Source organism: Vulpes lagopus, chromosome 7 (assembly GCF_018345385.1).
Source record: "Vulpes lagopus strain Blue_001 chromosome 7, ASM1834538v1, whole genome shotgun sequence".
NCBI lineage: Eukaryota > Metazoa > Chordata > Mammalia > Carnivora > Canidae > Vulpes > Vulpes lagopus.
This window is the reverse complement of record NC_054830.1, coordinates 91,424,660-91,496,396: the sequence shown is the minus strand read 5'-3', so window position 1 is coordinate 91,496,396 and position 71,737 is coordinate 91,424,660. Positions and strand designations below refer to the sequence as shown.

Genomic DNA, 71,737 nt, shown 5'->3' with positions numbered 1-71,737 from the left:
ATTCAAATAGAACCACAAAAGGCACAGAATAGCCAGACAATATTGAGAAAGAACAAAGCTAAAGGCATCACAGTCAAGTGGGACTACATCACTAAAAACCTTCTTTACAGCAATGAAAACAATTAGCAGAGTGAAAAGGCAACTTACAGCATGGGAGAAAATATGTTCAAGCCATATATCTGGTAAGGGTTTAATATCCAAAATATGTAAGGAACTCCAACTCAATAGGAAAACAAACAGACAAACAAAACCTAAAACTTGATTTAAAAATGAGCTAAGGTGGGGTGCCTGGTGGCTCAGTGATTGAGTATCTGCCCTTAGCTCAGGTTGTGATCCTGGGGTCCTGGGATCAAGTCCCACATCAGGCTCCCTGCAGAAGCCTGCTTCTCCCTCTGCCTATATCTGTGTCTCTCTTTGTGTCTCTCATGAGTAAATAAAAGCTTAAAAAGAGAAAAGGAGCCAAGGAGTTGAATAGACATTTCTCTAAAGAACACATATAAATGGTTATCAGGTATATGAAAAAATGCCCCAACATCACTAGTCACTAGGGAATGCAAATCAAAACCACAATGAGATATCACTTCACATTTGTCAGGATGTCTATTATAAACAAAACAGAAACAAAACACCCACAAGTGTGGGTAAAGGATATAGGGAATTTGGAACCCTTGTGCACTGCTGGTGGGAATGTAAAATGGTGTAACCACTATAGTAAACAGAATGGAGATTAAAATTAAAAATAAAACTACTATATGATCCAGCAATCCAACTTCTGGATATTTATCCAAAAGAACTGAAAAAGGATCTTTAAAAAATATTAGCATTCCCTGGGGCAACTCGGTGGCTCAGTGGTTGAGCATATGCCTTGGGTCAACCCAAGGCAGGTTGCGGTCCTGGGCTCCTGGGATGGAGTCCTGCATCAGCCTCCCCATAGGGAGCCTGCTTCTCCCTCTGCCTGTATCTCTGCCTCTCTTTGTGTCTCCCATAAATAAATAAAATATTTTTTTAAATATTAGCATATTAGCATTCCCACATTCATTGTAGCACCATGCACAATAGCCAAGATGTGGAAACAACATAAATGCTCATCAACAGATGAATAAAGAAATGGTGGTATACACATACAATGGAAAAGAAGACTTTAAAAAGAAAGCAACTCTGTCATATGCAACAACATGGATGAAACTTGAAGACACTATGCCAAATGGAGTAAACTAGTCACAGAAAGACAAACATTGCATGATTTCACTTACATGCGATACCTAAAATAGTCAGATTCATAAATCAAAATGTGTAACTGTGGTTGCTAGGGACTAGAGAAAGGGGAAATTTTAATTATTAATCAACAGCCATGAAGTTTTAGTTAAGCAAGGTGAGTAAGTTCTAGAGATTTGTTCTACATTATACCTATAGTCAACAATACTGTGCTGTATACTTAAAAAATTGTTAAGAGGGTAGGGGTGCCTGAGTGGCTCAGTCAGTTAAGCATCCGACTCTTGATTTTGACTCAGGTCATGAGCTCAAGGTCATGGGAACAAGCCCTGCACTGGGCTCTGCACTCAGTGGGGAGTCTGCTTGAGATTCTTTTTCATTCTCTCTCTCTCCCCTGCCCTTCCTGCATGTGCAAGCGTGCTCTCTCTCTCTCTCTCTCTCTCTCCACAAAATAAATAAATAAAAGATTTTTATTTAAAAAAAATATTTTGAGAGAGAAAGCATGCACAAGTGAGGGGAGGGGCAGAGGGACAAACAGATTCCCCGCTGAGTAGGGAGCCTAATGACATGGGGCTTCATTCCAGGACCCTGAGATCATGACCTGAGCCAAAGTCAGACTGCTTACCTGACTGAGCCACCAAGGCACCCCAATAAATAAATCTTTAAAAAACATTAAGAGGATAAATCTCACTTAACTGTTCTTACTAAAATTAAAGCTTTTAAAAAGGATTTATGAGAGAGAGAGGGTGTACACATGGAAGTGAACTGGGGCTGGGGAGGGGCATGGGGGGAGGATGGGAGTAGGGGGGCAGGAGAGACAGAATCCCAAGCAGACTCCCAGCTGAGAAAGGATCCTGAAGTGGAACTCAATCCTAGGACCCTGAGATCATGACATGAGCCAAAATCAAGAGTTGGACGCTCAACCAACTAAGCCACCCAGGCGCCCCCTAAAATTAAAGGTTTTAAAAAGAATTTCAAGATAGGTCTCACTGGGTTAGAACTAATGTGTTAATAATAACATGGTTGTGTTCCCTTTTGAGGCTCTGGGGGAGAATTTGTTTCTTGCCTTTTCTTTTTTTTTTCTTTCTTTCTTTCTTTCTTTTTTTTTTTTTTTTTTTGTTTCTTGCCTTTTCCACTCTCTTAGAGGTCACCCACATTCCTTGATTTATTGTGTCCTCCTCCCATCATGAAAGCCAGCAACGTTAAGCTGTGTTTTTTTCACACTGCCATCTCTCTAGTTCTCTTTGTTCTGCCTCCCTCTTTTAAGAGTTGTGATATGTTGGGCCCATCTGGATAACCCAAAATAATCTCTCCATATGTGGCAGACTGAATAATGTCCCCTCAAATATCTGGGCTTGAATTCCTGGAACCTATGATTGTTACTTTACATGGAAAAAGGGACCTTGCATATGTAATTAAGGATCCTGAAATGAGGAAGTTATCCTGGGTTATCTGGGTGAGCTCTAAATATACTCACAAGCATCCTTATAAGAGAGAGACCGAGGAGATTTGACAACAGGAAGGTGAAGGAGATACAATGACAAAAGCAGAGATTAGAGAGATGTGCTTCAAAGGCAAAGAAAGTCAAGCAATACAAGTAGCCACTATCAGTAAAAAAAGCAAGGTATGAAAGAACCAGCCCTACATTTTCAATCTAGCCCAGTGAAATTTATTTCATTTAGCCTTCTGTCCTACAGAACAGTAAAAGGATAAATTTGTGTTGTTTTAAGCTACTACATTTTTGCTAATTTGTCATAGCAGCAATAGGAAACTAATACATCATCTTAAAGTCTGATTACCAACCTTAATTCCATCTCCAACATTAATTTCATTTTGCCTTGTAACCTAACATATTCACAGGTTCTAAAAATTAGAACACGTACATCTTGTGGGGAGGAACATTATCCTGCCTACCACAACTTAACATACACTGAAAATAAATTGTAGGTTGATAAAACATGTAAATGTCAAATAATAACAGAATGTATAGGAGAATGTGTACATATAATCCTGGGTGTGTAAAAGACCTCAAACATGACAACAAAGTTGGAAGATATCTTCTTTATTTTATTTTTTTTAATTTTTATTTATTTATGATAGTCACACAGAGAGAGAACGAGAGAGAGGCAGAGACACAGGCAGAGGGAGGCAGGCTCCATGCAGCGGGAGCCCGACGTGGGATTCGATCCTGGATCTCCAGGATCGCGCCCTGGGCCAAAGGCAGGCGCCAAACCGCTGCGCCACCCAGGGATCCCGGAAGATATCTTCTTTAAAGGTTGGTTGGTACATTTGTGTTTCCTGGAAAAATTTAAATTCTGTAGGTTGAATAGTATCATATACAAAGTAGTGTTATAAGCAACAAGCTGGCAGACAATATTTGTAATGTGTATAACCAAGAACTAATAGCCTCAAAGGAAAAGAAAAAACAAGTGTTTGAATACATGAAACAGATGTATGCATAACTATGTTCTTTAGGGCATTTCATACTAATAAAAATTGAAAACAACTTAAACGTCCATAGGGAAATGATTGAATAAATGGTATGTTTATCCATACAACAGGCTACCTGCAGCAGTTTAAAGAACAGGGGAGAATCTTTATGACCTACAAAGCAAAAATCTTCAAGACAAGGGGCATCTGGGTGGCTCAGTGGTTGAGTGTCTGCCTTTGGCTCCGGTTGTGATGCCAGAGTCCTGGGATCTAGTCCCGCATCAGGCTCCCTGAGGAAGCATGCTTCTCCCTCTACCTATGTCTCTGCTTCTCTGTGTGTTTCTCATGAATAGATAAATAAAATCTTTAAAAAAAAATCCAAGACATACTGATATTTTAGCCAGTTAATAGAATAGTGCAAGCTTTATGATGCAATATAAGGGCGGGAAACAACACACACCAAACAAAACCACAAGTCATAAAGGATCTCCCCTACCTTTATGATATCAGCAGTTACCTCTGGAGAGAAGGGTAGCAGTAAAGGGAAACATTAGTTTTGTTCAATATAATCTGAATGCAAACCCACTCATGTATAAACTGCATAATATAGTTTAAAGCACAGTTTTTGTCTTGCTCATCATTGTATCCAAGTACCTAGCTCAGTACTGCACGGGTAATGTTTGTTTAATAAAAGAAGTCCAAGGGGATGGGACTTACTGCTAATGCTAAGTCTTGTGCTGGTGAGAAGATACCACAATCTGCCTAAATTCTTCCTGCTTCAAATACAGCTTGGTCTTTCTCTGGGAACTATTTTGGCTAAACTGAAGGCCTGAGCCAGAGGAGTGTGTGTGTGTGCGTGTCTAATAATTTATACCCTTTATATCGAACCCAGATAACAACTTTGCAAAATAGTCACCCTTGTACCCATTTTACAAATGAGGAAAAAGAAGGCTTAGAGAAGACCTAACTAACTGAATTACTTACCCTGATGTCTTGTTTTTTTCTCTTCCTGTTAATGCAGCTTTGACAGTTGCAGAATTCTTACGAAATAGAATGTGGTCACTTCTAGAAAAACTTCCTGCTACCAGTGCTTGCCTTATCTCATTAGTTATTTATTTGTATTAGGTAGTTCAAACACTTTTAAAACTGGTGGCAAATAAATGAATCTTCAAAATAAATCTTCCTCCACACACACCCCAGCTATCCACATCCTTCCCCTGAGGCAACGGTCAACAACATTTTGTGTGTCTTTCCAGATACATTCTATGTATGTATAAGCACATATACAAATATCTCTAAAATTTAATATGAACTATTTTATATACATTATCTTATACCATTCTTTTTTTACTCAATAATGTATCTTGAAAATAACTACATTTTTGTTAGATCTGCTGCATTCTGTTTAATAGCTGTATATGATTAATTTTAGGGAAGCCTCATAATTTCACTGATCCTTCCCCATTCATGGCCACTGAAATTGTCTTGTATCTTTTGTTATTACAAAGCTACAGTTACTATTCTTACACATGGGCCATTTTGCAAATGTGTAAATGTGTCTGGTGGATAAATTCTAGAGGTGAAATTACTTAAAGAGATGTTCCTTTAAATTTTTCAATACTAATTTTTCTCTGTGGATGTTATATAAATTTACCACCCCCCAGCAATATATCCACATCCTGACACTATGAAAACACTTTGTACAAGAGGAAAAGAAAGAAAAGGGGGAAAAATTTATCTTATTTGCATATAGGCATGAAACAGGGTTTTTTTTAGCTTTACCCAGGGGTTGGTAATGCAGTTGCATCAACCACCCACATTTCCTGAAACAGTACTACCTTCTAACTGAAACTGTAAAATCTATTCCCTTCTCTTCTGAAGACTTTATACATGATTGATCTATTTCACATAGGATGGGCATGGAAATGATTAATTCTGCTCTTCCATATAGCAGACAACTCTGCTTTGAGGCAGACTGGCCCCTCACCACCCTGGGTCACTTTCTGATTGCACTTTCCAGAAGTATCTACCTTTGGTTCTATGGTGAACCCAGTAGACAACTGCCCCTGCCCCTTTCTGAGAACTAATTACTGGAGGTACTTCCCCTAGCAAAAAAGAAATACTCTCCCCATTTCTCTTTTCCCTTTCGTCAATCTCAAGGATCCTTAAGAAAATATGTTATTTGATTATTGTCTAGTTTTATGCAAGGTAGTTTTCTCAGTTTCCCATCTATATAGCTTCCTTGATGTGTAAGGCCAAATTTTATTTTGCCTTGCTGTTCCTACCTAAACATGAGAGTATGGCAACTAATAAAAACTTTTTACATGTTGGGACCCCTGGGTGACTTAGTGGTTGATCATCTGCCTTTGGCTCAGGGCCTGATCCTGGGGTCCTGGGATGGAGTCCCACATCAGGCTCACCCACAGGGAAGCCTGCTTCTCCCTCTGCCTATGTTTCTGCCTCTCTCTCTCTCTCTGTCTCTAATAAATAAATAAATAAAATCTTAGAAACAACTTTTTACATGTTAAAATAGCTTTAAAATCATATAGCAATTTATCAGACTTGGTTACTTAGAAGTTGGTGGGTAGGAAGTAAATCGTAGAAAGTAAATCCTAAATCTTCCTACCTGATTTACTTCCTGGGTTGTGGCTAACTTCATATTTCTTTTTTTTAAAACTTCATATTTCATCTATAACAGTTTTCACACCAAAAGTTAATGAGAGCAACAAAAATCAGTCCATTGAGTGATTTATAATGTGAGGAACACAATTTCTGTCTTCTCTTCACCTCCCATAAAGAAAAAATACTATCAATAGCTTCTTCTAGGTAGAACATGCTGATTTGTTCTCTTATTCATTAAAAATTAATTTTGGCACTTTACCCCATCAAGAAGGCTGGCTTGGTTGGGGAACAGGTACGATTTTAGTCTGTCAATAATTTTTCCCCGTTAGAACCTCTCTCTCTCCTCCTCTCCTTCAGATCTCACATTTTGCTAGTAAACAAGAGCCCAAGTAGGACCCGAGGCAGCTCTATCACCCACCTAGACGGAGACAGAAGTTAGGCAACGATTATTCTCAGTATGCTCAGAAAGACTTTAAAGGTCAACTTAATCTCTGAGAGTAGTCCATGGGCAGAAAACGCTTAGGAGCGGTTTTCTCAGTTCCTTGGCTGCAATCTCTCCAGAGACATAGTTCTCCAAGACCAAATTAGGTACCGAAAGGGCTGCGGCAGCACCAGAGGATCCTGTGCGCTGTCGGATGGACAACTGAGAATTCAGAAAACTAAATCGTCGGAAGCCCATTCACTCAAAGACAAGCTCCAGCGGGGGTGGGGTGGCGGCGGTGGCCCATAATAACGTATTCATTCAAAAAGCGTGTTCCTGCGCTTATCTGAGCGGGGAGCGGGCCCTTCGCGCGGGGCCGGACCGCCTGGGGTGCGCGCTGCGTCCGAGACGGCTTCCCGGCGCCCAGTGCCCGCCCCAGCCGCCGGCTTCAAAGGCCGCAGCCCAGCACAGCCTTTCCCAGCTACCTTCACCCCCACCGCCCGCGCCCCGCACCCACTCCCCGGGCCGGTTACCACGGGAAAGCCCCGGCTCGGCGCCGGGTTGCGGTCCGGCGGCCTCGCCTCGCCTCGCCTCGCGCTTTCTCCCTCCTCTCCCTTTCTCGCACCCTCCTCTCTCTCTCGCCGGCGAGCTCGCGTTCCCCCCGGCGCGCACCTGCGCGACCCAGGCCCGGCCCCGCGCGGGCTCCCGGGCCCCTCCGCGGGGGCGCGGCCGTGCGGGCGGGAGGACCGGAGGGCGGGCGGGAGGACGGGCGTGCGCGCGCTCGGCCCGCAGGAGACGCGCACGTGGAGCCGCCGCGGGTTCCCGGCGGCGCAGGGCCGCGTGGAGGCCCCGGGGCCTGGGAGGAGGCGCCCGAGCCACAGCGGAGCCTGCTGGGCGACGGTAGGAGAGTGACTGTGCGTGTGTGTGTGTGTGTACGCGCGCGTGTGCGCAGGAGACTGGAGTAAAAAGGAGTGGGCTCCTGCAGTCCAGAGGAGCCTGGGGAGGAGGGGAGAAGGTGGAAAACATTTGAAGGAACGTAGCGCAGTGTCAGAGCTAGAGATATTCAGAGAAATAGTGGGGGACAGATACCCAGATGGCAGGAGGGCCAGGAGTGGGGCACTGGATCCCAGTCAGGCGGGATGTAGGGGGGAAGGAACTTGGAGCATCAGACAGCTGGCCTTTCTACTCTGATAGAAAACAAAAAATAGAAGTGACATCAGTGCAAGTAACAGGGTTGGAAGCTCCAAGAGCCCATCCCTAAACAGACACACCAAAAAGATGAGCGTCAGAATTCACTTTGTGGGAACTCTAGAAAGTAAGTAGTCACTGATTTACAGCGACCAAGTGAACTTCCTGATCAAGAAAAAGATGACTTAAACACAGCACTAGCAACCTTAAAGGGATACAAGGGATTATAAGAGAAAACTATGAACAATGTACGCTAGCAAACCTAAATAAAATAGACAAATCCCATAGAAATACACTGACTACCAAAACTTACTCAAAAACCTCCTGACAAAAGTCCAGGAGCAGATGGCTTCAATAGTGAATTGTATCAAATGTTTAAAGAACAATTAACACCAGTCCTTCTCTAATTCTCCTAAGAAATAGAATATTGAACACTTCCTGACTCATTCAATTGGGCCAACATTACCCTGATACCAATATCAGGCAAAGACATTACAAGAAAAGAAAATTACAGACCAATACCCCTTTTGAATAAAGATGAAAAAAACCAAAATCTTTGCAAACCAAACCTAGCAGAATGTTAAAATAATTACACCATGATCAAGTGAAATTTATCCCAGGAATGCAAGGGGTTTGACATATAAAAGTCAATCAGTGTAATATATCATATTAATAGAATAAAGAAAAAAACATACCATCATGTTGATGCGGAAAAAGAATTTGAGAAAATCCAACACTCTTTCATGATAAGAAAAAAAAAATCAACAAAGTAGGAATGAACAGAACTTCTTCAATCTGGTTAAGGGTTTCTTTTTTCCATAGCAAATATGATAATCAGTGGTGAAAGACTAGGAAGTTTCTTACTAATATCAGGCACAAGAAAAGAATGCCTGTTTTTGTTTCTTCTGTTCAAAGGTGTACAAATTACATAGTCCTGAATCGTAACCTAAGAAATTAGGCAAGAAAAAAATAGATGAGGCATCCAAATTGGAAAGGAATAAGTAAAACTAACCTTCTTTACAGATAATCACATGATCATATTTATAGAAAATCCTGAAGAATCCACTAAAAATAAAATAAGCAATTTTAGTGAAGCTGCAGGATAAAAGACCAACAGACCAGAATCGGTTGTGTTTCTATACACTAGCAAGAAAAAGTCCAAATAAAAGAAAAAAAGAAAAGAGCTGGATTTTTAGTAGCATCAAAAAGGAATAAAATAGGAATAAGTATGTGCAATATTTGTACACTAAAAATCACAAAACTTTGCTGGAATTAAAGGCTAAATGAATGGAAAGACATCCTGTGTTCATGAATTGGAAAGCTTAATATTAAAAGGTGGCAGGCAGTAGGACCCAAAATGATGTACATATGCAATGCAGTTCCCATGAAAGTCCCAGGGCCTTTTTTTTTTTTTTTTTTTTTGGTAGAAATGTAAAAACTGATCCATAAGTGTGTATGCAATTGCAAGGAACCCCAGATACAAGCTTAAAACAGATTAAAATGATTTTGAAAAAGAAGAACAAAGGCTACTCACAATTCCCATTTTGAAAACATACTACAAAGTCACAGTAATCAAAATAGTATAGAACTGGCACAAAGATAAACATATCTCCATGGAAGAGAATTGAGAGTTTAGAAACAAACCAATACCTCTATAGTCAATTGGTTTTTGACAAGATTCCTAGATCATTCAACTGGCAAAGAATAGCCTCTTTAACAAATGGTGCTAGGACAATTGGATATCCACATGAAAAAGAATGAAGTTAGAGCTCTACCTTCTACTATAGGGAAAAACAAACTCCATAAAAATTAGTTTTTTGTGCACGAAAGGACACTATCAAGAAAGTGAAATGATAACATACAGAATGAGAGAAAATGTTTATAAACCATTTATTTGATAAAGGTCTAGTATCTATAATATACAAAGAAGTCTTACAACTTAACAACAAAAAGGAAAACAACTCAGATGAGATCGGGCGTGTTCAGGGTGGTGTGGCTATAGACAAGAACTACTCAATTTAAAAATGGGCAAAGGACTTGAATAGACATTTCTCCTAAGAAAATATGCAAATAACCAATAAACACATGAAAAGATATTCAACATCTGTAGTCATTAAGGAAATGCAAATCAAACCCCACTGGGATGGCTTCTGAAAAAAAAAAAGCACCCAGAAAATAACAAGTGTTATCAAGGATAAGGAGATACTGGAACCCTTGTATATTGTTGTGAGAATATTTGATGGTGCAGCTACTGTGCAAAACAGTTTGACAGTTCTTGAAAAAGTTAAACATAGAACTATTATATGACCCAGCAATTTCACTCCTAGGTATATACCCCAAAGAATTGAAAACAAGCCATCAAACAAATACTCATAATGTAATATAGCACTCATCACAATAGCTAAAATGTGGGAACAACCCAAATATTCATTATGATATAGAGTAAATAATGGAATACTATTCAGCCATTAAAAGGAATGAAGTAGTGGTAGATGCTACAACATGGATGAACTGCAAATACGCCAAATGAAAGAAGCCAGACGCAAAAGGTGACATATTGTATGCTTCCAATTATATGAAATGTACAGACTAGGTAAATCCATAGAGACAAAAGATTAGTGGTGGCCAGGGCGTGGGGACAGGGAGGATTTAATGAGTATGGTTAGTAGGTATAGGGTCTCATTTGGAGGTGATCAAAATGTTTTGGAACTAGATAAATGTGATGCACAACATTGTAAGTTTACTAAATGCCACCGAACTGTACAGTTTAAAATTGTTAATTTTCTGTGAATTGCACTTCAAAAAACAAGTCATGAAGGTATGGTTCCCTGCTGCAGAGGAGACAGCATGGCCTCTGGGCCTCCGCGGAAGTTAGTGCCACGTATGTTCCTCCTGCTGCTGTGGCAGAGAAGCTGGAGTTGCTTTTGATTTGAGTGGTGGTGAGTAGCTACTTCACAGCCCTGTGTAGCCAATGTGGGGGAGTTCTAGAGAGCTGGGTGGGGCATGGTGGGGGCAGCTCGGGTCAGACACCCTCCCCCAAGCAGGCTGCAGAGGCTGGCTTTGTGGTTGTGGACCACTCTGTCATATATTTCTGTGGAGCTTAGGGCAAAATACCCCAAATCTTGAGAGGCTCATCTCCTACAGCCAAATAAGTAGTAGAAGGCCAAGTGTGAGTCTGGTAATTTGAAGTCTCCCTGGAGTTTCTCTTCCCCATTTCATCCATCTTAAAAGATCCAGCTCTTGACAGTTTATCATCTGAAATCCAGATGTCTTAATATCCATGCTATGTACTCTTACTGCAGCATCCATTTACCTTTTAGAAAAAAAATACTATCTTCCAGTCAATGAAATTGATGTTTAAATTTTTAGTCATGTGTTTGTATGTTCATTAGTTGATGCCTGTCCCCTCCTTTCTCATGACAAGGTGCCCTAATAGGTGCTCAATAAATATTGTCTGAACAAATGAGTAACCACACCTTTTTTTTTTTTAAGGTGAACCTTGGCACTACCACTTGATGGCAGTTGGACAAGGAAAGGCTATGTAACCCATTTAAGTTCCGTATCCTTAGTTCACTAAATGTCTGTAATAACAACAGCGCCTTGCAGGGTGTTGAGGCTGGAAAGAGGAAGGGGGAAGTGCCCACATAGATGTGTTTTCAGGGCCTACGGACTTGCTTCAGAGAATTCTGACCCAAAAATAAAAAGGCAGAAACTGTTTTTTTTTTTTTACCTTTTATATACCAATATATAAATGGAAATACAAATGGAAATTTAAGGGAAAGGGAAGGCTGATTTTTTTAAACACTGTCTACAGTGTTAAAAAGTGGTATTTGATAAAGGCAAGCATGCAGGGAAGAGTTGGGTTGGGTGGGGTAATTCATTTTTGTTGATTGAAGATCAAAACCACTTGATCTGTCTTTAGAGCTCAATGATTCTTGAAGTCCGGGCTGTCTGCACAAAGAAAAACACATTAGAACCTCGAAGTCCAGGCTCCGCGATCCATCCCGCCTTCCTCCCGTTAGTCTTCCACCTGGTATTCAAACACATATGCGTGAGGCTTCGCTGGCCTCTCAATATCCACCACCCGTCAGCACAGGGTCTGTCCCTCCAGGCTGGACCCTGCCCGCGGCCCTACTCCCCAGCGTCGCGAACAGCGCACCACGTCCACCGCGCGGCGGGCTGCTCGGGCTCGCCGAGCTCGGGCCCGCCAGGCTGGGGCACGGAGGGCGCGCCACGCCGCCCACGGGCTTGCGGCCGGAAAACCCCAGTATATAACGCGTGCTGAGGGTTTGACCCACGCGGCGCCGGGCGCCGGCCACGAAAATACCGTCTAGCTCTTCGCGTATCCGCAGGCATCTCTTGCACCTGATGCGCGAGCGACTCGGCGACACCGTAGGCAGGGGGCCCCTGAGGCTCACGAGCGCCTGGGCAGGATGGGAACCTTCGGTTCCAGTCCTTTTGTCTTTCTCTCCAGGCTCCCTCTCCCCAACCCACTAATGTCTTCCTAAAGTTTCTCAAACCAAATCCACGTTTCGACCAAACACCCTTTCTTTGACTACTGGCTGGAACTTTAACTGGCCTCTGTGCCCTCCTCTCTGATCTGGCTGTGTGCGCGCTCCAGCCTGCCTTTCGGTCCTCCTAAGCCACTAGGGTCTTTGCGCTCGAGAGTGTCTCCGCCCCCAGTGGTTAATTTCATCAGTCGGGCTCTCTGACCCCTCTGAGCCTCTCTTCCCATTCAGACTTGACTCTTAGCCATCACATTGGTTTTTACAAACTAACTCTGTGAAAATACATTGTGTATTGCTTAAAGTGTGTTTCCCAGAATGTAAGCTCCATGAGGGCAGGACTCCTGTTTTGTCTCATTCACTTTAAGTCCCATTTAAATGGAGCTGAAAGGCGTAGTACGATGAAGAGGAGGAAGGGAAGGTAGGAAGAAAGGCGTGGGTAGACTTGTGTGCTTGGGTCAAATCTTAATTTTGCTCATAAAGGGTTACCCTATCTATTTGCGGGTGGCCCAGTTCAGTCCTCTAACCCTTCCGCCTCTTCAGCTCCTCCCAGTTCTTGCTCGGCGCAACCCGCCCTACCTTTGGTCCCTGCCCCGCGCTGTGTCTGGAGGCGAACTTCAGTTGGGGCTGAGAGAGCGCGCGCTCGCTGGGTAGGCTAAAGGAGATCTTGGCGAGCTTCTCACCTCCAAGACACAAAACTCGCTACCTCAATGGTCTAGGGCCCAGAGCGAGCCTCTTTGCTCTGTTCGCTCACGCCCAACTAAGGTGCAGAGGGTCTAATGCCCCGATTCTGAGCCAACATGGGATAGATCTCAGTATCTTCTCAGCCATGGTTTACCTTAAATATTTGTGTTAATTTCTTATATAGCTAATGGTTCTCCCTTCAGAAAAAGATCAGTGAGGTGGGTACACTTCAGGAAGGCAGGAGTGGAGGTGTAGAAAGGGGTCCCAAGAGAAGAAGGCCTTGTGGTTGTGGAAGGAGAAGGAGAGGAGAATCACACGGCCATCTCCCCCGTCTCAGCGATCTCTCTCGCAGAGAAGAAAAAGCTTAAGAGAGGGTCTCTGCTTCTCAGAGAGTGTAGCAAATCCCCGTGTGCAGACTGCCAGGGTGGGAGAGGTCTCTCTCCCTTGGCAGCTCTGGAAAACAACTCGGGATAGAGCAGAAGGTGGAATTTAGTAAAATTTTGCAGTGGTGGGGGGAGGACAGATTTCTGCCAGGTGATGCCTTGCGTAAAGGCTTTTTATGGGGTTGGTCCTGCTACTAGATACGCTAATACGGAAACTGAGGAGAGCTGAATGGATGCTGCTGCCAGCTAGTCTGGAGGAAGAGGGGGGTCACTAGACCTCTAGCCTCCTGAGTCGTCAATATTCCACAGTCTAGGCCCTGAGCTGTGGGAAGGGTGAGTGTTTGGGGGAAATAAGGGCACGATTTATGAGATGGGCTTTAACGTGCGGAAATCCCTCTAAGCTATTTCCTATCCGCAGCGCAAGCAGGGCAGCGCGATTGGGACAGTCGGGTTGTCCTACAGGTTGGCAGTGTGAGAGCTGCAGCGAGACACAAGACCTTGCTCTCCTAGAATCAGCTTTCTCTTCTGAAAAAGGAGTGCTCGGGGCTGCAGAAGCTCTCCGAGTTCCAACTCAGATGTGCCACCTCACCTGCGTGACCTTCCGCACCTTCGGTACGGGCGTGGCTACCACTTTCGGTGCCCCCCGCGGCTGCGCGCAGGTACGCAGCGACAGCGCCGTGGCCCCGCTCCTCAGCCAGGTCCACGGGCAGGCGGCCCCAGGCATCGCGCACGTCCAGCCGCGCCCCGGCTCGGTGCAGCACCACCAGCGTGTCCAGGAAGCCCTCCCGGGCCGCGTCGTGCACAGGGCGGGTGAGGGTGGCGGGGTCGGCACAGTTGGGGTCGGCGCCGTGGAGGAGCAGCAGCTGGGCCACGCGGGTGCTGCCCATCATCATGACCTGCCGGGAGAGCAGAGTGGTCAGGACAGGGACGGGGGGCAGGGGCAAGTTTAAAGAACCTATTTGTGAAGCCCCTACCCCATGCAGATGCCAGTACAAGCCACGGCGTCTATTTATTCTATTTGCTTTCAGTTACCAGCTCCCTTAGACAGTTCTGCTCATTCCATTTTTCTGTCCACATTGAATTCCATTATATTCTCCAAACTTTTGCGGATTCCAGCCACACCCTATTGTCTGTCAGAGGCATGACAATAGCAAAAGAGTGAGAGACGAACTGGCTAGAACTATAGCCTAACCTCCTATAGCCCTCCCCCCCCCCCGCCCCATTTTGATACAAAATTATGTAAGGCCCAGAGATTTTGTATGGTTTTCTGTTGTATATCCAAGCCCAGGACATAATAATTGTTAAAAAGTGAAAGTGAAAACAACAACAAATCTTTAATTCTTAAACACTTTTAATATACACTTAGCCTACCAGAATGTTAAAATTCACTCTAAGTATAAAATGAGGGTTCTATAACCAGCCCCCAAATTCCTTCCCATAATGAGCTGAAGAATGTCCCCAAAGATGTGTACTACCTAACACTTGAAAGCTGTGAATATAATACCTTACATGGGAAGAGAGGCTTCCCAGATGTGATTAAATTAAGGATTTTGAGAGAGATTAACATGGATTATCAGGATGGGCCCAATGTAATCACAAATTCCCTTATGAGAAGGTTACAGAAGAAAGATCTAAGAATGGAGGTCAGAGAGAAGAAGATGTAGGGACCATGAGCACAGGAATGTTGATGGCCATTAGAAGTTGGAAAGAGATTCTCCCCTAGAACTTCCAAAAGAAATGCAGCACTGTGGATCCATTTTAGACTTCGACCCCCAGAACTATAAGATAATAAATTTATGTTGGTTTGAGACACAAAAGTTGTGGTAATTTGTTACAGCAGAAACAGGAAACTAAGAAACTTCCCAAGTTTATATACTCAGAGTTCATTAAACAGGAGGTGCTCCCTTCATTTGTTTGATAAATCGTCTTTGAAACAAAGTCATTACCAAAGAGGAATTTTTAAATAGTATCTACAATCACAGCAACCTTACAATTTGAATGTTACATGGCAGATGGCAGTGGTAGATAATTTTCTTTTAGGCTAACCATTATTTGATTATATTAGCTAGACTTATAGTGACTGTATAAAAAGGAATTATTTTTAATTACATTCTGCATTAAACGTAAATAATTATTTCTCTAAGCCAAGGAACATCTGCGAAGTCTCTTTTCCCATGTAAGGTAACATACACTTAACTGATTTTAAAGGTTTTCATTATATTTTGCAGTATTAAAGTATGAAAGAAACCTAACACTTAAATACTTAAATCTAAATAGCAATCCAAAGCTGAAAGAAAAAGAATCGATTAAATGAATATTTGTAGAGTGCTTAAATCCATTTCATAAGATATTTAAAGTAATTATAATTTTCTATAAACTAATTAGTTTTGTATTAAACACAAGTTTGGTTAGGGTTCTAAACCAAAACCATGCACTCTTTTCTATATGTTCTTATTTTCCCTATTAAAAAAATTGTTAAAACTAATTATCCAACTTTTTTTTTTTTTGTATTTAAACAAAGTCTCTTCTAACATATTCCAAACTTCAAGGCCACACTCAGTCTCTGAGCAAAATCTTTGAGAAATGAGAAATCATGCATGCATTCTTTTTAAAGGACTCATGGTTTTCTTCTACCATCACACAACCTCTCTACTCTCAAAATCTCTTCACACTTAAAGTCCCAAATAATCTCAAGTTTTAAGGCATTTTGTTTTTATTTTTATATATGTATGTTAAGGTACATAAAACTTATCCTATGTAGCATTGTTTCAGGAAAGGAAGATGACTGGTGAAATCTGTGCAATTGCAGGTACAGTTACTTTCCTTTGTCTTGTTATGCTTGAATTTGTGCAGTGAGCCTTTGTTTCACATACATTTTATTTTTCAGAATCCAAAATCATTGTCAACACTGGGAATAAAACTAGGGTGGTGACGAACAGGAAGAAATAGGGTTTTTTGGTTTTGGGGGGGTTTTTTTTAGCCTGGATTTAGGAATTTAGTGAAGGCAAACAACAGCAGCAAATACCCGGCACCCCCACCCCCACCCCCACCCGGAGTCAGGAGGGAAGAAACCACATTTCTGAACCGTGAGGAATCGAAAACTCTCTCAACTGCGTTAATCTATAGCAAGTTAAAAATAACAAAAATAATAGGAGGTAGCCTCAAAATGGTAGCTAAATCGACGGCATTATCTCAGGCAAGACCACACTGTTTTTCTTCATATATGTCTGTCTGTATTCCCGAAATTCTCACAAGCACAGATGTGCCATACACGGTTAAAGCAAAAATAAACACAATGTGCAGTTGCTTCTGAACAATTTCAATGAATATTTATTCAATTTACACAGCAGAAGGTTTCCAGTACAATCGCCGCTAGCAAAGAAGATGATCAGCTCCCTTCAGGGGTCTATGAGTTCCGGCCTAGTGGGCCCAACAAATCTTCCATTTCCTTAAAATCTTGCTTTACGTTCGTAACTGTGTATCAGACGGAGAGCACACCCCGGGCCGTATTAACACCAACAGGCTCCCCCTCCCCATCTCGGACCAGACGTCTGCCCCGCACGTGCCTCCCCATCTCCCGTCCCCCCCCCCCCCGCGGCTTCCTCTGCCCCCAGGACACGGACACTGGACGCTCCGGGCTCCAGACTCCACCTGAGACCTCACCGGGGAGTCTCCCGTCCCGAGCAGCGCCCCGCAGACCCGGTGGGCTCCCTCACAAACCCGGTGCCGCAGGTCGTCCGCCGCCCGCGCGCTCACCCACCTGAAGCGGGCTCCGACCCAGGCGGTTCGGCGCGTCGGGCGGCGCCCCCGCCGCGAGCAGCGCCCGCACCTCGTCCGCGCGGCCCCGGGCAGCCGCCGAGGCCAGCCAGTCGGCGGAGGGCTCCATGCTGCTCCCGAGCGCGGCCCCGGCTCCCTCCCTCCGCGGCCGTCGGGCGCCCGCGGCCCGCCCCAGCCTCTCGTGACCCGCCCGCCCCTCCTCTCCCCTCCTCTCCCCTCCTCCGGGCCGGCGGAAGCGGCCCCCAGACTCGGCCCCTCCACTCCTCCAACCCGACTCTTTCAATCCAGGAGAGCGCCCTCCGCTCTCAACTCGCTGCGAAACGAGTCGCCCCACGCGTGGCCTCTGCCGTCTCGGTTCCACGGCTCCCCCAGGGGAGCACGACCGAGCCGCGGGGGAGGGAGCCGCGGGCCGCCCCACAGCTGCCCCCGCGCCGCGTCGCTCCGCGCTCCGCCCCGCCCGCGCTCCCCGCTGCGGGCGCTGCCCCCCCGCCCTCCCCCCGCCGCCCGCCGCCCCCCCCCCCCCTCCCCCTCCCCCGTCGCCCATCCCCCCTCCCCCCGCCGCCCATGGCGCCCCCGCCCCACCCCCGCCGCCCATTGCGCCCCCGCTCCCTCCCCCCGCCGCCCAACGCCCTCCCGCTCCTTCCCCCCGCCGCCCACGGCGCCCCGCCCCTCCCCCCGCCGCCCATCGCCCCCCCCCGCCCCTTCCCCGTCGCCCATCACCCCCTCCCCCCGCCGCCCATCGCCCCCCCGCCCCTCCTCCGTCGCCCATCACCCCCTCCCCCCGTCGCCCATTACCACCCCCCGCCCCTCCCCCCGCCGCCCATCGCCCCCCCGCCCCTCCCCCGTCCCCCATCACCCCCTCCCCCGCCGCCCATCGCCCCCCCGCCCTTCCCCGTCCCCCATTCCCCCCTCCCCCCGCCGCCCATCGCCCCCCCGCCCCTCCCCCGTCCCCCATCACCCCCTCCCCCCGCCGCCCATCGCCCCCCCCGCCCCTCCCCCGTCCCCCATCACCCCCTCCCCCCGCCGCCCATCGCCCCCCCCGCCCCTCCCCCGGTCCCCCATCACCCCCTCCCCCCGCCGCCCATCGCCCCCCCGCCCCTCCCCCGTCCCCCATCACCCCCTCCCCCCGCCGCCCATCGCCCCCCCCCGCCCCTCCCCCGTCCCCCATCACCCCCTCCCCCCGCCGCCCATCGCCCCCCCGCCCCTCCCCCGTCCCCCATCACCCCCTCCCCCCGCCGCCCATCGCCCCCCCGCCCCTCCCCCGTCCCCCATCACCCCCTCCCCCCGCCGCCCATCGCCCCCCCGCCCCTCCCCCGTCCCCCATCACCCCCCTCCCCCGCCGCCCATCGCCCCCCGCCCCTCCCCCGTCCCCCATCACCCCCTCCCCCCGCCGCCCATCGCCCCCCCCCCCCCCAGCGGAGGCGCACGCGGTCTCGGAGCCAGTTAACCCGATTAAAGCGACATTTCTCCCGTTTCCGTCCTCCGCTGTACAAACCCTTCGCCTTTTAAAGCCGCACAGGATTTCTAGCTACAAGTTCGAACCAGGGTGTTTCAGGTCACAAAGTGCTGCTCCTTATTTTACTCAGAACAGCTCGCTGTTCCTCGCCGGGTCGCGCGGAGGCCGGGCGCTGCGGTTACCGCCGAGGCTTCCCTTACAGTGACTTTCCCTTTCCCACCCAGCGAGCTACACCCGATCTACACCCGGGGCGCGCGCCCCGCGAGGCCAGAAACGCCTGCCCACACGTTGGTTGGGGGCTGCAGACCCGCCAGCAGCCGTCGTCCCTACACACACCTGCAAAATGGATGACAAGGGCGAAGGTTTCCCAAACTGGTTAGTGCTCTGTATAAGGGCTGGCTCCGGAGAAGATGGGGTCTGCTTAAGAGGGATGGTGGGGATCTCTGCCAACAAGCAACTAGGAAACCGGCCAGGGAGTCCTGGGCTGATCGACTCCGTTCTTAATAACTAATTACTCGAGACCGGAAAAAAGTGCTGAGAGTTCAAGAAACAGAGTTGCTTAGTGATTCAGAGACCAGGTTCACACTACGTCCTTGAGCCGCTCCTCTCCCGCCGCACCCCGCCCCCCCACATCTCTTCTTCCTTACTGGAAAAAACCCCTTTCAAGTTATCTTAGTTATAAAATGGGAGGCTAAGAGTGGTCCCTACTTCATAGGGCTGTTGTGAATTTTAAATTGATGACCGTAGAAGCATTTAGAACAGTGTGGCACATCTTTAGCTAATACTTTGCTTAAGTTTCCCATTTTGAGGATTCTCTTACAATCTTGTGACGCACAGAGAATAAAATGCTTTGGAGAGAATTATGAATACTGTATGAAAGGGAAAGCCAAGAAGACTTTAATCTCTGAAAAGATAAAGGACACCCTCCACCCCCCTCATATTTATTTGTCTATTTATCTATTTATTTTTAAAGGTATTATTCATTTATTCATGAGAGAGAGAGAGAAAGGGGGGGGGCAGAGACACAGGCAGAGGGAGAAGCAGGCCCCATGCAGGGAGCCCGATGTGGAACTCGATCCAGGAATGCGGGACTCGATCCACGGACTCCAGGACCACGCCCTTGGCGGAAGGCAGGCGCTAAACCGCTGACCACCAGGCGTTCCCACCTCCCTCATATTTAATAAAGTTAAACAGATCTAAGAGGGTAACAAGCAAAAGAAAATCCAGCATAGTTCTAATTTTGCCTGTGGCTATTTTTCCTGTGGTTAATATATTTTAAGATATATATTATTTTTTAAAAAAAGATTTTTATTTATTCCTGAGAGAGAGAGAGGCAGAGACATAGGCAGAGAGAGAAGCAGGCTCCATGTAGGAAGCCTGATGTGAGACTCAATCCCAGGACCCCGGGATCACACCCTGAGCCAAAGGCAGATGTTCAACCACTGAGCCACCCAGGCTTCCCAAGATATATATTATTTTAAAAAATTGGCTTGCTCAGGCTTTGCTGATACCTTAAAGCACATGATTCATCTGCCTACTAGACAACACAGCTCTACTCAAAAGTTATATTTCAATCCCTAGTTGACTTATCTTGAAACTCCCAAAATACTTTCAGTTGCTGTTAGTTCAGGCAAAACATGGAATTTTAAAATGGTGCCAGTTAGGGACACCTGGGTGGCTCAGTGGTTGAGCATCAGCCTTTGGCTCAGGGCGTGATCCTGGGGTCCTGGGATGGAGTCCCCGCATCGAGCTCCCTGCGAGGAGCCTGCTTCTCCCTCTGCCTAAATCTCTTCCCCTCTCTCTGTGTCTCTCATGAATAAATAAAATCTTTAAAAAGTATATGCCAGTTAAAGGGGTATCTGGTTGGCTCTATTGGTAGAGCATGTGAGTGTTGATCTTTAGATCAGGAGTTGGAGCCCCACGTGGGGCTTAGAGATTACTTAAGATTAAAAATAGGGGCGCCTGGGTGGCGGTTAAACAGTTAAGCCTCTGCCTTCAGCTCAGGTCATGATCTCCTGGTCCCGGTGAGTCCTACACGGGACTCCCTGCTCAGCAGAGAGCCTGCTTCTCCCTCTGCTCCTCTGCCTGCTTCTCCTCTCTCTCTCCGTCTCTCACTCTATATCTCTATCTCTATTTCAAATTTTTAAAACCTTAAAAATATAAAAATAAAAAATAAAATGATACCAACTAAAACACTTATGGGATGTACAATCTGTTATAAAAAAGGGATTATTGTGCTTTCTGTACCAGGCACCTCTCAATTATCTGGGCAACTATGGTGTGGAAAATTCAAAATGAGGTTGAGAACATAAAATTCTTTTAATGTAGCTTAAGCTATTGTATGGGCAAGGGGAAAATAGTAATTGCAGTATTGGGAAGGAGGGGACAAATTTCCCTTATAATGTGTCTGGCTTTTAGGCTAATATCAAAATTAGCTTCCATCACTAAATAATGCTTCTTAATCTTGGCGCAGGGAGAGTGGGCCTTTGATAATCTGTTGAAAGCTACAAACCCTCTCCTCAAAAATGAAAGTATACAATAATTTTTTAAACTACTGTGTATATTTGAATTTGTATTTTTTAAAAGATTCATTTATTTTACAGTGTGCAAGCAAGAGGGGAAGGGAAGGTGGAGAGAGAGAAGCTGGAGCAGACTCCCTGATGAGCTGGGGGGGGTGCTTGATTTCATGACCCTGAGATCATGATTTGAGCTGAAATCAAGAGTCAGATGCTTAGCTGACTGAGCCACACAGATGCTCCTATTTGCGCATGTATTTCTGAATATAACTTACAGGGAATTCAGAAATTCTAAAACTCAACTATGGATTCCTACTCAAGAACTCATTAAACTCCTATACAACGTATTGGACTGTTGTTGAAGGCAATGAGTAAGGGAACCATATAAAAACAACTCTTAGGAGCACTTGGGTGGATCGTGGTTGACTCAGGTCGTGGTCCCAGGATCCTGGGATTGAGTCCTGCATCAGGGTCCCCATGGGGAGCCTGCCTCTCCCTCTGCCTATGTCTCTGCCTCTCTGTGTCTCTCATGAGTAAATATATAGTCTTTTAAAAATAATAACAAATTTTAGAAACCCTTAGATGAATTATATAGAAATGGAGGTTGACTTTTTCCAAGAACAGGTTTTAGACAGGTATATCCTAGGTCTGACACTTGCAGTAGAGCTCCCAAAAGATTAGAGCCTCCTGGGGTGTGGCCCCTTAGTTCTAGAAATTGATCCCATACTCCATTAGAAATCTTGTGTAAATAAGTAGTTATTAATAGTATAAAACTTTCCTAGTTTTTCTTTTCAAGAACCTACCATATTCCCAATTTACTATTCCATTTCAGCTCAGACCTGAGGGCAAGTACCTCAGAAGAAATAGAATATAAAACCCAGAATCCTGCTGCTGGTTATTCCAGCCTCAACTTGCCCATATGTAAAATGGAATCATAATATATTTCACAAGTTGATAAAATGAGATGATGAAGTCAAGAGCCTTCTAAATCCTAAAAGTGGTTACATATTGTTATTATCATTTCCAGACTTTTCTTCTTCCTTGAGAATGCCATGGCCTTATTTAGGTTTGTGCTGCCTCGGTAGTTTTGAAAATCTTTGGTATGAAATTTTAAACTTGGGGATCCCTGGGTGGCGCAGTGGTTTGGCGCTTGCCTTTGGCCCAGGGCGCGATCCTGGAGACCCGGGATCGAATCCCACATCAGGCTCCCGGTGCATGGAGCCTGTTTCTCCCTCTGCCTATGTCTCTGCCTCTCTCTGTCTCTCTGTGACTATCATAAATAAATAAAAATTAAAAAAAATAAACTTGTTTCAATTTTGGGATGCCTGGGTGAATTAGCGGTTGAGTGTCTGCCTTCAGCTCAGAGTCCCAGGATGAAGTCCCACATAGGGCTCCCTGCAGGAGAGCTTCCTCTCTCTGCCTATGTCTCTCTCTCTCTGCCTATGTCTTTGTCTCTCTCTCTCTCATCAATCAATAAATAAAAATCTTAAAAAAAAACTTGTTTCACTTTTGATCTTTTTTTTTTAAAGAAAGACTAACACTGATTCATTTGACAAACTCAGAGGCTAAGGGTGGAGCATGGTGGTGATTGGGTGTTAGACGTATGGGTTCTAGAGTAGGACTGCCTGAGTTCAAACCTGTACTTTTCATTTAATGCTCTATAACTCTGAACAAAGTTACTTAATGCATATAGGTATGTTTTCCCATCTGCATAAGTGAGATAATAGTAGTACTTTCCTCAAAGAGTTGTTTTAGTTGTTAAATGTGGCATTACATGTCATGTGTGTAGAAGAGCAAAGGGAAGCAGGGAATGACATAAGAGAATGCAAAAGGATCCAAATTTCTGGTGGCTTTGGCAGAGCCTGCATGGGTGCTGAATGCTGCCCTGAGCCTTGGAGAAAGGTGTAGGAATATAAAGGTGTAAAAGGAGGAGAAAGATGTTCCAAGCAGAGGTGAGAGCATATGAAAAGGTGTAGGAGTCTGGGAACACTGAAAATAACTCAGTGGGATGTATGGTGAGAAGATGGAGAAATAAACTCCTGGAAAAAGTGGCTTCAGAGGAGCCTGGGATGGGCTGCTCAGAATGTCAGAAGGAAAACCAGAGGTGTATGGGATGGCAAGGATGTGGGGACACCATGTAGATTATTTTTTCCCAGCTTAGCTGTGATAGTTCACAGCAATATAGGGTAACAGGAGGTAGCGGGGAGGGGTAGAAGAGGCTTGAGCTCACAGAAGGAAAGGTGCCAAGAGAAAGAGAGCTAGAAGAGGAAAGAAAGGAAGTTGAGGACCCAGGCAAGATAAAGTATATCTGAGCACCCGAGGTCCCTAAAAAGTCAGGAAGAAATGGAATACAAGGTACAGAGAATGGTCATACATTTGGACACAGAAGATATAGCTAGATTTGAGAAAGGAGAAAAGGTCAGGGCAGGGAGGAAGTTGAAGCACTTCCTTTCATGAACAAAGAGGGTGGCTTGTTTGCAGTGAGGATAAGATGGTGGGTTAGGAAGTGAGAGTGAATGACACATCTGATAAAGGGTTAGTATCCAAAATATATAAAGAACTTACCAACTCAATACCCCAAAACCAAATATCCACTTAAAAACAGGCAGTGATATGAATAGACATTTCTCCAAAGAAGAAATATAGATGGCTAACAGACACATGAAAAAATGCTCAGCATCACTCATCATCCGGGAAATATAAATCAAAACTACAATGAGACATCATGTCACAACTGTCAGAATGGCTAAAATTAACAACACAAGAAACAATATGTGTTGTGAGGATGTGGAGAAAGGGGAACCCTCTTATACTTGGTGAGAATGCAAACTGGTGCAGCTCCTCTGGAAAACAGTATGGAGGTTCCTCAAAAAGTTAAAAATAGAACTACCCTGGTAGTGCCCCAGGGTAGTCTGACTCTTGACTAAACGTCCAACTCTTGATTTCAGCCCAGGTCACGATCTCAGGATTGTGAGATCAAGCTCTGTGTGGGGCTCTGGAGTCTGTTTGAAATTCTCTTTATCCCTCTGCCTTTGCCCCTCCCCACCTCTCTCTCTAAAAAAAAAAAAAAAAAAAAGAATTACCCCATGATCCAGCAATTGCACTACCATGTATCTACCCAAAGAATACAAAAATACTAATGAAGGGATACATGCACCCTCTGTTTACAGCAGTACTATCTACAATAGCCAATTATGGAAAGAGCCCAGTATCCAGCAAATGATGAATAGATAAAGACAATGATGTGATATATATATATATATATACTCACACACATAGAGAGAGAGACACAGATAAATACATATACACATGCACTAGAATATTACTCAGCCATCAAAAAGAATGAAATCTTGTCATTTATAATGATGTGAATGGAACTTGAGAGTATTATGCTAAGTGAACTAAGTTGGTTAGAGAAAAATACCATATGATTTCACTCACATGTGGAATTTAAGAAACAAAATAGATGGTCATGGGTGGGGGAGGCAAACCTAGAAACAAACTCTTAACTATAGAGAACAAACTGATGGTTTACCAGAGGGGAGGTGGGTGGGGAGATGGGTGAAAAGGGTGATAGGGATTAAGGAGTACACTTGTGGTGGGCACCAGGTGCTGTATGTAAGTGATGAATCACTAAATTGTACACCCAAAACTAATATTACACTATATGTTAACAAACTGGAATTTAAATTACAGTACACTAGTACACTGAAATTAGGTTCTGGTTCTGACAAGGCATTGCAGGAATGGCAAGGTATAATATGCACTGTGTGCAAACTTATCACATGATAACATTATTTCATCAGGGAAATAGAAGGCGTTGGAGAAATAGCTCTGAATTGGGACCAAGTGACAGTCCTGATGTAACTAGTGAATTGCTTTTAGACTGTGAACTCCCTTGAGACTATGTTTTAGCTTCAATGTCCCTATCTTTAAAATGAGATCTTGCTCTATTGTTTACACTTCATGAGGTTATTATACCAAGTGAGACACACACAAAAGTTGTTTTTAAAAGCATATATCTCTTTACCATATTCAATATTAGTATTGTTATTAAACACTTGTTCAAAATATAGTTTGAGGTTAAAAAATAAAATATACATAAAATATCTCTGGAAAGATACAGAAAAGTCTGTTAACTGTGGGGGAAGGAAATGAGGAACTGGGATGGACAGGAGACTTTCTTTTTCACATTCTGCAACTAGTTGTGTTTGAATTTTGTACTATGTGCATACATTAGGCATTCTAATTAATTAACTGAACATAATAAATTAACTAGACAAGCACGAGTTGTCTTTCTGAAAACCATCATTCATAACTTTGACAAAGTACTGGGAAGACATGTACGGTATGTCAGGTGCTTGGTTTTAAGCTGTGAGTACAAAAAAGGAAGAATTCTTACTCAAGACAATGCATTGGTAACAACCATCAACATGTTTACTTCTCTGGAGGGGGACGGTAGTTTTGAAACAGGATGAGCTCTGGGAATGCCTGGGTAGCTCAGTGGTTGAGCATCTATCTGCCTTTGGCTCAGGTCGTGATCCCAGAGTCCTGGGATGGAGTCCCACATCAGGCTCATCAGGGAGCCTGCTTCTCCCTCTGCCTATGTCTCTCCCTCTCTCTCTTTATGTTTCAAATAAATAAATAAATAAATAAATAAATAAATAAATAAATAAATATCTTAAAAAGAAAATAGGATGAGCTCTAGAGGGGAGTCTACATTAATAGTATTGGAGAAGGAAAATGCATTCTGATAAATGACACCTCAGACTTGTGTTTCCAGGGAAAAGATGTTGTATTTCAGGGTCTGAAGAGGATCTCTGAATGAAGAGGTTTCTTAGGAAATAGCTTATCAGGGCACGATCTGCTTCATAATAGAGTTTCTGGACACAGCTGGGTTAAGTCTGAAGAGATGAGCTCTAGGAATGAATTATGGGTGCAACAGGATTATTGGAAGACTAAGGCAATGGGAGAAAAATTTTAGGTATCCCTTTAATTTAGAAGAAGTTAAAATGCATGGAAAAGAGAGTCCCAGGACTAGCTCCACTACCTATCACCTTAAGCAAGTCCTATTTTATTCTGGCTTCAATATCCTCATCAACAAAGGAAGTATATTAAATGACTGTGCCTCAAAAGATTATTGTTCTGCCAAGAAACATGCTCTCCCCTTGAAGTGCCCTTAGGTAAGAATTCTGAGGGTTCAGTTTCCATCTGGGTATTTTAAATGGGAAAGGACTTCCTTCCATGGAAAATGGCAAAGAATTAAAGACTAGATTTTCCTTTAATTATTTTTCCACAAGGAGAAAGGGTGCTTTTATCATGAAAGGGAGACTCCTGAGAAAGCAGAGCAGACCTCCAAATACATTTGCTGAGAAAAGGGGATCCAGGATTAGCTCTATTGAAAATTTAAGGTGGAGGATATTTCCTTCTCCCTTGTAATATTCTCTAATTAAATAAAAAATAGCTACTCAGTTATTGAGTATCTGCTATAAGTAAGGCACTCTTTTAGGGACTTTATGACATCTCCATTCACTCAGAATTACTGTAATTTTTCTCTTCCTGCTCAAACAGGATTTTGGCAAGGAACATGAAACTCAAAATGCCTTCACTTCTTATCAATTTGATGCATAATTATAGGTAAGTCACAATTTTTCAATGTTAGTTCCCAAAGTATTAACTGGGTATAGAATCTGCAGTACCTATCATCTTCCCCAGATCATTTTGAGGACAATTTAGAAGTGTATTACATGTTATATAGCAGATGTCTTTTGTAAGTTGTGTCCAAAACAAATGTGGTTTTAAATCTATGTAAGGTATTTACTATTAAAAGTTTCTATATATAAAAGTTTCCAAATAGAGTGAGTTCTTATGAAATGAGGAATCTTTGCAGCTCATGAAAATAATCATTCCAGAATTCAGCTGTTTTGTAAATGTCTCTTTTGCATATCGAGAAGTTTCTGAGGTGAATGACTATCTGTCACTATTTCACCAGTTGAGAAAACTAAAATATTAGCACAGTTTGTGTGTACATGTACATCTATCGATCTATATCTATCTATAGTGTGTATTTGTGTGTATGTATAAATTTGTTTAGCTGCACAAATATTGAGAGTTAGTGTCATCCTGAGGAACAAAGTAAGTAATATAATTAGAAGTATATAATTAGAAGAGAGACAGAAATAGAGACAATAGGAAATTCATTCAAAATTGCCAAGAGAATCATAATGGCTACCATCTGTTGAACTCCAACTATGTGATGACCAGCATTAAACAGCTTTACACATATCATTTCTTTTTTTTTTCATATATCATTTCTAATCCCACAACTGTCCTGTGGGATAGAGAGTATTATCCTTCTTTTACAGACCAGAAAAGAAGATGCCCAGAGTGATTGAGGAACAATGCACAAGGAGATGGAATTTGAACTGAAGGTTAGCAGTTCTGTCTGAGAGATCCACACTCTCCCTATTACGTCTCCCTGTTGATTGATTTGTATAGTACGTGGTAGACAACTCGGCAATGCTTTCTTTTCTTTGAGAATTGTGCCCACAAGCAGATGGCAAAATCTGGACTAAGGTGACAGGGTCCCCACTTTCAGGAATTACTGTGTAATGTAATGTAAAGTGATGTATTGGTGGCTAATAATACACATATGACAGAAATTTGGATCTGGATGTCCTTTCAAAGTCACTTAACTATCATTTTTTAAAAATATTTTATTTATTTATTCATGAGAGACACACACACAGAGAGGCAGAGGCATAGGCAGAGGGAGACGCAGGCTCCATGCAGGGAGCCCAATGTGGGACTCGAATCTGGGACTCCAGGATCACACCCTAGGCCAAAGGCAGGCACTAAACTGCTGAGCCACCCAGGGATCCCCACTATCATATTTGAATAACTTTTTCCTGATGATAGTTTACATCTAAAAAAATTTTAAGAAATGAGATACATAAAGGAAATGAAAAATTACACTGCTCAGAAAAATGACTGTTAACATTTTGAAATATTTTCTTTTTCCTTGCAATTCTGAAATAAGCTTTTCCTCTCACTTATCATGAAAACATTTCCCTAAATTCTCTAAAAAATCACTTTATAAACAGGACTTTATAATCTACCAGCTGCAACACATTCCACTGAAACAATGTTATCGTTTCCTTAGTGATGCCCCTGTTGTCAGATATTTAAGGGGTTTCTAATTGCTACAATAGATAGTATTGCAGTTTTTCAAAAAGTATAAAGCTCTTAACACATACTGCAAAACAGCTTTTCAAAAAGCTACCCCCCTTGATTTATAGATAAGAAAATGGAGGGGTGGTACATTGCCATGATTGCACAGTTCATAAATATTTGTTACAGGTCTTGAAATCAATCCTTTCTCCATAATCTTTCTGTGGTTACAGCTACTTATTCTGACTTGGACAGATTTGGTTGGTGAGAATGTCAACCACAGGGCAGCCTGGGTGGCTCAGCAGTTTAGCACCGCCTTCAGCCCAGGGTGGGATTGAGTCCCAAGTCAGACTCCCTGCATGGAGCCTGCTTCTCCCTCTGCCTGTGTCTCTGCCTCTCTGAGTGTGTCTCTCATGAATAAATAAATAAAGTCTTTAAAAAAAGAGAGAGAATGTCAACCATATCCTTAAGTCTTGGAAGAGACACAAATGCAGCATGTTAATGGTACAATCCCAGTCTCAACAGCCTGTAGACTTGATTGCTCCTTTACCTAGCTCTGTGGGCTTAAATAAATTATGAATTTTTTTTAGATTAAGTTAACTAACATATAGTGTTTTCTTAGTTTCAGAGGTAGAGTTCAGTGGTTCATCAATTGTATATAACATTCAGGGCTCATTACATCATGAGCCTCCATCTTCCCACCTCTCAAAAGTGGGGAAAATAAAGGTTACCTCCCTCATAGGGTTATTAAAAAGAATAGAGAATGTCAGATATATAAAAATCTAAGCACACAGTGGGCTCTTAATAAATAGAACTTACTTTTTTTGGAGACTAGGTATGACATTTAGTATCATATTACTCATGTAAGTCATCAAAATCAGTTTCCTCTAGGGAATTTTGTTGTTGTTGTCACTATACATTCTGGTAGGTACCTGTGTTTGAACAAGCAAACTCCCTTCCAAAATGTGTGATTAATTTTGTCTTCTTTAAATTCTGACCCCCTGAAAATAGAGCTTCTTTGTAGTAAGGTTGGCTGTGTTAAAAGAACTTCCACAAAAAACTTTATTAAATCATAGGAAGTAACAATGAAGTCTGTGAGTGTTCAGTGTTTTCCCTGCATTCATTGCCACCCATCACAATTCCTCAGTGTGCAGTTCAAACATCAGGTACAATGAGGACACTATAGGCAGAAGTGAGGGATTATAAAGTTTACCTTCTCGAAACCTTTATTCCCAACCTCCCTCTTTTTCCTACTGATGGGATAGATTTTTTCCTTTCAAACACATGTTGCCCTCTTACTGGCTAAGCATCAACACATATAATATTCTCTTTTTGCTTATGCTGCTGATGTATGTATGTGTTATTGGAATGCAAAGAAACTACTGAAACTCAGAGAGAAATAATATTGTCCTAAGTTTTCATTCTTGGGTGGGGGGAGTTGACTGTTCATGGTTGTTGGATTTCACAGTGACTTAGGATAGTCTAATTTCAGAGGAATCATTTAAGTTGAAGCTTTCCTCTTTAAATGGAGAACTGGTTGCCCTCTCCCAACAATTATTCTTTAAGAGTACTAGCCCGCCTTATTGGGGCTCTAAAGTCCTACTGTTATATTAAAAAAATTTTTTTTGCCTTGTCTGGATTTCTGAAGCCAAAATGTCACCTGATATCACAAAAATTATAAGAGATAATTCTTGTTTTGGATTGCTCTTCTTCAAGTGACATTCTTCACCTATTATGTGATTAAACTCCTCTGGAAGGGATCAACTTCATAATGATATGCATCAACTCTGAACACATCAGGAAATGGTTCCTACTCGTTTTTAGCACCTTTTACTGACAGATTTAAGGTCTCCACTCATGATTTCCTTTGAGTCTCTGGGTTGAAAGTATGGCTTTATATTTTTCTTGCTTATGGTTAAAGATGATAATTTACATACTTCATTTTTAAAAAGGCAATGAAAACAGAATACATTTTATGTTTACTTTGCACCAATTTTATATACCTAAGTCAATTTTGCTATAAGGAAGTTTACATAATATATTTAATCTTTTTGATATCCTACTAAATGTAAATAATTGCAGGCCACCTTCCAAGGCAGAGATTCTGAGGTTCTAAGGATGACTTTAATGTTTCTCCTCCTCTTTCCTTGCATTCTCTCTCTCTTTCTCTCTCTCTCTCTCACACACACACACAGAACTTCTTATACTATAATTTGTTTTTACAAAATTCTGTGCCAAAACTATTAATTCAGATGTTCAGACTAATGGAAACCTAACCTTCTGGAGGAATTAAGAGTCTACTACTTCAGCACTCCCTCCAGAAATTATTATTCTGGATCATTGAGTGTTTTGATAAGTTGAACGCAGGTCAATAACTTTTTTTCAGCTTTCTAAGACTATTTGATTTCTCATCTTAGAAAACAGAGGTTCATGAATATTGTTTAATATCTACTTAATGATTATGAATACTACAGTTCAGAGTCCTACCATAAAGGCCATCATATAAGGCTTCTGTACAGGTAGAGGTTTAAAGAGTAGGCAAATTTACACTGATTTTACCTGACACCTTGGAATGTGGAAGGGATTTGAATTGATAAATATATTTTTTATTGTGATATATATATTCTTTAAAATTTTCAGCTAATCTGAATATTTGAAGTCAAATTAAGTAGGCACTTACTCTAAAAGTAAACTAATGTGCTTTTAAGGGCATAATTTAATTTGAATCTTTAACAACTGACAAATATATGTCAATCAAAAGTTCCCAATGTATCTTTACATATAATACTATATCTAGTTTTTATTAGATGAATACTATAGACTACTGTCTCAGGTTTACAGATGAGACAATGGAAACACAATATTTTAAGTACTTAGTCCTAATATTACACAACAAGTAAGTAAAGGAAACAATCTAATCCCAGGTCATGCATTCCAAGAAAGTGACTTTGCTATTTCATGCCTTAAGTGATTTCTATGCTTGTGCATAGGCTTCCCATTTATTGCTCCTAAGTCAAAGTGGGAATAAGTAATTTATACTTTGTGTATATATTTCTCTTTATCTATATATCTGGAAATGATAAAGCGGTAAGCGTGGGCACTCAGGGAAAGAAGCACACCCAGTTCAATTGTACATGAATTACTGGTGAATGACTTTTAGCAGACCATACAACAACTTATCTGAACCCCACTTTCCAGTCTATAAAATGAGGAAATAAAACTCTAAATCAGAAGAATAATGTGACAATTGAATGAGATTATGATAGTTGATGTGCTCTATCATTGTTAAGCTCCTTATAATTATTTTGAAGGAAAACAGAAAGCCAACTCTACCATAGGCTTTTGGAAGAAAGTTTCAATAAGCTTGTTTCAAAAATCAATCTTGTTTTAGGTTACATAAAACATACAATTATTCAGCATGTAAAGTGAATGGAATAAAATTCGAAATATCCCATGTTATTTGGACATTTAACAATTATTTCAAAGTTAAATATACTATTTGTTCTACAGGTGAGAAAGATTTGCAACTGGGGGGAGTCATTGTTCTTTGGATCGCTGCTGTTTCTTTAAATTGCATGCAAGAGTTGTACAGTTGCTGAGTCAGATGATCTGGCAGGCTCAGAGATTCAGAGCAAGAAAATGGTGGCACTCAAAAAAAAAAAAAAAGAAAGAAAGAAAGAAAGAAAGAAAGAAAGAAAGAAAAGAAAAGAAAAAGAAAGCAAGCAAAACATAAGTTTCCCTAATTTGCCAGCAAAGTAGGTATAACATTAGTTAGACAAATTGTCCTTTAAAGTCAGAAAACTTATAATTTGGAAGGCATAATATTTTAGTCTTTCTTATAATGGCTAATTATTTTTTAGCTTATATTATTTATACATATTTCCCCTCTGGCCATTGTGCTTTTACAGAGATACAAAGGCCCATCATTTTGTCCACAAGTGCTTTATTCTGTTATGGCTACATTTTACTACAATTTTGCCTTGATTGATAAATATAACTTAAACCTGTGAAATACTTCTTGGTTTTGTTTTTCCTCTTACATAATTTTAGACTGTCCTGTTTACCAGCCTGGTTTCTGGTTTGGATAATAAAATGAAATGAAAGAAACCCTTTATTATCTACCTAGAACTATTCATCCTATGTAAGCAGGGGATGTATACATAGGATGATGTATACATGTATGTATAGTGTCTCAAAAAGACAAGATATCATAAATGCTTTATGTGGAAATGTTCCATCTGGTCTTACAAGCTTTAACACGCAAGTATACCCTATTACATCCTTCCCCCCTAAATATGTTCTGATAGTAAAAATCTGGCATCTAAGAGATGATCTTCCAATTCAGATATGAAGGACCACATACCAATAAACAGTATCTTTTATTTATTAAAATAGCTCCTCCATTGATTACTCAGACTCCCACTGTCTTTCCTGGCACCCAGAGTGTGACTCTAAAATTTAAATGATACCTAAAAGCCAGGGCCTTGATTTAAAAATAAATAAGCAAAAATAAGGTTTATAAAGAAATATTGGCCATATTTGCCAAATGTGGTTGCAGAAAGGGTACCTGTAACAGAATCTCCCTCAAGTCCTTATTTAAAATGCTTGGGACCCACAGCAAATATGCTGAATTAGATTTTCTGAGAATAAACCCCAGAAATGTGTATTTTAAACAGCAGTCCAGGGAATGAAGCTGCTGATAACCTTTGCCATAGTTCTTTGACTTCTCACTAATCTCATGCTTAAATTGAGAAAGTAGAGGCATATTTATTTACACCACTCTGCACAATTTTATTAGTTTCAGTTTGTTTAAGAGATTACATATCTTTGTTCATATAGTTGTGAACCTCTACAAAACCTTTCTTCCTACTAGCTTTGAAACCATTTAAGTAAATTCTGAGCTTGTTCTTTCTTTCTTTTCTTTCTTTCTTTCTTTCTTTCTTTCTTTCTTTCTTTCTTTCTTTTTTGTGACTAGGTATTTGTTGAAGAATTAAAAAGTCATTTGTGATACAATTTTTATGCTTTCCTGAACAGAGCATTATGTGACTTACAAAATAAAAAATATAAATCAACTTATTTTTTGAAGCACCTCTGAGGCATTGCAATTTTCAGTCTTGTGGTTGATGATTTTATTTTTTTCCCTTTTATTATTTCTTTCTGATTATGTAGGTCTGCCCAATTGCAGCAATCATTCTAGGGCTCCTGAAATAAATAACTGCACTGACAAGCAGAGATTTTCTTCAATTTTCCTTTGTCTAAAAAACAAATGCTACTGACACTAAGTTCAACAATTGTCAATATACATGTTTTTGCTGAATACACATTGAAATAGCATTAATTAGGACATGGTGAATCTGTGCAGGTCCCAAGTTGGTGGGCATTTTCTAGGATGGAGGAGAGCCTTATAAAGTGACCTTCTTTCTCCTACTGAACAAAGCCTGTATTTATCCCCAAGATTTTCTCCATTGGTTGGCCTTCTGTCATAGAATTGATCTTGTTTTAATACATACTGACTTTTTTTCGTGGAAAAAAATTTTTTTTTCAAATGATTTCATTTGAATGTTTTAACGGAGGAGAAGTTCTCAAACAGGAAGAAAGCTGCAGTAGGAGAAGAAAACAGTTGAGAGAATTGGAGGCAAATTCTTCATCACTGGAAAAACACTGCGGGTTAGTCTCCAAGCCATCCAGTGCCCCAGACAGGAGGACAAAAAGGAGGAGGCCTTTTCAACACGCTTTGGTGGCCACTTGGAGCCCAAAGGATTGGCTACCTGGCGCGGAAGGGACACTTTCCCCAGGGTGTCTCCCAGCGAACCTGGTTCATTCTGCTCCCTCCCTTCCAGAAGAAAGGCCTAGCCAGTTCCAAGCTGGGGAGGTGACCTAGAGACGTCCTCTGTCATAGCCTGCACCTGTCCTGAATCCAGAAGGCCACCTAGGACTCTGCCGGCCCTCACTTCCTCGTCCACCTTGTGACGCCCCATTCCCGCTCCACGTGTAACCCCTGGTCTGTTACTCTGATCAAATCTTACCTGAGGAAATAGTTGGGGTGTGGGGCGAGGCCCAGGGGCGGCTAAAAGCAGAAGGGGTGCGTTCGCGGAGCGGAGTGATCATGGGACAGTCCTCTCAACTCTTGCTAGAGGGTTCTACCCCAGCTGCCAATCTAATTTCTGGCTTCCGCAGCGTCTCTAGGAATTGAGAGGGTGGAGAGGTAGGGTCCAGAGGGGCGGTGGCAGCAGCCGGGAGGTGGGGGAGGCGAGATCCAAGTAGCTTGGGGAGTGAGTCTCGCTTCCCCCTGGCGGGCTCTCTCTGGGGTCCTGGAGAGGCCCCTTGTAACCCTTGCCCCACTCTGGGAGGCGGTGAGCCCTATCTTGAAGAGGTCCGGAGAAGACTAGTGAGAGGAATTCCGCAAAGGGTGCAAGTTATGTGACCAGAGGCCTAAGACCCGAGCACTTGGAAAACAAGCACAGCTATGCATTTACCGTCTAGGTAAAAACGAAGTAGGAAGTGAACAGGCAAGGGCATGCATCAGTCCTGAAGTCACAATGCTTTCCTGCTTTCCCCAGATCTTACAAGAACCTTCTTATATAGGATACTTGCACAACTGGTTCCTCACTGCCTCTCCCAGTCTAACGTTAAGCAGGCTCTAGTTCATCCCTAATGTGCATCATTTCAGGCTTCAAAAATGGTATATATACATATATATATATAATAAAAAATATACATATATTTTTACTGGTGATGGTCATGACACTTTGTAAAACTCAGAAGTATAAGGAAGAAATTAAAGATTACCAATCCTAGTCCCCCATCCTAAGGAAAGCACTACAGATATTTTGGTACATAAAAGAGGTGTGGAGGTGTGTGGGTGTGTGTCCAGAGAGAAGAAAAGAGAAAAAGCAAGAATAAGTATTGTTTACTATTTTGAATCTTGAAAAATCACTCAACTTTATAATGTAATCATTTCGAGTTCTATTAAATATTCTTTAGAAATATGATTGCCTATTATATGCCAGAGTCCAGAATATTCCAGACCATTATTCCAGAGTATGGTTTTGTGCCACAACTTAACATGTTATTGCTCAAATTTAAGGTAATTTTCAATTTCTTGCTACTATTTATCTATCTGTATTGATCTTTGTCATAATATTTCCTTCTCTGGATGATGCCTACACAGAGAATAAATGAATAAGAATGTGTGGATATTTTTTTCTTACTAAAATTTTTTTTAAAAAATTAAGCTCTATGACCTATGTGGGGCTTGAACTCACCACCTCGAGATCAAGAGTCACATGCTCTAGGGACTGAGCCAGCCAGGTGCCCCCAAAAATGTGTGGATATTTTAAAAATTCTTCATACCTACAATAATAATGTCCCTGCCATTGGAGTGTTTAAAAAATGCACTAATCTTATTAGTCAATAAACAGACACAATATTAGTGACCATTATGTGAGAACAAGAATTTAGAGATCTGTAGCTTTTAAAAAAAGCTATTCAATACTATAATTTTATACTTAGAAAGTGAAAGAATATCCATTGTTTACATAGCTTATTTTTTAAAAAAATTTTTACATAGCTTAAACTGTAGAAATAAAACACCACAAAAATATTTTATCAGGTTAGATTTTGTAGCAGACAGGATTCTCTGGCCTAAGGTATTTTAGTATGGGGGGGGGGCAAGTGAGATTGTTATACTTCTCAAAAAGGATGAAAAATGAAAAAGGATAAAAATACTGGGTCAAGTGTTCAGCCTTCCTTTAAGAAAGTATTTTTGAGATGATTTGGATCACTTTTACTAATAAGAGCCATTCGCATATTGGAAAAATGGTATAGCTTAACTCTACCATGGTAGTTACTAGTGATGAACTAACACATAACTAGCAGACCTATAAAATATTATGGACATAGGCAAGTTTATTTCCTTACTGCCTTAGGATGACAATGGATTTTTTAAAATTCAAGAGTCCCCAGAGAAGTAAATGAATATTAAGTTTTGGTGACTGAAAGTGTCATTGTTTCTTTAGAACATACGACAACCCAGGAATCATGTTCACATTGGGAATAAAGGTTTATGCTAACTGTATAGTGCTTACCTTGAGAGAACGCTTTGCTGTTAAAGGCAATAAAAAAAAACATAAGGGTTCCCAAATAGTAGTAAAGAAATAAATACTTAATATTATAAAAATAGGACTGTTTTGTAAACACACCAAGGGAGAAGTAACAAATCAATTAATGTAATTCATCAGGCATGTGTGAATAAGAAACTAGTAATATGGAATTTTATTATATGCATTTTCCAGCCAGATAAAAATAGAAAGTCATAATGAACACAGTTGCAGAAATTTTAAAAATAAAAAATAATTACACCTTATATATTTGTATTAAGCAATTCATACAAGTAATTTTTTAGCATTTTGGTCCTTAAGAAATTGTATGAGTCCCAACTTAATTACCACCCACATATAGTCTTAAGTCAGTATAACCATAGGCATAATATATATTTATATGAAATTTAAAATCATACATCACTTATAATTAATACTTCCATTTGTCATACTTATGTGTATAATTTCACAAATGAAGTGGGATAATTGCACATATTCTTAAAACATATTTTATTCTACTTAAGTCATGTGTTCTGTCTTCAGATATTTAATAAAAATTGGGCTTTTCAAGTAGTCAATATGTTTTTAAATAACTTCACATATTATTCCTAAAAATTGATTTATACAAATAACAAGAAATGAATGGCTACTTTCAATGAATCTACTATTTTTATATTTTTAACATTTCATAAAATATATAAAATGAATATGGTATGTAACATAAAGTAATTACACTATTACATTGTGTATTCTTAAAATAGAAAACATGTAATTATGATATTTACATAGATTAAAATTTTCTACTCTTATTATAGATTTCAAGAAACAATCTAATAGTTAAAATAGCTTTACATAGAGAGTAATAGTAACAACTCTGATATCCAAAAACATGTGACTAAACCTTTGCTGGTAAGAATAAAGCACCATAAAACAAACAAACAAACAAACAAATAGGGTCTTGTTAATGTTTTAAAATGGGACTGAAGTTAGGTCCAGCAAAATGCTATGAAATCTTGTAATAGCTCTTACTAATTCTTTTAAAAAACTGAACTTTCGTAATAATATGAAAAAAATGTGTATTTACCCTGTAAGTTGTTTGTAAATTTTTTAAAGATCTTATTTTTAAGTAATCTCTACGCGAACGTGGGGCTCGAATTTTCAATCCCCAGATCGAGTTGCCAGCTCTATAGGCTGAGTCAGCGAGGCGCCCCTGCCTGCAAATTTTAGTAAATTGAGGCACCTAACTAAACACCCGTAGTTTGAACAGTTTCACATTTACATGTCAAAGGCCTATTAACGTAACAATAAAAAAACAATTCCTCTTCTCCTGGCCTTTGCTTTTTCAAAATATCTATTCCCGGGGAAATGGGTACCACAAGTAAGGTCACCAAAATGAAGCCTCATTAAATTGCTTTCAGGTTTATATCCAAATTCTAACTAGGATCCTGCCTATTGTAGTAATATGTATTTTCAGTTAATCTGGTCATAGGAAATTACACGGAGTAAAGATTCGTCTGATGGGAGGACAAACCTCCCTAGGATTTTGTTTTTCAAGAAGTAGGCCTCATTTTTAAAAGAAGTGTTAATTGTGGCCTGAGATGATTAAAACATGATCGGTTGTGATTTCTCAGACTCACCACCGTAGGTCTATTTTTGGCTAAACATTTTGCTAAGCATCATCCCGAGCAGTTTGAATCTGTTAGGGTTCCAAATAGGAGATCGCCACCTCACTACCACAGCCCAACCAACTCTCTATTGACTGCAGAAGCAGTGTTTGCTTCTTCGATCAGTGTTTCTATTTCGAGAAGTCAAACCATGTGCTAGCCCCCCCCTCCTCCCGCCCCCAACATCCTCCACTACGGTAAGGAGAGAGGGCTGACCTGGCAGGGGAGAAAACAGGTGGCCCCCACAAAACCAAGACCGTTAGTAAGCCCTTCCTCCAGGGCGAAATAAAGTGCCCTAGAAACACACCTTCTGTGTGTGTGTGTGTGTGTGTGTGTGTGTGTGTGGTGGAGGTGGAGGTGGAGGTGGAGGTGGAGGTGGAGGTGGAGGTGGCGGTGGTGGCGGCCTGTGTGTTTACTGACTCCCACCCAGGAAACTCAGGAGTGACTGACTTCTAAGGTGGCGTTAGAATCTCCCGGCTCTTCCCGGAGTGTCACGGGACCGAGGAGGTGTGTGAAGGGGGCTCCGGGCTTAATATATTGGGGGTACCGCACCTTTAAGTAAGTGTAAGCCGAACGGGGAAAGGGGGCAGAGAGCTTCCACCCCTAGAAACCCCCTTCTCCGGTCCTGGTCTGGAAGCTGGTTTATCTGCGTTAAATCAAACCGAACAAAATCTTCCAGAGGCCGAGTGCGTCCGGGACTGCTGCGCCCGGGGCTTCTGGAGGCCTTTCTTACCTGCTCTTCGAGGATGCGCTCTGCGACGGCTCCTCACTAGCTTTAGCACCAGGGCCGCTGCGGCCCGCACACCCGGCGCTGCCCACTCACCCGCGGGCCGCGTGATCCGCACCACGAAAGCCCTCACTCGCGGCGGGCCCCCAGCGCGCCGAATCCGCACTGTGATCAAAAACGCGCGCACCATGATCTCGCCGCCGCCACCGCCGCTGTGCTCCTCGATCGCTGCGCCGCCTTTGGGCATCAGCGGTAGGCAGCGCGGCGCCCGCCCCCCGGCCGAGGACGGGGACCCACGCACCGCCCCCCGCCCATCTCCGCCCCGCAGGCGCGCCCCCGCGCCCCGGCGCGCGCCCCCGCGCCCCGGCCTCCTCCGACCTCGGAGCCGCTCTGCGCCCGGCGCGCGCGGGAAAGGCCGGCGGAGGAGCCCGGAGCGCTGCGCGCGCGCGGGCCGCGAGCACCCAGGGCTCCCCTCCCTTCCCCCACCGCCTCTTTCCCGCCCGATCCGCGCTCCCCCCACCTTCCCACCCTCCGCGCGGGCGCCCCACGCGGTGACAGCTCAGGGGCCAGTCGCCAGGCGCATCTCCAGGCCCCCGCCCCCTCGCAACATTTGTCACCTGACACGACCGTAAGCAGGAACCACCGCGTCGCGGCGGCTTCCAGCCCGGCTCGCGCCCCGGCTCCCCGACCCCCCCCCCCCTTTTATTCCTCGCGCCACTCGCTGAGGGTCTAACATCTCTCCAGACCGGATTATCTAAAGGAGAAAAAGAAAGGAAAAGCAAGGTCATCTCAGCGCCGCGTCAGCCATTCAGGAGGCTGGATGTCGGTTTTGAAAGAAATGGCGCTAAGCTCCGCTTCTCGATTTGGGAAACGAGCGCAATTAAAGGAAACCGCTGCCTGCGGCGGGCGCGACAGCGGGACCCTGAGCGGCGGGGCGCGGGCGGAGCGCGGACCCGGCGCCCAGCAGGTAGGTGGGGCCGGACCCACGCCCGGGGCCGCGCCGGGTCGGGGCGCCCCTTCCTCTCTCTGCTCCCCGCGTCGCCGAGGGCGCGGGGCTGGGCGGGAGAGCCTGGCAGTTTTTATTTTCGGTTTTAACCTTCGAGAAGCGGCGCAACATCTGAACGCTTCTTCCTCTTTCCTCCGCCCGGGGCACTCCCCTCCCCCATGGGCTGCTCCCCGCTTTTCCCGGTTTCCCCGCGGCGGCGGATTCCCGGCCAGCAGCCGGCCTCCTCCTCCTCCTCTCCTCCTCCTCCTCCTCCTCCTCTCCTCCTCTCCTCCTCTCCTCCTCCTCCTCCTCCTCTCCTCCTCCTCCTCCTCCTCCTCCTCCCGGCGTTCCGACACCCCTGGGGACAGCGTGGTCCCGACTCGGCAGCGTGGTGGCCCTGCCCGCTGCTCCCTGCCCCCCCAGGGCCCCCTCTGTCCTTCCACGCCGCCGACCCTTCATCGCCGCCCGCCCGCCCGCCCCCTTCCCCGCCGTGGTCCCCTCCGCACAGGAAAAGCGGCGGAAGGAAAGGAAGCAGCAGCCTAGAGCGGGTGAGTCGAGGCTACAGAGGCGGCCTGAGGACAAGGAGCTCGGTCGCCGAGCGCAGCCCGGCAGGTCCCGGCTGCCCGGCTGGATGGAGCTCGGCCGCGGGCTCGCGCGCCCCGGCGCGGCGGGAAGTCGAGCCCCGGACGCCGCTCTCCGGCGGGCGGCGCTGACCCGGTGCCCCAGCCCCGGCGCCTGCTCTCAGTCGCGATCGATCTAGAGCCGCTCGGGCTGCCGGCGCGGCCTGGCCGGCCCGGCGCGTAACGGAGGATGTGGGACTAGGCCCAGCCTTCGCGGAACCTTGAAGATGGCCCGCCGCGCTGTGGCTTCTGCGTGTGCCCGGGCCTGGGGCTTTAGCTGCAGAAGAGGACCCAGGGCGTGAGAGCCCACAGGGCCTTCTGGATCAGGTGCCAAGCCCCTCGGTACGTGGAGAAAGTGAGCTCCCGAGAGGCCAGGTCTGGCGGCAGGCTTCTTCCCGTTCCCCATCCCTCCCCTCGTCACATGACCTAGCCGTCGACCAGGCCGGTTGGATGAAGTGAGACTTAGGTACCTACCAGTCTTAAGAAGCTGCTCGAAAGGTCAGGGTCTTCACTACGCATCTCTCCCCTCTCCGATAGGAGTGACTCAAACTTTACCGAACACTGTGTTCCGTGCTGGGGCTGCTTGCCTCTCCTCCGTCCACAGTGAATCCCCTTTCTTGGTCTTCATAAAGGGTAGCTCTGTCTCCTTCAGATCTCTTCTCAAGTTGCTGCTCAAAGACTCTTCCTCTTTCAGGCCCCATTTTATCACCGTGGTTTTTTGTTTTGTTTTGTTTTGTTTTTGTTGTTGTTGTTTTTTTCTGTGCGGCATTTAGCATATAGAGATTGTCTTATGTAACTGTTGACTTGTTTGTGGTTTGTCTCTTATGGTAGTCTATAAACTCCATGGGAGCCAGATCCTGCTGTCTTCCACTACACCAGTGACCCTTCCCCCGGCCCCCAAAAAAACTTCGTAGGGGGAGATGGATTAGTAAAAACATACATTTATAATGAGGGGATTTCATTGTATGGTACTGGAGAGTGTGGGTAGAAAAAGTGCTGCCCAGTTCCAGCATGGAATCCCGAGAAGTGGAAGACAGGGTTTCCAGGCAGGGAATTAGCTGTGGCAGTAAACCATGGTGGGTGACCGCAAGATTTGTATTGCACATCTCTTGAGATTATTAGTGTTCTCCAAAGAAACAGATGGAATAGGATGGGTGTGCATGTGCCTGCGTGTGTGATTTGTTCTGAGGAACTAGCTTACTGATTATAGGGCCTGGCAAGTGAAATCTGCAAGACAGGTAGGTGAGGCTGGAGACCCCGGGGAGGAGCTGATGTTGCAGTTTTGAGTCAAGAAGCCTAAAGAGAGAATTCCTTCTTTGGAAAACTTATCTTTTCACTTAAGGCCTTGGTGAGTCCCACACACATTATGGAGGATAATCTGCTATATTCAAAGTCTATGGATTTAATGTCAATTATACCTAAAAAGTGCCTTCACAGCAACATCTTGACTGGTGTTTGATAAAACAGCTGGTACTCTAACCTAGCCTCGTGGACACCTAGTACTAAATATCATATTATCCCAGTATGTCTGAGAGGTCTACCAAGCCTTAGTTTTCCAGACAAGTTTGAATTCAGAAATCTATCTGTATTAATTGGGCCTGTACAGCTTAACCTATAGCCATTTCATCTCCCCCCTAGACTTGTTCCAGGGTCAAGGGAAAATGCCCACTTCCAAGGCATGACATTTGAGTAAGAACATTAAGTAACGTCATTCTACAGTAAGCTCTGTGTTCAAAGAATATAAATTTTAAAATTTGAACTTAAATTCCATCTTGGTTTTCCCCTGCTGCCCAACACCTGTGTTTTGTAAGTTGTGGTAAGCAGGGGAATTCTGCGCAATTTTAATAGTACCGTAAGCAAAATACAATTATGAAGATGAATCTTTAGCAAAACAACCAGTTTGTGGTATTACAAAGACTTTTGGAATTACAAATGACTTTTGGCTATGTGCTCTTCAAAAAATGTATGATCAAGGATGCAGCATTAGTATGTGTACACACTTATACTTGTATTACTTATTGTATCCTCACAGTGGCCCTTTGAATTTGGGATTACCACTTCTATTTCACAGGTGAGAAAACTGAAGCCCACTGGCCAGCAAGTGCTTGGGCTGGAATCATCAAGAAGGGTTTGGGACTATAAGCCTTGTGTTCTTTCTGTTGTGCTAAAGGCTGGAGTCAATAGGGAGTGAGCTATCATTTGTGCAAATAGAGAATCAATGTGATTTTTTTTCTCTTTGCTCTTTTCCTGTGGCCTAAAAAACTGATCTCTCAGAACTCTCTTAGTTTTTTAATGGAGGAAAAATGTTTTCTATGTTGGCTCAGCAAATTCATCCTACAGGCAGAGATAGAAGAGGGTATTAGATAAACCAGTAGAAAAATGAGCAAAGAATACAATGGGTAGCTTATAGTAGAGCATATACAAATGGTCAGAAAAATATATGAAAAGATACTCAGTTTTACTCATGAGTAAAGAAAGGTAACAGAAGCAATGACATATCTATTGGATGTAGCAAAAATAAAAAAAAAGAAGTGATAATATTGGTAAAGTCATCAGAAAACAATCACAAACTATTGTAACTTGGTGTGATTGTTTTGGAAGGCAACTTTACAGTATTTATAAAAATTGAACATACGTGTCCCTTTGACTTACCGGTACCTCTCGTATAACTCATGTAAGTATGTAAAGATACACATACATAAATATGTGTATGGAAATATATACCACATTTGTAGTATGTGCATATATGTATGGAAAGAAATATATGTTATGCATGCATGCATATATTTGTATTTATGATATTATTTGTATTTTTATATATACAGATATATGTTTATATACATATGTAAAGATGTATGTTCCTTTAATTCAGAAATTCCACTCAGTAACTCATGCTGATATGAAAAGTGAAAACATATATATGCATATATACACTCATGTAATATTAAAGATAAAAACATATATACACATGGACATATAAGTATGGAAAGATTTTATACAGAGACATACATATGCATACACACTTTGTGTGTATATGTGTGTATGTGTGTGTGAGAGATGTATTTTTTTTTTTGAGAGAAGTAGATGTATTCTTAACCCTCGCAGTTTCTCTCCTATACATTTCTGCAGATAGTTCATATAAGGAGGCAAAAAAGATTCTGTATAGGATCATATATAGTAGCAAAAAAAAAAAAAAGCAAGAAAGGAAAAAGATTATGTGTTGTCAATATATTTCTTTTCAAAACTGAGTTTCATCCATAAAATACAAAACAATACAGCCATAAAAAATGAAGTGCATCTATCTGTCCTTATAATGGAAGTTGTTAAAGATCTATTACTAATCAAGGAAAACAAGTTGCAGAATAGTATGATCCCATTTATGTTTTCCCAATGCCAATGTGTGCATTGGGGGAGAGGTGTTTAAAATTATATGTACCTATGTTTCTGGAAAGTTAATTTAAAATTTTTATTTATTTTTAGGGATGCCTGGGTGGCTCAGTAGTTGAGTGTCTGCCTTCAGCTTGGGGTGTGATCCCAGGACCCCGGATCCAGGGATCCAGTCCCATATCCGGGTCCCTATGGGGAGCCTGCTTTCCCCTCTGCCTATGTCTCTGCCTCTCTCTCTCTCTCATGAATGAATAAATAAAATCTTTAAAAAAATAAAAATAAAATAACATTTTTATTTATTTTTTAAAAAAATTTTATTTATTCATGAGAGACACACAGAGAGAGGCAGAGACATAGGCAGAGGGAGAAGCAGGCTTCCTGCGGGGACTCATCCCAGGACCCCAGGATCAGGACCTGAGCCAAAAGCAGATGCTCAATCACTGAGCCACCCAGGCTCCCCATGAGCAAGAATTTTAAAGTAGCCACCACAAACATCTCAGACCTAGAGATTCTAATTCTGTAGACTTGATGGTCAATAAATCTAAATTTTAGAACATCTCTCTATATAGATGATTCTATTACGGAGCCAGCATTGAGAACCATGTCCCTATATATTGGTCTCAAATGACTGGCAGGGACAGCACTCTCACTGTGAAGATATAAGAAATACCTAAGGTGCATGTAAAATGAAATGTCATTTAATTTTTCCCTAGAGAAATGACATTAAATTCTTTTGTTTAGGGTGAGAGGTAAGCAGATCAAAGGCTGCTGCAATCCTGGAATAGATCCATATGTGAGAACTCCATCAAAGCCAGTCCAGAAATTAGAGATTAGTAGAAGATGACAGAATTATGGGGGGTGGGGGGGCTTCTGAGTGGGAAGGGGATTAATAGGTGTTTGGGGTTCCTTTGTAAACTTCCACTATAACACAGATGGCTGTGAGAGTCAGCATGTCATCCTCACACATTTCTCAGGGTTTTTTTTTTTTTTTTTTTGTCCTTAGCAAAATCCTGGTTTCTGTTTATTTCAAACATCAAATTGTAAATTAGAGTTGGATGCTCAGTTCTGAGGTATTTGTTGATTTATATTAGTGTGCTTAATATGTAATCCTTGCTAGTTACATATTATTTCATTAGCAGCACTGGTTTCAAAGCAAATTTGTTGAAAATTAATAGAGGAGTTATAATATATACATTATATAATTATACATGATATATGTTATACTATATAATTATATAATTAAATATAAATGACAAAGAAAACTTACTTTTTCTAAAAGTAAAGTAATTTTTTTCCTTATGCAAAGAATGGTATTAAAATCTTTTGAGTGGGGGAGTCAAGAGGCAAGAAAGGAGCCATCTTGTTGGTAGTAGCTGAACTTGAGAAAAGTTTTATAGAAAACCCATGTAGGGGGCAGCCCTGGTGGCCTAGTGGTTTAGCGCCACCTTCAGCCCAGGGTGTGATCCCAGAGACCTGGGATCGAGTCCTGCGTCAGGCTCCATTCAGGGGTTTCTCTGTCTGCCTGTCTCTGCTTCTCTCTCTCTCATGAATAAATACAATCTTAAAAAAAAATCTTAAAAAAAACCCCAACCCACATAATAGGGAATGAGCAGATTCTAATTTTAGGCCTGGGGACATTTCACAAATCCCATCAGTATATAGACCATGTAAGTTTGTTTTGGTTTGATTTGATTAATTCTGTTAAATAATTGACCCATCTTCCACAAAACACCACCAAGCTGCTCCTCCTTGTGTTCCTTTCGTTGCTTTCATCTCCTTCCCTGCCCTCCTGAATAACTGGTATGTACACATATAGGTGATACAGAAGTCTTCCCTAACCAGCTGGTTTTTACGATCCCCCAGGCAAAATTTAAGGACCTAAATTTTCAAGGAATCCAATGGAAACAAACCAGGAAGTACAGACCCTTAGAAATGGGTTTGTAAGATCCATGACAGCTGCTTATAGTTGCTTATCTTCTAATGACTACATATTTTAGCATTTTCTTGTCTTTACACTTTGTTCTTTCTGATATCCCCAACTCTCTCTGTCTTAAGTAAGCTCTACAGCCCAGCATGGGGCTTGAACTCACCACCCCAAGATCAAGCCTCAGAAATCAAGAGACATGATCTACTGACTGAATCAGCTAGGTGCCCCAGTACAACCTTTTCGCTTGGTTCTAACTCCTATACCAACCCATTCTAGGTCAGATTCCCTTACTATATGCTCACTTTAAAACCCACTTTTTTTTTTTTTTTCAGAACGTTTATATTTGTTTGTAGTGCCTACTTCGTCATTATTGTATAAATCTATTTGGTCTACTTGCTTATCTCACTTAAAGAAATAATTCCTCTTGTGTCTCTGAGGGGCATAAGAGAAACGCAAAAAGCAACAGGAAAAATAAGAGGTAAAACAAAGGGAGAAAGACCTTAACATTTAAACTCTTGATTTTGCAAAGCATCCTTTTTGTTCTTTGTTCTTGAAAATTTGCCTGTAATTTTTCCACTGACTGGTGGAGGTGGTGCTTAAGAAAGACTTTTTTTTTTTCCCCTTCCAGGGCTCCAGAATTTTAAAACATATCTTTTCTTTCTATTCTTCTATGTATCTTTCCTTGACTCATGGTATGGCACAATTATTACTAATAAAGTATAAGACCCCACTATAGTCATGTGTGCCACAAATTCATAAAGGGGTAAAACTTTAGTGATGGTAGGGAACTTCAGAGCCTAATTCTAGTCTAAATCTAGTCTAATTCCCACCTTTTAGAAATAAGAGGAATTGAGGCTAATCAAAGTCATAGTACTCAGTAGTAGGTCATGCAGTTGGAGAACAAATACCGGGACCCAGGTCTTCCATTTCCAATCAGGTCCTAACTTCTCTTTCTTTCATTCCCTCTTTTTTCCCTGGTATTATAAATGGAACAGGAGAAGATCATGGAAAGTATTGTGACATAACTACTGTTGCTCCTTCAACTAACTTTTAGAATTAAAATAGTATTTTCTTACATATGTTCTATCATGTGTCATCTCTTTGTTCATATCTATTTGTAGCTTAATTGAACACTGTGAAATTTTAGCAATCCCCATATTATTCATGTTTTCACAGAATAACTCAATAGTTGTTAATAATGAAAACTTAGGATGTCAGAATTTGATTATGATTAGCTGCTGACACATACATGAAAGCAGACCTCTTTTATTTAATTAAAAAAATTTATGTATGTATGTATGTATGTATGTACCCAATGTGGGGCTTGAATTAACAACCCCAAGATCAAGAGTCATATACTCTGCCAACCGAGCCAGTCGGGTGCCCCAGACTTACTGTATTTTAAATGACACTGATTTTTTGCATTTTCTACATAAGGCACTCCACAGAAGTGCTTCTTTAGATGATTTCTTTTATTTTTCCAGATTACTAATTCTACTTGCTCTTCTTCTGGGAGAGTCTTTTTTTTTTTTTTTTTAAGATTTTATTTATTTATTCATGAGAGACCGAGACAGAGAGAGAGAGAGAGAGAGAGAGAGAGAGAGAGAGAGAGACAGGCAGAGGGAGAAGCAGGCTCCCTCCAGGGAGCAGCCCGATGTGCCACTCAATCCCAGGACCCAGGATCACTACCTGAGCCAAAGGCAGACACTCAACCGCTCAAACTGCTGAGCCACTAGGCATCCCTGGGAGAGTCTTGAACATTGGAAAAATTATACCCTATTATAAAAAATAATCAATTATTATTTCTCTATCTTGTTCCCCTCTGGGAAATGACCTATGGGGATCCCTGGGTGGCTCAGGGGTTTAGCCCCTGCCTTGGGCTCAGGGTGTGATCTTGGAGTCCGGGCATCAAGTCCCACATCGGGCTCCCTGCATGAAGCCTGCTTCTCCCTCTGCCTGTGTCTCTGCCTCTCTCTCTTTGTCTCTCATGAATAAATAAATAAAATCTTTTTTTTTTTTTAAAGAAATGATACCTATCTCTCAGGTTTAAGTGTTAAATGAACAAATGTATTCTAATGTATGCCTGGCTCAAGTTGTGTGTCAATAAGAGCTTACATATTTTTCCCAATAAGAAATGTTCTGATTCTCAAAAAAAAAAAAAAAAAAAAAAAAAGGAAAAGAAAAGAAAAGAAAAGAAAAAGAAATGTTCTGATTCTCAATTAACTTTCCCCAGTAATATATTCATTTGGGGATAAAGAATTGATGGGGAAGTAAAGACTTTTTATTTAGTTCAAAGAAACCCTTTCTTTTGGTCTCTCAGTTTCCCTGTCTCTGTCTCTGTCTCCCCTCTGTCACACACATCCCATAAATCTTTTCCTAGTATTTGTAGCAGTTTTTTAAAAATAGTTGTTGGTATCATTTATCAATAATTACAAAGTGTGAGAGAAGTGAACCGGTTTGAGTCTTTAATGTTTCTCAGGAGTTAGTATTAAATCCACGATCATACATTTTTAAGCCAAATTATCCACATCGTGGAGTCCAATCTATTGTTTTTTCTTTATTAAATCATTATAGTATCAGCTGTTCCAATACTGTAAGGAATCGAAAAACACTGGACATTAAATCCCAAAGCAGTGTGCCTTTAGTTTGTTCAGCAGATATGAAGACATTCCGTGAGCCATCATCATGTATTTTCAACAGTTTTATACTCAGTTTACTCTTCCAGCAACCATTTGGGAAATACTCCGAGATAATTTACTGGGTAAGTGCATTGGTTTTCTAAAAAATATTTAGAATATTTCATACTTTGACCTCCTGAGACACCCAGTAAAGTGTCACAAATTTTTGTTTTGTTTTGTTTTAGTGTCACAAAATTTAACAAAGAAATAAATAGGTGAAGGATGAATGGGTCAAGGCTTTGGCACTGTGCCAGAGCTTGATTTAAAAGCTGTAGTTCTTTCTCACCTCTTTACCAAGGAGCACAAGTTATTTTGTTATCTAAAGCCTCCCCAGTGTTACCGAAGAACAACTCAAAAGTACAAAGTATCACGAAATCTTTTCATCTTACAGGGGGGTTTCTTTGTCCTATCCTATATAGATGGAGCAAATTGTTACAGTTAATGGCGACAGTTGCTCTCGCTGAGATCCACCAAGTCATCCTGGGCGCTGACTTCTGGAACTCCCAAAGAATCTCCCCTCGTCTGAGTAACAAACAGCGAGCACCTTCCCCTCTCCAAGAGCTGTTCTGGGACTTCTTGACTCAGGGCTGTCAGAACATGTGGGGAAATTCCAGGTGGCTTTGGCATCCTCCTTTCCCCGTCACTATCCGGTGGAGCTGGGCGCCAAGTTCCCAGGGCTTTCCTCGAGCAGCGCTTCAAAGGTGACTTACGTTGCAACACACAGCATGTAAAGGCCTGGGCACCTGCTGATGCCCAAGTCTACTGTCCAGCTCGTCTTCCTTGTCCTAGTCTTACGTCTCCTCAGTCTTCAGCTTTCCTGTAGCCCCCCAGAGCCTAAAAGCTTAAAGCGGGGGTTTCCAGAACGCTCCTTCAAGATCAGTGGGGCAAACGTATCATCTGCCTCTCACTCAAAAGCCAATCATCCAATCATCGCCGCCGCCTCCCACTCTGCCGCCAGCGTTTTTCCCTTGGAGTTTGGCAGGCACCTGGGGTTGTTAGGGACTTAACTGGCCGGTTTTTGCCAGAAAACCCTGCAAAGTGAACGACAACACCCCGGAGCTTCTCCTCCAGCTCCTAAATCTCTCTGGAAGTCCTTTTGCATCACCTCTGCGTTTGGCTGCACGGTGAGTGTGAGGGCGGGATCCAGGGAAAAAGAAAAAAGAAAAGAAAAAAAAAAAAGGCGAACTTACTCGCGGTCTGCTGCTTCTCCCCACCGTGATTCAAGTCTCCTGGAAGGCTTTCAGGCTTTCCGCCGCTCCACATTTGTAGCCTCCCTTCAACTGGGCTGGGGGTGGGGAACCGGGGAGAAACGTAGTGGGCGGCTGGGGGTAGCCGCCCTCAGTCCCCCGCGGCTGCGCGCAGGTACCGGGCGACAGCGCCGTGGCCCCGCTCCTCAGCCAGGTCCACGGGCAGGCGGCCCCAGGCATCGCGCACGTCCAGCCGCGCCCCGGCTCGGTGCAGCACCACCAGCGTGTCCAGGAAGCCCTCCCGGGCCGCGTCGTGCACAGGGCGGGTGAGGGTGGCGGGGTCAGCACAGTTGGGGTCGGCGCCGTGGAGCAGCAGCAGCTGGGCCACGCGGGTGCTGCCCATCATCATGACCTGCCGGGAGAGCAGAGTGGTCAGGGCAGCGGGATGCAGGCCTGGGCAGGGACAGGTGGACCATTTCAAAGAAATACCTATTCAGGAAGTATCCACCTAACACAGAGGCGCTACAAGCCTCAGGAGTCAGTTATACTTTGTTGATGCAGTCCCAACACCCCTCACCCTCACCCTCACCCCCGCCCCAGCTATACTCCTTATTCAGCTCTGAGTTCCATCTTATTCTCCAAACATGCGGAGACGAGAAAGCGCTGAAAGAAAGCGCTAAGAGTCGTTGTGCGAAAAAGAAATTTTTGGTTTCCCTTGGAACATGGGCATCTATTTTGTTAAATGATTTATGGGAGGGATCCCTGGGTGGCGCAGTGGTTTTAGCGCCTGCCTTTGGCCCAGGGCGCGATCCTGGAGACCCGGGATCGAGTCCCACAGCGGGCTCCCGGTGCAGGGAGCCTGCTTCTCCCTCTGCCTGTGTCTCTGCCTCTCTCTCTCTCTGTGACTATCATAAGATAAATAAATAAATAAATAAATAAATAAATAAATAAATAAATAAATAAAAATTAAAAAAAATAAATGATTTATGGGGGGAGTTAAGTTTAAAAGCTTTTAAAATCTTAAGATTATTTCCCTTGGTGGCTCTCCCACCTCAGCCATAATCTAGCTCTAAACATATTTATTAGGCAGTTGATATTTTTAAGAGAGGCTTTAGAGGAGAAATAATGCTTTGAGTTTTTTATTTCTTTTAGTAAATTCCCTGTAGGAGGCTTTTACTTTTCACTCTCATATATATCTGTGCTTATAAATTGAATATAGTCAGACAATTTTGAGTCCAAACTGGATATAGAGGGGGAAAAAGGAAAAAAGTCATATCTAGCCTTATAAGATAATGAAAAGTTATTTTTTTAACAAATGGCTTATCATTTTTAATATTTTAAGTTAACATTATAACATTTTTAATATTTTAAGGGATAAAGGTTTTTTTTAAGATTATTTATTTATCAAGAGAAACAGAGAGAGGCAGAGACAAAGGCAGAGGGAGAAGCAGAGGCTCTCTGCAGGGAGCCAGATGCAGGATGTGATTCCAGGACCCGGATCAGAGGCCCAACCACTGAGCCATCCAGGTGCCCTGGCAAGGGATAAAGTTTAAAGGATAATATATTTAACGTAACATAAACATGTAACATAAACAGTATATTTACATTATACAGGATTTTATAATGTCATAGGATTTTATAACGTTAGATAGTAAATAATTTGCTATGTATAAAAGAACTTGGTTGTCAGTCAAATCAGAGTAATGTATAACTTAAAAAAAATGTTCTGGAACTGTAATTCTGTAGCATCTACTTTTGTATATGCATTTTATACAAGTATTTACTTTCTTATTTTAAAAATAAAACAGTTTTTGATAACTAAGTATCCAAAATGGAGTTGTTCTTGTGAGTTTAAGTATTTTAAAATGTACTATGTAATTGAAAGATAGTATACTATTTGTTTCATGAATATTAAAAACATCCATTTCCCCCCTTAAAAGATATATGTTATTTCTATTAGTGATGTATGTATTTCATATGTAGAGGGGAAAAACGTGGTTCTTAGAATCTCAGAAAATGAATTAAAACTATAATTAAAATTTCTTTTTAGTTATTAATATCATTTGAAATCTTAAATTATCTCTCATTTCTTTCTCTTTATTTTTTATTTATTTTTTAAAAAGATTTTATTTATTTATTCATGAGAGACACAGAGAGAAAGGCAGAGACACAGGCAGAGGGAGAAGCAGGCTCCATCCAGGGAGCGCGACGTGGGACTCGATTCAAGGTCTCCAGGATCAGGCTCTGGGCTGAAGGCGACGCTAAACCGCAGAGCCACTCGGGCTGCCCTCTTTCTCTTTCTCTCTTTTTAAAAGATTTTATCCACTTATTTATTTGTGAGAGCGCCCACAAGGGAGGAGGGACAGAGGGAGAGGGAAAAGCAGCCGCCCGGTTGAGCTGGGAGCCTGATGCTGGGCTCAACTCCAGGACCAGGGGCTCATGACCTGAGCCAAAGGCAGACCCTTAAGGGACTTAACCACCCAGATGCCCCTAAGCCATCCCTCGAGTCTTATAACACCTTTCTAAGAATGCAAAAGGAATGAACATATTTCCTTTTAAAACCTACACAATTAATAGGTTCCTTAATAACAGATGGGTTCTAGAATGTGACATCGAGATGAATACTGACCACTATAGTCAACAGTATTACTTTGAATTTTAAGGGAATTAAAAAATATCAGTACTAATTAAAGCTGGATTAATAAACATCGGATAAAGGGTGTTAACAATGAACACTGCCAACGTAAAAGGAATTAAGTACCGTGGCCGAGGAGTCCTGGCTTATCTCTTTGTATTCATTTTGCCTCTCTGAGAAAGGAATACAAAGAGTTTCCACGGTAATTCATGTTCAACGATTCCGCGTTATTCCTTAAATCTAATTCGGATTGTGTGACTTGCCATTTAATTATCTCTTATCAATTGAAACAGAGTCGAGAGCTTTCCTCCCCAAACAACCTGTCCTTTTCTCCCACCTGAATCTATCCCTTGCATTTGTGATCAGGGGACGGGAGAGACAGTAGTAAGGACATTTTCCCCACCACTGAAAAGAAAACCAAACTTAAGTAGCGTCTGTTTGTTCGTTTCTTTGCTTTTTCCGATCCCTTTCTTTAGGATCCGCGGTGGGGGAGAACCTGCGTTACACCTGGGCCCCACGGCCTCTCGGCGGAGACACGCAGGTACGTCGGTGAAGCTCTCGGTGCCCGTCGCGTCCCACGGAGGCCGCTCCCCTGCGTTCCTGCGCCCCCTGCCGGCGAGGCCCCGGGGCCCCAGCTACCTGGATCGGGCGCCGGCCGAAGCTGTTGACGCCGTTGGGATCCGCGCCGGCTTCCAGGAGCTGCCGCACGGTCTCCGCTCGCCCCTGCGCCGAGGCGCCGGCCAGGCCCGCGTGGCCGCCGCCGCCGTCCCCGCCGCCCCCGCCGCCGTCCCCGCCGCCGCCGAGCAAGCCTTTGGCCTCCTCGCGCATCTCGCAGCCCGCGGACGCAGACGGGCCGGGAGGAGCCGCCGCGCGCCGCGAGCGGAGCTTCGCCACACGCCTCCCTGTTTCCCCTCCTCGTCCCGGCGCCCTCTCCCCTCGGGAGCAGAGCTCAGGTCAGCTTCCAGCCGCTTCCGCCGTCCTCCGCGGCTTGGGGGCCCGTGCAATGGCCGAGCCCCTCGGGGTGAAGTCGGCTTTTCCAGGCTCGCTCCCGGGACGAAGCGCCTCGGGTGGCCGCAGCCGAGCGCAGGGCGCGTCCGGCCGCCGAGGGCAGGCGCGTCGCCGCGTCCACACCGCCAAGCGTCGCTCCGGCTAGGTGGAGAGCCCGCACGGACTGACTCCGTCTCCAGCTGGGCGGCCGGGCAGGGCCCTCCCCACCCCCTTAGGCTCCGCCCCCGGCCCGGCCGGCCTGCGCGGGCGCGTCCCACTGCGCGGGCGGGGAGGCTCGGCCGCAGTGACGTCACAGCCGGCGAAGTCGGGGCGGCGGGGCGGGGCGGGGGGGGGGCGGCGCGGACGGCGCTGGGACGCATGCGCGGGGCACGGGGCGCCCGCAGCCTGCAGTCCCGCCCGCCGAGCGTCCTGCAAGGCCTCAGCTAAGGTTTGGAAAAGTAGAATCGGTGCGCTCGGTTCCTGATCCCCTCCCTCCAGCAGGCGGAGCAGAGGATTTCTATTCCTTGAGCCCCGTGCCGGCTGGCTTCACGCCGGAGAGACGTGGGTCGTTCCTTGTGTAATGGAATGGCTGGCTAAGAGAAAGGCATTTAAAATAACTTTGTCTCCCTTAAGATTTCGGAAAGTGACAGCTTTGCACTTGTCACGCAGGTTAAATTCATCCCCAGGCAGCACTTGAACTTCCCTAGCTTCACATCTTGCATCAACCTTAGCAAATTTCTTTTGGGTGTGTCTTCTTAGCTGAATCAGTCAAAAATCAGTCACGGTGAAAAATCCTGAGAATCCTGTTTGTGCTTTTTATGCTTTTCATCTTTGAATAATGGGTACACACGCGCGCGCGCGCACACAAAACCCCCAAAAAACCTAGTTTGAGATTGACAATGGCAAGCTGGTGTTTCTGAGACATTTAAAAAAATATGAGTATATATTTTAAGAATCTGAGATTCCAATTTCATGATGTTTGAATAATATTTTTGTTTGCACTCTTACCTATTTAAACCCACTTTGCAAGCATTTGGTTTTTATTTATGATGAGTAATAAAGGAAATTTATGCAGTAATAATGAAACATAATAAAACAGGGGTGTGGTGCTGGGCCTGTCATTAAACGGGCTGAACCTGTCATTAAATCCTCTTCTGAAGATTTAAAGGCCAATTGCTTTTCTTCCCAATCTGCCTAGGTGAGTTTGAATTAACATATGCATTGCTTTAAAGATTTTAAGAAATTACAGCTGATGTTTGATTGAAATAGGAAAAGAACCACAAGTTATGTATCTGTTGCCTGAAAGTTTTGGTGAGGAGCTAGGTTAGACTGAGCTTCTTCCAACATGGAGCAGTTCTTATTTACAAGATTAATTTTGGTTCAGAGTGCAGAGGAAGAGTCTTTAAGGAAGGGCAATTGCTTGCTTACTCATAAATGAGAGTTTATTTCACATGTTTCTTCTAGCATACCTTAGCTTGGACCTAAGCTCTTTAAAGACAGAGGAGCCTATGGAAGTGGTGGTTAGGGGTGAAGAGCTACTAACTGAGACAGAGTTGAAGAAATCCACCTGGATAGGGAAGGGAAGGAGGCAGCATTAATAACCATTTCTCCCCCTCTCTCTTACCCCATCCCCATTTCTTAGTTTTCAGTTTCATGATTTCTCTGTCTTTCCCTCTTATTTGGACCTTCACTCTTATCTGAATAAGAAAAGCCCCCTTATTTGTTGATGGTGGCTCCATTCCTTGGTCTGGCTAGAAGTCTACTTGTGTTTGAAAAGCATAGATGAGCTGTTTTTGATCAGTCTTTGGGGACAGTCCCCATTCACCGTGTATTGGGGATTACAGGTGTGTTGGTAGAATGAGAGAATGAGGAGGAAATATGGGAAGTGGGAAGTCAGAGTTTTGAAATGGATGGCCTTGGTTTTTTGCTAATCATTCTGAAGGGCTGAGTCATCAGACTGATATTAGTAGATGTGGTAGCAAATGGATTCAGTCCAGAATATCTTCATCAGTACAGCCTGGCTACCCAGAAATATAGTGCATAGCCAAATGTAATAAGGCAGGTTGCCTTTTAAAGGAGTGTTTTTGGGATTTTTCCTCTAACGGATCCAGGAATTAAATTGTTTGACAAAGTTTAGCTCAGGACGTCCTATATTTCATGAGTCCACCATTGAATAAGATATGATGCTAGCTTTAAAGAGTCTCCTTTGTGGCACTCAAAACTAATAGAGAGGGCAGCCCCGGTGGCGCAGCGGTTTGGCGCCGCCTGCAGCCTGGGGTGTGATCCTGGGGTCCGAGGATCGAGTCCCACATTGGGCTCCCTGCATGGAGCCTGCTTCTCCCTCTGCCTGTGTCTCTGCCTCTTTCTCTCTGTGTCTATGAATAAATAAATAAAATCTTTAAAAAAACTAATAGAGAGTTTCAATAAACTATAATAACTTTACTAAGAATGTATCTATAAGATATTTTGGGAGTGAGAAGAGGGGAACTTAACTCAAGATAGAGATGCAGGGGGTTTCTTAGAGGAGCTGCCAGATGAAGACTCTAAAGAATGCATCAGAAATTGTTTCCTGTGTTCTAACATTGAGCTTTGGATTTATCTGAAACTGATTTTTTTTGGGGGGGGGGTTCTCTGAAACTTAATAAAAAGGTCAGAAAAAGATAGCTTGAGCCAATTTTTAAAAACATTTTATTTATTTATTCATGGGAGACAGACAGAGACATAGGCCGGAGGAGAAACAGGTTCCCTGCAAGGAGCCTGATGTAGAACTTGAACCCAGGACCCCCGGGGTCACATCCTGAGACAAAGGCAGATGCTCAACTGCTGAGCCACCCAGGCGTCCCAACTTGAGCCAGTTTTTGAGCTACCTTCTTAAGTGTGGTAAGTATGGCCAAAGTGTCTTAAAAATAAAAAAACTCGGGATCCCTGGGTGGCGCAGCGGTTTGGCGCCTGCCTTTGGCCCAGGGCGCGATCCTGGAGACCCGGGATCGAATCCCACATCGGGCTCCCGGTGCATGGAGCCTGCTTCTCCCTCCGCCTGTGTCTCTGCCTCTCTCTCTCTCTGTGACTATCATAAATTAAAAAAAAAATTTTTTTAAACTAAATAAATAAAAAAACTCTTTGGAGTTGATAAGGTGATGGAAGAAATTTTTTTTTAGTTGAAGGGGACATAGACAAAAGGCAGGGAAAAAGCCAATTAGTAGAATGACTGAGAATCTTCCAGGAGGCTGGTTTGTGAGCTTCACTAAGTTGACCGGAAAAGAATTTTGGGCGGGGGAAATGTTGCCAGCGGTACGTGCAGAGTACCAGCACCACGGACAGCGCCTGCCTAGTAAGCGAGTCTCGGTGGTCCTAACCCACTCTAGAGTGAGAATTCCTGAGAAAGCGTCACACTTGATCTTCCAAACCCCTTCCTCTCCCTAAAATTTGAAAACATGCACACGGAAACTCGATGGAATTCTTTACGAAACTTCATTACCATGGACTGCTCAATCTGGTTTCCAAATATTACTGGATTATCTAATATTCTCTATGTAAAGAACATTAAATATCCTCTATACTTAAAAGAAGAGGGGAAATCACACTTAATGTCTACCCTGTTCCAAGTGCTTTACAAGTATTATTTTATTTAACTCTCATAAAACCCCTATGCAAAATACATGAGCTTTTCCATTTTACAGACAAGACAAAAGGATCAGAGAAATTAAGTAGCTTGCATACTAGTTAAGCATTGTTGGAGGTAGAGTCTAACCTATGTGCTTCAGAGCCTCTACCCCTAATACTACATAGTGTTTTTAGCAGCTGTCATGATAGGCTTAACTGGAAAAAAGGTGCAATGAACTGGCTTATAATTATTTTCCAGTCTACATTGTGTTTTCCAGATGGTTCACCTCACAGCACACCCTTAATAGACTTCAAAGATGACCTTTCACGTGTAATACAATAGCACATTTGTCTTGGACAATAGGGTGAGATAATGAAACATTTTACCTCTCCCTGAAACCCAGCTGTCTCTAGGATGAAACACAACCTATTGTTAATGCTTTAAACACATTTAGGAGATGAAGTGGATGGGCAACTGAAACTTAGAATTGTCACAGCTATGCCTTTTAATATGGTGGATAATTTATAACTGAGGAAAGAGAAAGTAAATGGTAAATTGGCATGGAATTTTGTAGGTAAATAGGGAGGAATGCGTAGAATCAGTTTCAATGTAATGAATAATGTAAATTTCTAGTGATAATGTTTATATTCTAGTTGGTGAAACTATATATGAACCCACTATGAAAGTGTGAATACAAATTAGTTGAGTATCCCAGAGAAATAGTGACATAGCTTTGCATATGGTTGGATCCAAGATTTCCAAGTGGGGAACTTCAGAATCATTTTGGGGGCCTTTTCAAACTATATATGACCCACCTTCCATCAGGAAGCTTCATTCTCTCCATTTCATCAGTTGAGATTTATGATTCAGGGTTCATAGTATATCTTTTCCTATATTCCTATATTTATTTTTCTTCTTCTTTTTTAAGATTTTATTTATTTGAGAGAGAGAGAAAATGCACAAGCGGGGGGGGGGCAGAGGAAGAGAGAGAAGCAGACGTCCTATTCAGCAGGGAGCCCCAGGGCAGCTCTGTCCCACGACCCAGAGATCATGACCTGAGCCAAAGGCAGAAGCTCAACCGACTGAGCCACCCCAGGTACCCCTCCCATATTTATTTCTTAAGTTTAACTGAACGGTGGGCATTTTAGCATCTGTATTAGTTTTCCAAGGCTGCCATAAAACAATATCACATAAGAGTTGATTTAAAGAACAAAAATTTATTTGCTCATGGTTTGGTTTCTCTTGAGGTCTCTCTCCTTGGCTTGCAGGGGTCACATTCCTGCTGCTTCTTCACATAGTCATTCTGTGTGCATATAATTTCTTTTGTGTGTCCAAATTCCCTCTTCTCATAAAGAGACACTAGTCAGGTTGGATTAGGACTCACCCCAACAGTCTCATTTTAGTTTAATCACTTCTTTATTTTTTATTTTTTTAAAAAGATTTTTTTTATTTATTCACGAGAAACACAAAGAGAGAGGCAGATACACAGGCAGAGGGAGAAGCAAGCTCCATGCAGGGAGCCGGACATGGGACTCGATCCCAGTCTCCAGGATCAGGCCCTGGGCTGAAGGTGGCCCTAAACTGCTGAGCCACCCAGGCTGCCCTAATCACTTCTTTAAATGCTTTATTTTCAAGGATAGTCACAGTCTGAGATACTGAAGGTTAAAGATTTAACATATAAATTTTGGAGGGGTACAATTCCGTCTATAATAGAGTCTTTCCCAATTTTTACACATATCATTTTTATTAATAATTTATTTATTTGAATAAGGATGAAAATAATTCAGCACATTGAAATTCATTGATGTTGATGCCAGTCTCTTGTGTCTCTTTGTATTTTATTTATTTATTTTTTAAGATTTTATTTATTTTTTAAGATTTTTTTAAGATTTTATTTTTAAGTAATCTCTGTGCTCAGCTTGGAGCACAAACTCACAAACTCAAGACTTACAGGCTCTACAGACTGACTGAGCCAGCCAGGCGCGCCCCACCTTGTGTCTTTTTTAATCTATAGGTTCCCCTCTTTCTTTCTTTCCTTTTTTAAAAATTTCAATTTATTTGTTGAAGGAATGAGGTGGTTAGTCCTGGAGTTTTCTGAAGTCTGTACTTTGCAGAATGCTTCTTCATGATGACATTTAACATTTTCCCCTGTCACCTGTATTTCTTGTAATTTACTATTTAGATCTAGAGTCTGGATGTGATTCAGGTTTGATATTTTGGCAAAAACACTTTATAGGTAGCATAAACTTCTACCAAAAGGCACATAATCTGGTTGCTTCTCTATGATTACAGCAGCCATTAGTAATTATTTCTTAAATCTATTATTTCCTTAGGGATCACAAAATGGTGGCATTCTAATTCTACCATCCCTTCTTCATTTACTAGCTGAAATACTTCCATAAAAAGAAAGCTTTCTTTGCTATCTACTGGTTTGCCCTCAGGTACATATAAGAAAGGCAGGATAAGTATTTTATTTTCAAATTTATTTATAGGTTTTAAAAATAATAATAATAATTTGAGTTGCCAGCATCTTTCAAAGGTGACTAATGAGTTTTGAATTATTGTAAACTTGTGGATTTGAACATAAATGATGTATTTTTAATCCACTATAATTATCATTCCTATTGATGCTCAAGTCCTATTTTTAGCCAGTGAGAACCTCTGCAAGTTGGTTCCTGAGTCTTTTTAATGTGACTCCATTAGTCTTTGACAGAATCTTTGATTTTTGGTGTGACAATGTATTCCAATTTTATCTTGTATATTTCTTGTACTGTATGTAATATCAACCATTTCTCCAAGAAACATTGGTTCTTTTTAGTGGAGAATGGTGTTTAAAAAGTACATCGTCAGTGCTGGGGATTTTATTGCTACCCAGTAGGCCATTGTATTTCAAAGCCTTTATGTTTACATGTAAGACATAAATTTAGCTTTTGAAATCAGAGTATTTACATCTATTTTCACCTATATGAATGTCCAGGAGGCTGTTGAAAATTCAATGGTATGGGCCTTTTGGCCTGCCTTTGAGCCCAGAGACCCCCAAGTCATTGTTACAACCAAAAATACCACTGAAAAATATCCAAAATACCCCATAGAGTGGCTCCCTTAGAAAAGTCACTGATTTAAATGACACATGGATAGAGGGAGATGAGATCAAAGAGATGATTTAATTATAAAATCATAAATCTTCTGCTCTCATGATTCATCTACCCCCCCCCCCTTCTACACACCCGTGACTGAATCCAAACTTTGTATGTGGTAGGCAAGTTGAAGTTTTTCAGGTATATACATGGGAGTATACTGCACTCAGTTCATAAAATAGTTTATTTCCTTATTTTATCAAATTTTATCTTCTCATTGAAGCTTGTTCTTGAATAAAATTATCCTTTATTGTTTAAGCATGGTCAGGGACACCTGGGTGGCTTAGCGGTTGAGTGTCTGCCTTTGACTCAGGGCATGATCCTGGAGTTCCAGGTCAGGTCCCACATTGGACTTCCTGCAGGCAGCCTGCTTCTCCCTCTGCCTATGTCTCTGCCTCTCTCTCTGTGTCTCTCATGAATAAATAAATAAAATCAGTCTTTTAAAAAATCAGGCCAATCTTGGCTTGTGTACCTTATAATACCTGTAATGTACAGTTCTTGTTTTCCAGAAATTTCATGATGAAAGAGCCTTCTCAAGTTGAAGACAGTTCAGTAGGTCATCAGATGCCAAGGGGGACGATATCAGTATCCAAACATTAGCTACTGAAGTGACTTTAGCTAAAGCTAGACATGTTGAATAACCCAGTGATATAGGAGTCAGTAATTATGTGTGAAACTAAGTTGTGTATCCAGACTTCTCTCTCTTTTTTATTTTGGAGGTTTAAAATTAATATTAGGATTAAGTGCATCTCACAACTGTTACTATTGTAAATAGAAAATCGAGGGGGGAGTGAGAGGCTGAGTTAGTGGAAAACATTCTCTCAAAGTAGAGAAAGACTCTGGGACCTTAATTCCTTGAAAATGTGCTGAGGGACACCTGGATTGTTCACTTAGTTAAGTGTCTGCCTTTGGCTCAGGTCACGATCTCCTGGTCCTGGAATCAAGCTTTGTGTGGGGCTCCCTGCTCAGCTGGGAGTCTGCTTCTTCCTCTCCTTCTGCCCCTCCCCTTGGCTCATGTGTTCATGCACTCTCCCGCGCTCTCTCTCTCTCTCTCAAATAAATAAATAAAATCTTAAAAAAAAGAAAATATGCTGGAAAGATCAACAAATTGAGAATTTTACTTTATCTTAATTTTCTTTTGAAAATTGTTATTTAGCATAAATTACATATTTAATTTGCTTTTTTCCCCTCAGAAATGTGTTACTTCTGAATGATGTTATCTTTTTAGAAGACTTATTTATTTGAGAGAGAGAAAGTACATACACTTGGGTGCACACATGGGGTAGGGAAGGGCAGGGGAGAGGGAGAGAGAATCCTTAAGCGGACTCTCTTCTGAGAATGGAGCCTGATTTCAGGCTGGATCCCAGAACCTCAAGATCATGACCTGAACTGAAATCAAGAATCAGTGGCTCAACCGACTGAGCCACCCAGGCGCCCCTATGTTGAGTAATCTTCTATTAGAGATAATTGATACATATCCCATAAAGTATATTTTTTCCAGAGCTCTTGCATATAACCCATTCTATAAAATTTAGTGATTTTTTTGGAACTTTTTTAATTTTAGGAAGCTTCTTTGTTTAAAAAAGGCATGTGCATACACACATAAACACCTATACACATATCTCATCAGAATCAATTAGCTTGAAGATTTGGTAATCTGATATGCTGTGGATCCAGTCCTGCATTCAGCTTTCATCTTTATAAGTCATTGTGAATTGGAACCTGAGTTTTCTCTCATCTGAGAAGAAAGCACAGACCCAACCAAATAATTCGTTTTTGCATGGCCCAAGAAACTGCATAATCAGACATTAAGATCCTTAGAAGAGGAATGTTAGCCCTATTTCCATTCACTCCTCAACCTTCTATAACCTGGCTTTCACACAGAATTAGTAACCAATTTCGCACAAAGTGAAGTAACTAATTGCCAAGGTAACCAATGGCTTTCATGTTGCTAGATCCAGTAATCCCAGCCTTCATCTCTTTCAGTTTCTTTTCTGCAGCTTTGGATTCTGATGAACCCTTTTTTCTTGCTGTTCTAAACTTTCTCATGAAGCTGTTCTTTCATTTATTACAGATGACATATGCTATGCATGTGATGTAAACAATACCAACATGTTTACATCCTCCTAAAAATATATATATTTTAAAGATTTTATTTATTTATTCACGAGGGACACACACACACACACACACACACACACACACAGAGAGAGAGAGAGAGAGAGAGAGAGAGGCAGAGAGGTAAGCAGAGGGAGAAGCAGACTCTCTGCAAGGAGCCCAAAGGAGCCCAATGTGAGACTTGATCCCAGATCCTGGGATCACGACCTGAGCTGAAGGCAGATGCCCAACTGCTGAACCACCCAGGCATCCCCTAAAAATATATTCTTAATCTACATTTAGTTCACCCATGTTTTCAGTAACAGTGCTAAAATAAAATCTTGAATTATTAGCTAGTAAAATATTTACTTATCCATTAAAAAATTGGATATTGAACCCCTACTAAATATCAGATACTATCTGCTAGATTCAGGTGATGAGCCAGTTGAGATGCTACTTGAATGCATAATCGGTCTGGTGGTCAAAGAAATGGAGGGGTTTAAGATCTGTAGGATTATATTGGTATTAACTAATCAAAGGTATGGGGCAGTAGTTGCAACGAAAAACATTCCAGGTTCAAGGAACTGCATGTGGCAAACTCTGAGGTGGGACAAGGAAGGCATGGGCATATTGAAGGAATTATGGTTGGAGCATAGTGATGGAGGAGAATATGGCTGGCTATAGTTGGAGAAATAAGCACTGCAATATATTGTAGGGCTGTATAGGCCATGTGATGCATTTTTATCTTTATCTTAAAAAAAAAACCTGGGGCACCTGGGTGACTTAGTCAGTTAAGGGGCCAGCTCCTGATTTTCAGGTCATGACCTCAGGTCATGATCTTGGGGTTCTGGGATTTAGTCCCGTGTCTGGCTCTGTGCTCAGTGGTGTCTGCTTAAGGATTCTCTCTCTTCTCCCTCTGCCCTTCTCCCACTCACTCATGCATTCTCTCTCTCAAATAAATAAATCTTAAAAAAAGGAGAAACCACTGATGGGTTTGAGCAGAGAAGTGATATGATCAGATTTTCAGTTAAATTAAAAAAATCACTTTACATGCACTTTGGAGAATGGTTTGGAGGAGCTAGAGGACAGATTATGGTAGTTTGGGACTAAAGCGTTTGCATCTAAAATGGAAAGAAGAGAATCCCTTAAGATATATTTAAGAATAACTTCAACAGAGTTTAGCAATAAATTTGAGATGGCAGATGAGGAAGAAGATGTTAGGTAGGTTTGTATAACTAGAGAGGTTGGTAATTATGGCTGCCAAAATAGGGAACACTGGATGAGAATGCAGTCTGAGGTGAAGGTCATGGGTTCAAGTTCAGAAAGCTTGAACTTGAGACATGGTGATATATTTATTTTATTTTTAAAAAATTTTTAAAAAAATATTTATTTATTTATTTATTATTTATGATAGACTAAGAGAGAGAGAAAGAGAGAGAGAGGCAGAGACACAGGAGGAGGGAGAAGCAGGCTCCATACCAGGAGCCCGACATGGGACTCGACCCTGGGACTCCAGGATCGCGCCCTGGGCCAAAGGCAGGCGCTAAACCACTGAGCCACCCAGGGATCCCCAAGACATGGTGATATATTTAGATGGAAATGTTTAATGTTAGAAAGATGGGTCTGTAGCTCAGAGAGGAGTGCATATTCCTAATATGGACTAATTTATACTAATAAATGAAGAAATGAACATTTCTGGCACAAATTTTAGCTAAGAAGATTAGTTTACTTTTCAATTACTTCTGAAAATATTCTACCAAAAATATTTGATACCACCTCTTCTGCCTCTAAATTTGCTCATTTTGAAGATATTTTTCATAATCCTTTACACTTTTAATCCTACTTTATTTTAAAAATTGCACATTCAACATTTTATTTGATTACTTATATATAAGGACCAGTTCTCAAGACATAAACATAATTCAAATGAAACTTAGAATAATCTACTGAAAACAATTCACAGAACTAAATAAAAAAAAAAAAAGACAGGAAAGAGTATTTACTATATAATGGTCCTGATAAGAGTGTCTTCTAAAATTTCTTTCTCTAGGCTCCTAACTCTGGGAAACGAACAAGGGGTAGTGGAATGGGAGGTGGGTGGGGGGATGGGGTGACTGGGTTGACGGGCAGGCACTGAGGGAGGCACTTGACAGGAGGAGCACTGGGTGTTATGCTATATGTTGGCAAATCGAACTCCAATAAAAAATATACAAAAAAATAAAACCTCAAAAAAAATTCTCTCTCTATATTTACTCTTACCAAATGAAAAAAAGTGCAAAACAAAATTATTAGATAACACCTAAAAATAACACCCTTTCTGAATGAATAATTTTTTCATGGTTGTTCTTTTCTATGTACAAGCTGTATTAATTATTCCATTCATCTAGTAGCTACTTGACAAATATTTATTGAACATCTGTTATATGCCAGACACTCTTTTAAACCCTTAAGATACATCAGTGGCAAAACAGTAAAAGATGCCTGTCTTCATGACTTTTATGTTACAGCAGGGGCAGCAATTTCTGTTGTAAGGTCAATCACATAATAGGCATAGCGCTTAAACGAATGTTTCATTTTTTTATAATAAATTTATTTTTTATTGGTGTTCAATTTGCCAACTTACAGAATAACACCCAGTGCTCATCCCATCAAGTGCCCCCCTCAGTGCCCGTCACCCATTCACCCCCCACCCCCCCGCCCTCCTCTCCTTCTGTTTCATATATATATTTTTTAACACTATTTTTTTAATTTTTTTAAAATTTATTTATGATAGTCACAGAGAGAGAGAGAGAGAGAGAGAGAGAGAGAGAGGCAGAGACACAGGCAGAGGGAGAAGCAGGCTCCATGCACCGGGAGCCCGATGTGGGATTTGATCCCGGGTCTCCAGGATCGCGCCCGGGGCCAAAGGCAGGCGCCAAACCGCTGCGCCACCCACGGATCCCCTGCTTCATATTTTTATATGACATTATCAAACATACAGGGTCTGGCCTATGAGAAATCAATATCCACATTACAATAAGACTTCTTTTTTAAAAAAGATTTCATTTATTTATTCGTAAGAGACACACAGAGGGAGGCAGAGACATAGGCAGAGAGAGAAGCAGGCCCCATGCAGGGAGTCCGATGCAGGACTTGATCCTGGGACTCCAAGATCATACCCATGGGCGCCCAAACCACTGAGCCACCCAGGCGTCTTCTAAAGACTTCTAAATGAGACTTCTAAAATAATTTTTATCATATGAATGAATCAATAATAGAACCAATTCCTCAATAATAATAAACTGGTTACAAAGTGATTGTTCATCTCAGAGAAACCTTGGCAGAACTAAAATAAAAGTTTTAAGAAATAGACTTTGGTACCAAAATAAGGTATTTTAGGTTTAGATTTTTCATTTTGCTGTTTCCATACTAAATGCATACTCACAATTCAATGCTGAAAAACTAGATATGATTATAAATCAAGGCATAGTTGAAATGAAAGTTTAGAAAAAGTATCGTAAGCCAAAATTTAGTATCATTATGACGGCAGCTTTAGAATTTTAATTTTGACACCCTAGTCTTGAATTGTATTTGATGTGGTTATAAACCTAGGCAGTGTTGAAATGAAAGTTTCAAAACAAATTAAAATAAAGAGCTAGCAAAACATAATATAAAAGCATTGTGATATTAATATTCCCTGATTCAATTGAGTAATAACTTGCTTTCTGTCACAAAATGGGTAGTAGATAATTTGAGTATAGAAAGTAGTATTTCCTATATGAGACATTCCACTCTCTGCAATCTCTTGAATTCCACTTCCTCGTTAGTGAACTATATAACTTTAGCAATCAGTTTTATCAAAATAGGGCTTTAAGTCTATTTTTCTAGCTCTGAAAATATAAAGTTCAAAGCTCTTCTTGAAAGAGAATTATATGTTTAATTCAGTTACCCTTATCACTTGGAATATCTAGTTTCAGCCAAAACTTACATGTCATTCTGAAAAAAGCAAAAGTGAGATTCTTCTTTTGAGGAGAGACTTTACAGTTAAATAGGTGTTTCCAGGTGTATGGAGCTCATGGGTAATGTACTTCTTCTTTGCTTATAGAATTGTCTGTGGTTGGGAGGTCATTCAGGGGAAGTGGTGAGTATGACATCTCTGCCTGGGCAGAGCCCTAGGTACTGTTTGAATCTTATCTTTCTGTTTGCTCCTCAGCTCCTTGGAATGAGTGGGGTGAGAGTTTGGGCCAGTAAGTTTGTGTTATCATAGCTTATGAATAAGGAAACTGAAGCCTAAAGAGATTAAATAACTTGGCCAAAATCAATCTCACACACACACACACACACACACACACACACACACACACACAAACACACACACTGGGATACTACTCAGCCATCAAAAAGAGATCATGCCATTTGCAATGATGACGTAGAGAGAGCTAGAATGTATAATGCTAAGCAAAATAAGTCAATCATAGAAAGCCAAATACCATGTGATTCCACTCATATGTGGAATTTGAGAAACAAAATGATGAATATTCAGAAGGAGGAAAAAGATAGGGGGGAAACAAATCATGAGACTCTTAACTATAGAGAACAAACTGAGGGTTAATGGAGGGAGGTGGGTGGGAGATGGGATAGATAGGTGGGTGATGGGTATTAAGGAGGGCACTTGTTAGGCAGAGAACTTGGTGTTACATGTAGATGATGAACCACTGAACTCTACTCCTGAAACCAATATTGAACTCTATGTCAACGAACTAGAATTTAAATAAAAGTAAATAAATGAAATAAAAAATAAAATCAAGTCAGTAAACTTTCATAGCTTGATTACCTTGATTACTTGATTCAAGGCATTCTGTCGGGGCACTTAAACAATAAAATGACAAATAAGACACAGAAAAAAAATACTAGGGGAAGGATTCTTTGTGGGCAAAACACTTAGAATTGGATTTTCAAGTGATCATCCCTCTCTCTCTTTTAAAAAAAGATTTCATTTATTCCTTAGGGGCACAGAGAGAGAGGGAGAGACATAGGCAGAGGGAGAAGAAGGCTCCCCGTAGGGATCTGGATGTGGGACTCAATCCCCGGACCTGGGATCGCGCCCTGAGCCAAAGGCAGATGCTCTATCACTGAGCCACCCAGGTATGCACACATCTAACAAAGGTTTGGCTGTTGGTCCCAAGGGATCATCTCTTTCACCATTGTAGTTAGATTTGCTCTGTTGGTAGCAAAGAATGTATTTAGTTTCCTTCTTAAACCGGTGTCTTGGAACATGAACAGGACTGGATGCATTTGTGAAGCATTTTTCATTTTATGCAATCATTTGTATATCATCATGATGTTTGTGCCATTCTCAGACCATCTGTTACTTTCTTAATAGCTTTCTTCAGATTGACTTACCTTTTTTCCAACCTCATTTAAGTCTCATTTGAGCAACATTCGCTATAAAATAATGGGTTTGTTGTGCAAATTATGTTTTTCTAATGCACTCTAAAGACAGATACCTTTAAAAAATTTCACCTATAGTCCATATACCACCTATAGTCATCTGAAGTACCTCCAGTGCTATGTTACTGCGTTTTGAATAACACTGCCGCATGTTATAGTCCTTGGTCCTTGTAATTGTTATGTGCAGTAAACAGAGAAAACATAATTATCTCCATTTCAAAGATGAGAAAATCAAGTTCATGGATAAGGTCTTATAGCCAGTAAATTTCCAGAACTGGGCCTTGTACTCGTGCTTTCTCCTTACCAACTCATTGTTTCTATTATACAACTAACTCTTTTAGGGAATGAAAACTTAAAACTAAAAATAAACTTTTATCTATTTAGACCTGACTATTTTGGAATTTTGTGGTAATTTGAATAGCAATAAGATGGAAAAAAAATAGCAAAGAAAAGGAGAGTAGATTGTCAAGTTATATTAGGCAGTCTCAAAGATAGCCTCTGATTAGATTATCTTGCCTACTAGTATTCATGCCTTATGTAATCCCCTCCACTTGAGAAACTGCTTTCTAACCAATAGAATATGGAGGAGGTGTCACTTCCCTGCTTAGTTTGCAAAAGATTGTGACTTCTGTCTTGCCAGAAGTCTCTGTCTCTCTTGCTTTGATTTTGATGAAGCAAGCTACTGTAAGAGGGGGGACCCCAGAACAGCAGCAGCAGGGAACTGAAGCCCTCTGTTCAACATCCCTCAAGGAAATGAATCCTGCCAACAATTCCATGTGGTTATTCGGGAAACAGAGCCTTCCCTAGGCGAGCCTTCAGAGGAGACCCAGCTTTGATGGATGCCTTGCCTGCAGCCTTGTGGGAGACTGTGAAGCAGAAAACTCAGTGAAGCCTTACTACAGGCATTTTAAGTGATTCATTTTGGGGGAATTTGGTTGAGCGGGCGGGGGGGGGGAGGTTAATCTGTTATTCAGCAATATATAACACAAGTCTAGAGGACTCATTTCTAGAAGTGATTTGGTGGAGGTGGAACCAAGTTATCACTGCCATGCATGGGCCCCAAGTTTGCAGTTCTATTGAAGCGTGATATCTAACACTGGATGCTTTTTCTTTCTCTCTTATTTTCCTATTCTTTCCTCCATACCCTCTCTCTTTCACTTCTTCCCTTTATTCCTCCTACTCTTTCATACCTTTAACTGATAGAGCAGTTGGAAACTGTTCTCATCTATCCCTTTCCACAATGCCCTGTGCCGGGCTTCCTATGTTGGTTTCATTGTGCACATGTGGTGCACACATCTAACAAAGGTTTGGTTGTTGGTATTAGTGAATTACCATGAAGTTGATTCAGTGCTATCCATTTCATTTTGTTTTCACTTTTTTTAATTGGAAGTATCTTTAGTCTTCTATGGGCTTTGTGTATTCATGTCCTGTATCTTTTCCTTTGTAGGCAATTTATAGCACTGATCTCTATCAGTGCCTCTCACTGACTTTGATGTGAAGATGATTTTTCCTGCAGTTACTCTTTCTACAAAATTAAAAATGTTGAGCATAAAGAAATAACATTCACAGTTTTATATTGACTTACTGATTTCCTGTGGTTTTTCCATCCACCACACTACCTGAAAGTTTTTGCTTTTGAGCAGTGTTTTCTTCTGTTTGACATGCAAAAATGCTAAAGGGAATTACCCAAGGACCCTTCCAAGTGAGTTTATCTATAGAAAACCTTGGAAATAATCTGACACTAGCCTTGATAGATGAGGGAGGGGTGCCATATGTGAAAGAATAGAGTTGGTGGTGGGGAGGTAAACATATGGACAAACTTGAATCACAAATTTCTCACTATATGCCAGCAACATTTAATAATAGTAGTCCTAAACACACACACACACACACACACACACACACATACACACATAAATGAGTCACACCATAAAAACTTTTAACAAGTGCTGGCAAGTCAGATGGCAGACTCACCCCGAAACCTGTCTCTCCAATAAAAACCTCATAATTAAAAACAAGGCTGTCCATAAATCATAACATATAATAACAATTATATGCAACTGGTACAAGATTTGATTAGAAAATTAACACTTAGCTTTCTCAGGTGAAAATTCTAAGTTTTCCTCAGAGTAGAAATACTTCTATAATATGTGACCAGCAGGTTATCTATTGCTGAACCATGAGATGCTTCTTTGTCCAACTGTTACCACTAGGTGGTAACTGAGGTGATACAGTTTTACTTGTCTTTTAATAACAATACTAGTGTTTGGCATGTATTGAGAAAGTGCCTACAGTGTGCTAGATACTTCGTTAGGCACAGAATGTCTCATTTTCTCTTCTTTACACCCAGGGAACAAATAACTATATATTAGGTCTATAAAACTGAGGCCTACACTGGTTTACTGATTTTCCCAAGTTTGCAAGGGACCAAAACAGGATTCGAATCTGAATCGGCTTGGTTCCCCAAAGGTGCTCTTTCCAACAAAGGTGTGGCCTTGAGAAAGGACGTGAAATTAATGTATAGGTGGAAGCTGGTGAATAGGATATAGCTGTGTCCTTAAACTGGGTCCTGCTGAATGTGTGGTAGAATGGATGAGATGCCTCTTCTCTGTTGCTATCCTGGGAGAAGTCAGTAACCCAGCAAAGCTGGGTTCTTGGATTTTTTTGTTTGTTTGTTTTTTGGATGATAAGCTGAATCAACTCAATTGGTTATTATCTGATGTACTTTCCATATTAAAATTACATTATTCTAGTCTGTAAATTTACCCACTCAAGTTTGCATCAATCTGGCAAGCCTACACCCAATAAATCCTGATATTTGTAATGTTTCCTTCAAATTTCCCCTATGGCATGTGAGCAGGGTCTGAAAATGGAATACAAGCTCCATGAAACTATAGCAACACTTTGTCCTTGTGTTCTCCTCTCTCCCTTTCTCTTAGGCACATTCTTGGATGAATTGTCCTGTCAGAAGCTGAGGTGAGGAGAAGCTGGAAGTAGAACTGGGAAGAGCTTGAATAAATTGGTCAGTGAAATTTAGATTCTTGTTTTCTAAAATTCTCTTTCCCCAACTTAGTTTTTAGGAACTGGAAGAAAGCTGCATGTATGGATGGAATGTCTTAGGGTAGTTGTTCACAAAGAAATTGATTGCAGTGAACTCCCACTTGTAAGAATTTCATAATTCTCTGAAAATGTTTTTTATACTCAACCTTCTAAAGATTCTTAATGGCACATTGAAGATCAGAGGTTGACAAAGTTTTTCTCCAAAGGGCCTGATAGGAAATTTGTTTAGCTTTTGTGAGCTATATGATTTCTTTCACGACTACTCAACTCTGCTGCTGCAGCACCAACTCAGCCATAGATAATACATAAATGAATGAGAATGTCTGAATTCCAATGCAACTTTATTTACAAAAACAGGTAGTGCGACAGATAGGATACTGGTGTCATAGTTTGTTGGTGGTGACCCTTGGTACAGTGGAAAAAATTCAATTAGAGCTTGGTTATGGTTCTTTCACTCCAATTGGGTATTTTGGGAGATGTTAGTTTAGATTTATATAGGTTCATTATCTGTAAAATGGGGATAATAAAACCTACTTCACAAGACTTATGAAGATTAAATTATGTAGCTAAATATAGTAAACTGGCTTCCTTTTTAAAAAATTACATTTAGTTTTTATTGTAGAACCCACATATCAGGGCAAAGTGTTGCACGTACAAATATAAATTATTTTTGGGAAAAAAGTTGTAAAAACACCCCCCAAAACTCAAACCAAACTGCACCTTCTTTAGTTATGTTGTCCTGACCTCGATCCATATTGGCAAAGGAATTCTGACCTCTGAGAGGGGCCTCTTGATGGTGGCACCCTTAGACTTGGGCCTCTGTAAGACAAAAGCCACTGGAGTGATAGCAGCCTGGGGACTGAGAGGGCCTCTGCTCTCTGCAAGTTGGGGTCTTGGCCCTGGCTGGCAAGGAGACATTCCTAATTAATCTAGATCATTAAAATCCTGCAGTCTTCAAGGATCTGAGTAGGTGGCAACTGCTAACGACTTCATTGTTTTGTTCCTTTTATTATTTCTTAAAAGCTCCTTCCCCAGCTCCCATGCCCCTGAGGCAGAGGAGGCACCAACCCAGTCTGCAACCCTGACCTCTGGCCTTGGGTGCAGGCTCCAGGAGGACAGAGGGAGTGGGTGGGTGACTTCCTATAGGGT

At 42.2% G+C, this 71,737-nt stretch overlaps 2 protein-coding genes across 9 annotated transcripts; both read right to left on the bottom strand.

The window, feature by feature from the left end:
• Positions 1-11,620: 11,620 nt before the first annotated feature.
• On the bottom strand, positions 11,621-43,951 carry LOC121495863 (cyclin-dependent kinase inhibitor 2A-like). 8 transcript variants are annotated; one of them, XM_041763908.1, is made up of 4 exons: positions 38,861-39,208; positions 36,452-36,468; positions 14,035-14,341; positions 11,621-11,820 (listed from the first exon to the last, which is right to left on the bottom strand). In XM_041763908.1, exons 1-4 carry the CDS (start codon positions 39,099-39,101, stop codon positions 11,792-11,794), a joined length of 594 nt encoding a protein of 197 aa, XP_041619842.1. In that variant the 5' UTR covers positions 39,102-39,208; the 3' UTR covers positions 11,621-11,791. The 8 variants fall into 8 exon arrangements, with proteins under 8 accessions (XP_041619842.1, XP_041619844.1, XP_041619841.1 ...); XM_041763910.1 differs by lacking the exons at positions 36,452-36,468; positions 38,861-39,208 and adding an exon at positions 40,934-43,951; XM_041763907.1 differs by lacking the exons at positions 36,452-36,468; positions 38,861-39,208 and adding an exon at positions 39,951-40,323 and having other exon boundaries at positions 11,621-11,824.
• A 5,718-nt stretch (positions 43,952-49,669) lies between these two features.
• Positions 49,670-53,499, bottom strand: LOC121495864 (cyclin-dependent kinase 4 inhibitor B-like). The gene is made up of 2 exons (XM_041763914.1): positions 52,913-53,499; positions 49,670-50,050 (listed from the first exon to the last, which is right to left on the bottom strand). Exons 1-2 carry the CDS (start codon positions 53,099-53,101, stop codon positions 49,790-49,792), a joined length of 450 nt encoding a protein of 149 aa, XP_041619848.1. The 5' UTR covers positions 53,102-53,499; the 3' UTR covers positions 49,670-49,789.
• Positions 53,500-71,737: the final 18,238 nt, after the last annotated feature.

Bases quoted from the DNA above. Each gene is read 5' to 3' on its own strand.
- LOC121495863 (XM_041763906.1), bottom strand. From the start codon at position 40,298: ATGAAGGGTCGGCGGCGTGGAAGGACAGAGGGGGCCCTGGGGGGGCAG. The intron at 14,342-39,950 runs GTTAAAACCGAA...CTCTCCCGGCAG, and splicing joins TGTTGCGCCGCTTCTCGAAG to GTCATGATGATGGGCAGCAC. The intron at 11,821-14,034 runs GTGAGGTGGCAC...TTGTGCAGACAG, and splicing joins AGGTGCGGAAGGTCACGCAG to CCCGGACTTCAAGAATCATT.
- LOC121495864 (XM_041763914.1), bottom strand. From the start codon at position 53,101: ATGCGCGAGGAGGCCAAAGGCTTGCTCGGCGGCGGCGGGGACGGCGGC. The intron at 50,051-52,912 runs GTAGCTGGGGCC...CTCTCCCGGCAG, and splicing joins TCGGCCGGCGCCCGATCCAG to GTCATGATGATGGGCAGCAC.